General features: G+C 38.2%; 4 protein-coding genes and 1 long non-coding RNA gene across 11 annotated transcripts in view; 2 read left to right on the plus strand and 3 right to left on the minus strand.

Moving 5' to 3' along the window:
* Nucleotides 1-4,822, minus strand: part of ndrg2 (NDRG family member 2) — a 65,413-nt gene extending 60,591 nt beyond the window's left edge. Inside the window, exon 1 of the mRNA XM_079865980.1 lies at nucleotides 4,254-4,822. The gene's annotated coding sequence lies outside the window, so the exon portion shown is untranslated. The remainder of the gene's footprint in view (nucleotides 1-4,253) is intronic.
* A 4,370-nt stretch (nucleotides 4,823-9,192) lies between these two features.
* On the plus strand, nucleotides 9,193-20,465 carry LOC307155384. Its single transcript, XR_013820504.1, has 3 exons — nucleotides 9,193-9,545; nucleotides 19,123-19,322; nucleotides 19,521-20,465. It is a non-coding gene; the product is annotated as an uncharacterized lncRNA (long non-coding RNA).
* Nucleotides 20,466-23,510: 3,045 nt separating this feature from the next.
* Nucleotides 23,511-36,282, minus strand: LOC307155014 (heterogeneous nuclear ribonucleoprotein C). 6 transcript variants are annotated; one of them, XM_079865306.1, is made up of 11 exons: nucleotides 36,184-36,282; nucleotides 34,273-34,306; nucleotides 32,751-32,795; nucleotides 30,396-30,661; nucleotides 29,570-29,642; nucleotides 29,425-29,472; nucleotides 29,215-29,238; nucleotides 28,768-28,925; nucleotides 27,570-27,683; nucleotides 26,138-26,256; nucleotides 23,511-24,178 (listed from the first exon to the last, which is right to left on the minus strand). In XM_079865306.1, the coding sequence occupies exons 3-11, from the start codon at nucleotides 32,753-32,755 to the stop codon at nucleotides 24,077-24,079; spliced, it is 909 nt and encodes a 302-aa protein (XP_079721432.1). In that variant the 5' UTR covers nucleotides 32,756-32,795; nucleotides 34,273-34,306; nucleotides 36,184-36,282; the 3' UTR covers nucleotides 23,511-24,076. The 6 variants fall into 6 exon arrangements, with proteins under 6 accessions (XP_079721432.1, XP_079721433.1, XP_079721434.1 ...); XM_079865307.1 differs by lacking the exon at nucleotides 34,273-34,306; XM_079865308.1 differs by lacking the exon at nucleotides 29,215-29,238.
* A 423-nt stretch (nucleotides 36,283-36,705) lies between these two features.
* LOC307156512 (FH1/FH2 domain-containing protein 1) lies at nucleotides 36,706-46,635 on the minus strand. Its single transcript, XM_079867924.1, has 9 exons — nucleotides 45,343-46,635; nucleotides 44,187-44,330; nucleotides 43,574-43,756; nucleotides 41,908-42,027; nucleotides 41,660-41,821; nucleotides 39,921-40,150; nucleotides 38,046-38,268; nucleotides 37,781-37,892; nucleotides 36,706-37,695 (listed from the first exon to the last, which is right to left on the minus strand). The coding sequence occupies exons 1-9, from the start codon at nucleotides 45,778-45,780 to the stop codon at nucleotides 37,667-37,669; spliced, it is 1,641 nt and encodes a 546-aa protein (XP_079724050.1). The 5' UTR covers nucleotides 45,781-46,635; the 3' UTR covers nucleotides 36,706-37,666.
* Nucleotides 46,636-48,492: 1,857 nt separating this feature from the next.
* On the plus strand, nucleotides 48,493-60,425 carry LOC307155213 (uncharacterized protein). Of its 2 annotated transcripts, none has more exons than XM_079865767.1 (7): nucleotides 48,493-48,709; nucleotides 49,863-49,966; nucleotides 50,083-50,160; nucleotides 54,004-54,099; nucleotides 55,200-55,270; nucleotides 55,370-55,541; nucleotides 59,013-60,425. In XM_079865767.1, the coding sequence occupies exons 2-7, from the start codon at nucleotides 49,898-49,900 to the stop codon at nucleotides 59,226-59,228; spliced, it is 702 nt and encodes a 233-aa protein (XP_079721893.1). In that variant the 5' UTR covers nucleotides 48,493-48,709; nucleotides 49,863-49,897; the 3' UTR covers nucleotides 59,229-60,425. The 2 variants fall into 2 exon arrangements, with proteins under 2 accessions (XP_079721893.1, XP_079721894.1); XM_079865768.1 differs by having other exon boundaries at nucleotides 54,022-54,099.
* The last annotated feature ends 988 nt before the right edge of the window (nucleotides 60,426-61,413 follow it).

Genomic DNA, 61,413 nt, shown 5'->3' on the forward strand with positions numbered 1-61,413 from the left:
ATCTTTGTACCGTCAGGAGCAGATCCACAAACACTCAGTGACCCCTGTGACCTCTGGCTGTTCACTGATCTGTTCATCACGACAGTTACAGGTTCAGTCTTACACTGGGAATATCACACGCTGCATTTACATTCAATACATAGAACAACAGAACAAATGGATGGACGGGTGGATGGAGGGACAGACAGAAAGAATGATAGAATAAACAAACAAATGACCATCCGTCCATGGCTCGTTTGTTCATTCTGTCTGTCTTTCCATTTCTTCATTCTGTCTCTGTCTGTCCATCTGTTTGTTTGTTCATCTATTCATTCTGTCCGTCCGTCATTTGTTTGTTCATTCTGTCTGTTTGTCTGTCCATTTATTCCTTCTGTCTGTTTGTCTGTCGTTTGTTTTTTCATTCTGTCTGTCTGTCCATCTGTCTGTTTCTTCATTCTGTCTGTCCGCCATTCGTTTGTTCATTTTACTGTATCTGTCTGTCCGTCCAACCATGCATTGTTCTATCTGTCGTTCAGTCGTTGTATCTATTGAAAGTAAATGTACCATGTGACAGACAGACAGACAGACAGATAGATAGATAGATAGATAGATAGACAGATAGATAGACAGATAGATAGACAGATATATAGACAGATAGACAGACAGACAGACAGACAGACAGACAGACAGACAGATAGATAGATAGATAGATAGATAGATAGATAGATAGATAGACAGATAGACAGATAGACAGACAGACAGACAGACAGACAGACAGACAGACAGACAGACAGATAGATAGATAGATAGATAGATAGATAGATAGATAGATAGATAGACAGATAGATAGACAGATATATAGACAGATAGACAGACAGACAGACAGACAGACAGATAGATAGACAGATAGATAGATATATATACAGATAGATAGACAGATATATAGACAGATAGACAGACAGACAGACAGACAGACAGACAGATAGATAGACAGATAGATAGATATATATACAGATAGATAGACAGATAGATAGACAGACAGACAGACAGACAGACAGACAGATAGATAGATAGATAGATAGATAGATAGATAGACAGACAGACAGACAGACAGACAGACAGACAGATAGACAGACAGACAGACAGACAGACAGACAGACAGACAGATAGATAGACAGATAGACAGACAGACAGACAGACAGATAGATAGATAGACAGATAGACAGACAGACAGACAGATAGATAGATAGATAGATAGATAGATAGATAGACAGATAGACAGACAGACAGACAGACAGATAGATAGATAGATAGATAGATAGATAGATAGATAGATAGACAGATAGACAGATAGACAGACAGACAGACAGACAGACAGATAGATAGATAGATAGATAGATAGATAGATAGATAGATAGACAGACAGACAGACAGACAGACAGATAGACAGATAGATAGATAGATACTCATACAACTGATAAATGAAAGTTTAACAGATGGATAGTTTCGCTACAGTCATTAGACTGTTGAGCCGAATGAAATATCTCTTCTTCTACTCATTGCCTGTCTAGTAACTATGTGTTGTTCAATCACTCACAATGATGAACACATGAATGATGAACACATGAATGATGAACACATGAATGATGAAGCCTTGAGTGCTGTGAGCCCACCACTGGCGTCTCTCTTTACCTGTACATGCCCAAACCCTGAGCAGATGCTGAGACCAGCAGCTCTGACATCCCCAGCTGTGAACGAACATCACATTAACAGACTCGTGCCTTTAAAGGGACACTTCATCTAACAATTGAGTTATGTAATTTACTAACCCTAATCTTGTTTTAGCATGAAAGGAGACTAAAATGGGAGATGACTCACACTGTCAAGCTCCAAGCAAGACGAGAAAGCACCATGAAATACAACTAGTTAACCATATTCTGAAGCTATATGCTATATTTGTATGAGGACCAGACTGAGATGTAACTTAAAATTCAATGAAAAATCCTTAATAGGATTTTTAGTTTTGGACCCCGACTGTTGGTCTCTATCTGAAATGTGGTTTAGGGGGTTCAGACTAAGAGGGATTGATGACATCGACCGAAAAGAAAAATCGTTTCAGAGGCGGAGCCAGTTATTATGTAAACATTATCACACCAGAAAGAGTGTTGTTACATTGAAAATCAGCTGGATCAAGTGTGTGTGTCACCAAGCAACACACAATCTGACAGCCTGAGCTCAGACCAATCAAATTAGAGGAGTAGAGAGAAAAAAACACTAAACTCTTGATGAAAGATTAAAGGGGTGGTTGATTATGATTTGACTTTTCTAACTTTAGTTAGTGTGTAATGTTGCTGTTTGAGCATAAACAACATCTGCAAAGTTACAACACTCAACGTTCAAAGCAAAGGGAGATGTTTGCTTTTAAAGAAATTGTTTTTTAAGGACTACAACTAACGACTGGTAGGAACTACACGAGCTTCCTCCCGGGTTGAAAGCTCCGCCCTCTGTTCCGGGAGCTGCAGCTCATTTGCATTTAAAGGGAAATGGTGCGTTTTTGCTCACCCTCAAAAAGTGACAATTTTATCATGCTGTATAAACATATCTGTGGGGTATTTTGAGCTAAAACTTCACATCCACTCTCTGGGGACATCAGATATTTATTTTAATTCTTGTGAAAAGGGCATTATACCACCCCTTGGCCTTTAAGACAAACACTGATAAATCATTCACAATAATGTATTAATGGTCCATTATGATATTATTTTTACATCAAATCTTCAAAAAGGTGTTTTAACATAACCATAATCATAATGTGACTGTTTTTAAATATGCAAATTTGAGTGCTGTGAATATTTTCTCCAAACTTATGACTTAAAATGTATACTCACACAAAGATATCGCACAATTCATACTTATTTCTAGCAGTTGTGAGTTTACATCTTGCAATTCCAATTTTTTTCTCGCAAATCTTTTTCCCTCAGTATTGGACTTGGAATAGAAGTAAGAATTGCAAGATATAAACTCACAATTGCGAGAAAAAACTCAGAATTGTTAGTTATAAAGTCAGAATTGCAAGTATAAACTTGCAATTGAGAGAAAAAATATTTATTTCACAATTGAGAAAAAAAATTCTGAATTATGTGATGCAAATGCAATTGCAAGAGATAAAATCAAAATTGTGAAGATACAAAAATGCAATTATCTTTTAAATTATTTTGTTTCATGGCGGAAACTAGATTTTATAGGCTACTCCAAACAAATGGCTTGAACATTCTGAGAACATATTTTTTTTTAATTCATTTTTTTTTATCATTTTCAGAACTAAATGGAACATCAGCAAAACGTTCTTAGAACATATTTTGGTAGCTATTTTTGGAGCGCAACAGTGTGAATGAGTCCATTTTTGTAGTATGGAAACAAGTAGAGTTAATATAGCATATTATTTATTTTGCTTTACGTAAAGGGGAAAAAATGACGTTGAGTAAATGGCAGATTTTTTTTTTTTTTTAGGTGAACTATCTCTTTAAAGCTTGTAGTATGACTCACTGGATTTTAAGACCCCAGATAAACCCCTTCAGTGTATCTCAGTGAGTCTTTGTGTGTGTTTTCTGCGTGCAGTCGTGGCTGGAAAAGGCTCTTGCGGGTTTGTCTGGGCCCGCGACACACCTCCCTTTGACATTGACACACATTCTCCACAGCCACGGCGCGTAAGTTCTGCAGAACTGCAGAAAAGCCCACGGCTGGAGCTGCAAGCCCGCTGCGTGAGCCAATGTTTTTATTTCACAATTCAAGTTCGCATCAACAAAAAACAACACGTATGCATCACCCCTGCGCAAATGCATGAACAAAGACCATCATCAATTAAACCACTAGTAAACTGACATGTTAAGTGACGTTGGCGTACTTAAATCCACCAAAAACACTGGAAAAAAAAATCTGGGTTGGTTTCTGTAATGCTTGCAACCTTAAGGTTATTCCGTCCTGGTTCATTTTAAGCGAGCTGATTTTAACGCAGCTCTATGTTTACAAGTGTCCAGCTGCTGGAACTGATTAGGGTCACGTCGCATGTGTCGTTTAAAACGGCACGATCAGCTCTTATTGTCTATGAATATTTATATTTAATTCCTTTGTGCACAACAAATCGTGACCGTTCGTTACGGTCAACACATTGTTGCATGCATTTAAAAACATAGGCTACGCGATGTATAGGACAGTCCAATTGCATACATTAATGCTGTTATAAAGAAAAGCGTTTCTCAGAAAATTGCACTTACCTTGCACTTAAATAATTATGATGTCGGCGTGCCCAATTTCCCTAAAATACAAAAATAAGCAAAAGTCGACAGTCCTTTGTCTTTGAAATATATGTATTTTTCACAGTCTTGACCCTGGGTGGCTCCCAGTGCTCTTGCGCTCGTACTTTCTTTCCAGCGGTGTTTGTTATTTTCTCTCCCTCTTTTCCCCGCTCTGTATTACCCCGTTTTTTTGTGCTTTCTGTAGCCACAGAAAAAAAAATCTTACAAAAAAAAAAATGTGGAGCCGTCAATCAAATAAGTCGACTTGAGTTATGGATGGGGGAGCGCGAAATTATCCATCGAGCTCGAGTCGTCGGTGCTGAGGTGTTTGAGGACAGTTATGTGGCGTATGTGTTATGAAAAGCTATTTCTGTAGCCAACCCTCCAACATATCTATACTCGGAAGCTGAATGTCAAAGAAACCCCGTACTTGAAAAAGGCTCCCCCCTTTTTTTGGCAATGGTTCGCGCCCGTTGTTGAAGCGCCTGGTGGAACAAAACGCGTTCGCATTCCAAGGTTCTGGTTACAGTCTGAAGCAAGAGCTTCGTGTGATTTGGGGCGCGTCAGAAGATATAAATACACTAATCTCTCATTTCATGCAGAAATGTATGTATATGAAATGCAAATTGGGTCGAGGAATGATTTGGAAAGCCGAATGAAAAGGGGACGCGCGTCATCCTCTGAGTCCTCTACATAAAGCTCGCTTCAGGCAGTCCTGTTGAGATATGGATGGAAGAAGACACATGCTCAATTGAGACACACAACACCGTGGTATTTGTAGTTAGACCAAAAAATATCACAATTACATGCTAACTATGATCAGTGCAGCTATTCTAAAACATAGGCTATATGCCATAAATAATTTTTAAAACTTTATAGATGCCAGGTGTGATTATAAGGCAGATTTCTTCACTTCACTTAGTTTCACATGCAGTGCATATTTATTTTGGCCCTCGAATTAATAGGTTAGCCTACAGCATTCACTCTGAGTGAACCCAGATGATTACCGGAAAAGTTTTCCAAAAATAATTATATCCTCATTTTGACTCACTTTCTTCTGCAGAGCACAAATATATTCTGGAAGCTTGTTTCCACCGCAGAATAAAAATCTCACAATTTGACTTTTTATCTCAGAATTGTGTAATATAAACTCACAATTGCGAGAAAAAAGTTAGAACCGTGTGATATAAACACACAATTGCGGAAAAAAGTCAGAGTTGCATGAAATAAAAACGCAATTGAATGATATAAAGTCAGAATTTTGACACATAAACTTGCAATAAAAAAAAAAAAACAGTCTTTTTTTACCTTCAGAATTGGACTTTATAATTCGCAATCGCAATTGCAAGAAAAAAGTCAGAATTGCGAGATGTAAACCCACAATTGTGAGATAAAGTCGCAATTATCTTTTAAAATGTTTTATTCTGTGGTGGAAATGTTGGACCCCATTGATTTTCATTGAATACATTTTTGATTTTTCACAGATTTTTAAAACTATCTTCTCTTTTGTTCTACACATTAAGTAACAGATTTGGCGCATCAGGTGTAAACAACGTTTTTGAATGAACTGTCCCTTTAAGAAGTTTAAAGCTACGCTGTGGGGATTGGGTTCAGTGTAGATTAATTACAATTTGGATCTTACTTAAAATAGATTTCATGACGATGAAGTCTGTAATGGTTCTTAACGATAATCTCCCATAAACCATCCAATATGGCCGTTATCAAAGGTAACACTCAATGCAGTAACACCAAAATCACTACTGTGTGAAAGGTCAACACAAACCTGCGGTTGCAGTTTCACTCATGCATGTTACGCAAGCTGTGTGAAACATGCTTAATAAGGAAATTAGTGTGAATCTACAATATTTCTACCAAAATTCTATGGTTCCAATTAGCCTTATTATAGTCAAATGCTTAGCTTTGATATTCATGTGCAGCCTTTAACACTGAGCCACGTGTAAAGCTCAGTTCAGCGGGTTCACTCAGTCCAGGAACATGTTGGGAAATATTCAGGGTCTCACCGGTCCCCTTAATTCAGCTGAACTATGGGAAGTTTCAGACCCCCGTTGCACAACTTGAACCTCTACGGAAGATAACACTTAACTGACCTCAGAACTGTGCCTGTACACTCATGTTAAACCAGCTGTTGTTCCACCTTAAACACATCGATGAGATTAGGCCTACCTTTTAACTTGACTTTTGCAAAGCTGCAGTTTCAAAATTACGCATTTCAAGTCAACATGAAACCAATTTTTTTTCTGTAATGTGGCGTATTATTTCCCATTCAGGTCGTCTGCGTTCGTGAAATCTCTGATGGAGCGGCACATGATGGACAGAAAGGAGATTCTCTTAAAGAGAGGGAAGAGTCTATCTAATGCAAGAATACAGCAGCCTGGTTTCTGAAAGCACAGCTGGATCTCACTGACATGATCATTGATCAAATGCCAAAAAAACTGGCAGCTGTGGTTGCCAGAAATTTACCGTAAAAATACGCTAGCATCATTTTAGGTTTTACAGACTTAACTTAAATTTACAGTAATTATTTTTTTTTAATTATCTTATATAATGTTAATTTACCTACCTATTGAAGTACTAATCCCTGTTTTGCACCATAGTAATACACTGACAGCCACCAATCACGGCAGTGTTGAGAGACATGATGAATCGAAGCTCATCACAAGCGGCTTTTCCACAAGAAAGTTAATATTGATATATAGAAGCTGCACAGTGTCATTCACACAAACACTAAACACCATCATGGTAACACACATTCAATAAAAAAAAATGCAATAAACATTCATTTAACAACATTAAATGTAACATAAGGCCCTAATGTATAACTGATTTTGGGAAAAACTATGAAGAAACAGTTATTTCAACAAAAATATATCAAATGTGAAGTGTCACGCAGGGAATTGTGGGAATGTCAATTTATGGTTTTTCACTGTAAACTGTACAATGACGTTCTTTTTCACTTCCAAAAACTTTACTGTATTTTACTGTAAACATACATTAAATGTACGGTTAGATCTATCACAGTTATTCACTGTACATAGTACGGAAACTTTCAGTTAACCAATTAACAGTTTTTAACCGTAGCATTTTTACAGTCTTTTACTGTTAAAATCACAATCACTTTTACAGTGATTCTCTTTACGTCTTCGCAATGTGCCCTTCGTTTTGAAATCCATGGAGGGTTAAATTAATTTGATGGTCGACTTTAGACATACTAAGAAAGTTTGCAACAACATGTCAACTAACTCTCCTTAGCGTATTAGTAGCGTATTAGGAGAATAAGTTGACATGTAGTTACAAAGTTGCTTATAGTCAGTAGAATGTCTAGAATTACATGTTATTTTGTTTAGTTGTCTGTTCAGTATCATGGGAGAATCGTGATCTTTATTTGAAACAAGAAAATCATGACTCTCAATTTCTCCAGAATCGTGCTGCTTTAGTATGTATGCATGCATGTATGTATGTATCAGGGGCGTTTCCTCCAATGAGAAATAATTAAAAATATAAAACAACGCAAATATTACAAAATGTGACATTTAAAAAGTGTATACATCGATCGTTTTTCTAAAGTAACACTGTCCAACAACGACACCAGCAGGTCCATTGAGAGTTCTCAGATCCGCTAATGCATGTGGTAGGTTTAGTGGGGGGTAATTGAGGCTACGTTTACACGTGGCCGGCTATTTTCATAAACGGACATTTCACCCTCTCCGCTTTCAAAAATAACATTGTGCACACCTGTCAGTTTTCTGAAAAGTGTTTGTTTACGCGAACCTGTGTACACTGTAAAAAATTTCTAACCCTCCCAAATCAAAAATTTCAAGTGACCGATAACATCTAATTAACACTTGAAATTTTTGATTTGGGAGGGTTAGAAATTTTTTACAGTGTATATATGCCGTCAAGAGCATGCCAAACCTGTAGGTGGCAGTGTAACGAGAAGTTCAAGCCCACGTTAGCCAATCAGAATCCTGAAAATAGCAACAACTGCAACGAATCACTTCCTCTTTCTGGTCGCACTTCTGACGCAGGTACAAGTTCTGCCGCATACTGTGACGTCGGCTGCCTAAAACTTTTCCAAAATCTCCACTCTGGCCGGAGATTTTAGAAAGAATCGTTTTCAGAGTCGAATTCTCCATTTGCGTGTTAACGAAGGGCATGAACGAAGGGAAATGTCTCAGTTTTTCAAAATAACGTGTGAACGGGCCTGAGAATGGATGGATGAAAGTCACGTGAGAGGAGGCAATCACGCTGTGATTGGTTATGACTGGCTCACGTGATAAATCCCGCCTCTTGTTTTCGTGTGTGTTCCACGTACAGTAAAGTGCAACATGTGCAGTCATATCGGCTACATACAATTATAATGAGAACATCATAATTGTGTGTTTGGGACATGGATTTTAATGGTGAGATTTTGTTTTTTGTAATCAGGCTCTCAAAAATGATATAAAAATTTGGATTTAGATTTATCGGCTTTCAAATAAAGAATTATCGGCATCGACCCAAAATGTTCACATCGGTTCATCCCTACTTAGATATCAGCGCTTTACGTTGCGTCAAAATCAAACTTGAAAGGGCCTGAAAATATGACGACTGTGGGGGTTTAGTGAGCAATGGGAAATTAAAGATAGTGACCAGTGTTTACCGAGCATGAGGACAGATGATCCGAAAATAAGCTGACTATTATACAATCTGTTATTAAGGAGAAAGAAAATGGAGTTTGATGAACTGTAGACAGATGATATGATACATGTAGACTGTTTACATCGTGGAGCTATTTCAGTCTTACAGAGCGCTTGCTAGAAATAAACGTGACCTATAGAAATTATCAAACAATGTGACTCAGAGCGGCTAAGGTTACACACACAACAATGCATGAACACACAAACACACACACACACACACGCACGGGAGTTTGGCAGCTCTGTTGTGGACTCAGGAAAACACTTCTCAGTTTCAATGCTGTTGTGTTTCGAGCTCAGCGGTCAGACGTTTGGACGGAAAGGGAGTTTTATTATGATTTTGATAAGGATTTATCTTTGTGAGGCGTCATTCCAGAACACGGGGAAACCTCTCGGGGTATTTTAGGTCACTGTTATCTACCAAACACACGCAGGCCGTGCAGTTGAAGTTGCTTTAGACTAAATGTGCTGTTGAAATGATAGGTCAATTAAAGGGAAGGTTCACCCAAAAAAGTCTGTTCATTTTATGTTCCTCAGAAGAAAGAAATGCATTCAGGTTTGGAATGATATTAGGGTGAGTAAATGTTTGTTTGTTTTTTTGGGTGAACTGTCACTTTAAGAGTTGTAACTACTTGTTTTATTAAGCGATTTAGTGCCCGCCCACTTTTGGTTCTGAAAGTATGTAGTCCGTTAATTTTTCCCATAAGGATTTTAACAAAAGTCTGTTCGTTAAAGAGGTATTAGTCATGAACCAAATCAACCATGAGGTGAACCGCAACATTGAACTTTGACTTGAAGCAAAAAAGTATTTGGAAATCAGACAAAAGTACAAGACTGTGAACCTAATGACTTTGGTGTGGAAAAGAACTGCAATCCCATAATGCATTGAGAATGACAATTGAATTACAAACTATGGATAGATATAAAACTACTGATTTAAAGATGATTATTGTGTGTATAGAAACAATATATTTTATGTTTAACGTTTTAAGTGGTTTTAAGTGACTGACTCTGTTGGGTAATTTGCAGTGGGCGGAGCTCTTTTGATTGTGATTCTCTGATTGGTGGGGAAATCCACTGGTGAACAAGGTTAATTAAAAAATATGCTGAATTAATGTGCACTGATGGCTTCAACAAACATTTACTATGAATTAACAACCTCGTCATTCACAGTAGTTCTGTCTTTAACGGTTAACGTTATCGTTCAAAAACACAAACTTTTATTTCGGATGCGATTAATCGCAATTAATCGTTGCCCAGCACTACTTTAAGAAAAAGAAGAAAGCACTGACCGCACAAGTGTATTATCTACAGTAGAGCTTTTAAAGATAATTTTCAGGCTGTTAAGCCCATTATCAGCAGATATTGTGTGTGTTTGTGAACAGCGTCACTGCTCTGGAAAAGGGAAGTCAGTTTTCCTGCTTTAGCTATAGATTGAGGGAATGATCCTCTCCTCTGATTGGCTGCTCTGGCAGTGACATCACTGCAGTGGCTGACCTACATTAGTACAGCAGTGACGTCTCAGACTCACACACACAGTTAGTCAGCACGGTTTATTCACACAGATCTCCTCAAATAGGACACGACATCTTCAAACTCTGTCTAATCTCCTGAGATTCTGAAGTCGAGTCTGTCAAACGCTGAGAAGCAGATGCTCTCTCACACACTCACACACACACACACACACACACACACACACACACACACGGTTACTGTCACGGATGATTGCGTTGCATCAGAGAAAAACACTGCATTATCCAGCATCAACAACACAGAAAATGACCCAGAAATCACAAAGACGAGCGGATATTGACAAAACCGCTATTTCATAAACAACTATTACTGATGAAAAGGCCCAGGATGGAGACTGTGTGTTCAGAAAAGCAGACTAGCCATGCTGCAGTATTGTGTGGAGAATACTAATTTTCCATATGCACAAAATACCCAGGTGATGCAGGGTTATGTTTAACTAAATCTAAAAAAATAATAATAATAATACTTGAAATAAAATAACAGTTAACTGAAATGAAATAATAACACTTTTTAAATAAAATTAAAATGTAATACATAAAATAAAAAAAAACAATTCAAAATATTAATAAGAACAATAACAGTATATTAATGATTAACACGGTTTAATAAAATTTGCAATATGCACAATTAAAAGTGATATATGCCATTATACTCTCACCTAAAGTATCATTAGGAACACCATACTAATACTGTGTTTGACCCCCTTTCGCCTTCAGAACTGCCTTAATTCTACGTGGCATTGATTCAACAAGGTGCTGAAAGCATTCTTTAGAAATGTTGGCCCATATTGATAGGATAGCATCTTGCAGTTGATGGAGATTTGTGGGATGCACATCCAGGGCACGAAGCTCCCGTTCCACCACATCCCAAAGATGCTCTATTGGGTTGAGATCTGGTGATGTGGGGGCCATTTTAGTACAGTGAACTCATTGTCATGTTCAAGAAACCAATTTGAAATGATTCGAGCTTTGTGACATGGTGCATTATCCTGCTGGAAGTAGCCATCAGAGGATGGGTACATGGTGGTCATAAAGGGATGGACATGGTCAGAAACAATGCTCAGGTAGGCCGTGGCATTTAAACAATGCCCGATTGGCACTAAGGGGCCTAAAGTGTGCCAAGAAAACATCCCCCACACCATTACACCACCACCACCAGCCTGCACAGTGGTAACAAGGCATGATGGATCCATGTTCTCATTCTGTTTACGCCAAATTCAGACCAGGCAACATTTTGTCCAATTTTGGTGAGCTTGTGCAAACTGTAGCCTCTTTTTCCTATTTGTAGTGGAGATGAGTGGTACCCGGTGGGGTCTTCTGCTGTTGTAGCCCATCCGCCTCAAGGTTGTGCGTGTTGTGGCTTCACAAATGCTTTGCTGCATACCTCGGTTGTAACGAGTGGTTATTTCAGTCAAAGTTGCTCTTCTATCAGCTTGAATCAGTCGGCCCATTCTCCTCTGACCTCTAGCATCAACAAGGCATTTTCGCCCACAGGACTGCCGCATAATGGATGTTTTTTCCTTTTCACACCATTCTTTGTAAACCCTAGAAATGGTTGTGCGTGAAAATCCCAGTAATTGAGCAGATTGTGAAATACTCAGACCGGCCCGTCTGGCACCAACAACCATGCCATGCTCAAAATTGCTTAAATCACCTTTCTTTCCCATTCTGACATTCAGTTTGGAGTTCAGGAGATTGTCTTGACCAGGACCACACCCCTAAATGCATTGAAGCAACTGCCATGTGATTGGTTGATTAGATAATTGCATTAATGAGAAATTGAACAGGTGTTCCTAATAATCCTTTAGGTGAGTGTAATGTGATTTCCATCATTTGACATTTAAATATGCTAAATAGTATTTAGCATATTTAAATGTCAAATGATGGAATTTAGTAAATACTATGGAAGCTTGTTTCCGCCACAGAATAAAAAAAAATAAAAAAGGTAATTGCGGCTTTTTATCTCACCTTTCTACTTTTTTTCTCACAATTGTGAGTTTACAGCTCAGAATCTCTCAGAATTGCATGATATAAAGTAAGAATTGTGAGTTATAAAGTCAGAATCGCATGTTATAAAGTCAGATTTGCTTGTTATAAAGTCAGAATTGCATGTTATAAAGTCAGAATTGCGAGATATAAAGTCAGAATTGCGAGATATAAAGTCAGAATTGCATGTTATAAAGTCAGAATTGCGTGATATAAAGTCAGAATTGCATGTTATAAAGTCAGAATTGCGTGTTATATAGTCACAATTGCGAGATATAAAGTCAGAATTGCGAGAAATAAAGTCAGAATTGCGTGCTATAAAGTCAGAATGGCATGTTATATAGTCGCAATTGCGTGTTATAAAGTCAGAATTGCGAGAAATAAAGTCCGAATTGCGAGATATAAAGTCAGAATTGCGTGTTATATAGTCGCAATTGCGAGATATAGTCAGAATTTCGTGATATAAAGTCAGAATTGCGTGTTATATAGTCAGAATTGCGTGTTATAAAGTCAGAATTGCGTGATATAAAGTCAGAATTGCATGATATATAGTCGCAATTGTGAGATATAAAGTCAGAATTGTGTGATATAAAGTCAGAATTGCGAGATATAAAGTCAGAATTGCGAGATATAAAGTCAGAATTGCGAGAAATAAAGTCAGAATTGTGTGTTATAAAGTCAGAATTGCGAGATATAAAGTCAGAATTGCGAGAAATAAAGTCAGAATTGCGAGATATAAAGTCAGAATTGCGAGAAATAAAGTCAGAATTGCGAGATATAAAGTCAGAATTGCGTGTTATAAAGTCAGAATTGTGTGATATAAAGTCAGAATTTCGTTATATAAAGTCAGAATTGCGTGATATAAAGTCAGAATAAATGCATTATTAGAACTGATTAATGTAATATATATATATACTGAATACTGAACGTGTTTCAGTTTATTATAAACACATCTGGAACGCACTGGAACTGTGTGGGAGTTCTGCTGGTTCCGAGATCCACCTGTCAACATTCTAAACATTCCAAAGCGTGTGTGAAGCTCTCGACCTTCTGATGAGGTCAAACACACCTTCACTAAAGCGCTGGACAAACCAACGCATGAAGAAGAGAAATCAGAAGCATCTCCCGCTGCATTTCATCTTTCTGTATTTTGAGCTGTTTTCTGTACAGTTCTCAATGTGGATAGACTGAGGAGAAGTGTTGTGGATGGAGCTGGTAGATCCAGTTTCATCTCCACAGAGCTTTAATCTCACAATGTTGTCTTTGTCTTCCTCTCCTTCACGGATCTGGTTTCTGTTTCTCTCGTCTTTTATTCTCTCGCACAAAACACACACATTTAATCCCTTCACATGACGGGCAGCTGTCAATCACCAGAATCCCTCAATAAAACACACAACACGCATATCACAGGTTTACCGGAAACACAATGATGAGTCCTAAAAATTAGTCCTAAAAATGTCAGTTATGATATGAAGGAGTTCAGAAATGCAGACGTCACTCTTGTTTTCAGACAAACTGACTTGAGAATGCAAGAATGAGGCATTTCTCAATAAATCAGTTTCTTTAAGTTTCATGTGCTTTAGTGGCGTGACGCAACATGTTTGCCAAAGCATTAAATTAAATTTAAAGTAAACCAGTAATATTAACAAATAATAATAATAAATTGAATGGAATATCTAAATATCAATAGGGCAAATACAGTAAACCAGTAATATTAACAAATAAATAAATAATTAAAGAAAAAGAAAAGAAAAAAGAAGAAAATTAAAGAAAATGCAAATGAGTAAACCATTGTTGACATATAAAATAATACAGTAAAATAAGCAATAAAATAAATATAATTAGTGCAAATACAGTAAACCAGTAATGTTGAGAAGTAAAATAACAGTAACGCAAAATGATATATCAATAATTTAAAAATGAAATGAATAATTTAATTTAAATGAACAATTAAAATGCAGATTAAACAAAAAAAAAAAAAAAATAATAGAAATATTACAAAAGAATAAGTAACTTGAGATTAAGTAAGATGACAATCATCAGTTTAGTGATCAACTCACTTTCTCATACTGTAAACACTCAGCAGTTTTCATAGTGCCCTAGTAAGTGTTTCTGTCTTGTTCACTAAAGCGCTCTTTGTTCGCTCTCATTTACATTCTAGCAAGTCATCCGTAGACCAGCAGCGGCTCAATGCAGAAGATCACACACAAACATGCACACATACACACAAAACACACACTGCACTGCAGTCACACTTCCTAAAGATCATGTTATCCAACAGCACTGAACAAACACACACTCACTCACACAAAACACACTCTCGGCCAGGAACAAACACTGTCTTGGCAACAGCACTGCACACATGACCTTCTCAAAGAAACACACAGGTATTTCAACACACACACACTGTAGCTCAGACATAAATCACCTCGAGACCCAAACATCCTGAAGGATCTCCCAGGCTGCATCAGTGTTTGTGCATTTTTCACCAAGGTGTTTGTGTTGTTGCGTTTCTGGTTTGGTTAGTCGATCTCCGTGTCTATTTGTCTGTCAGTGTTAAGAGTCTCTAAATGAAATGCATGTCACATCACGCATGTATGAGAGTGTGTGTGTGTGTGTTTGCATAGACTTGTGTTTGCTGAACTGTGAGAACTGTGCTTTGGCAAACATTGGAGATTTAGTGTGATTGCAGAAACTTGTGTAACTGTTTGTAACAGTGTGTAGTTGTGGGTGTGTTGACCTTTGGTTATTTAAGCAAGTGAATGTGCAGGTGCAGTGTGTGTGTGTGTGTGTGTGTGTGTGTTGATCACTGATTTCAACTGATTTTCGAGTAATTACCATTTGCCAGAGGCCACATAAATACACATAAATTGCATAATTTTCAATAAAAATAAAAATGAATAAGATTTATTCATGTTTCGTATTATTAGTGCTGTCATTTGATAATTTTTTTTACTAGATTAATCACATTTTTTTCTGAGATTAATCGGCATTAAAAAAAATGTTGCATTTTTAATATACACTGCTCAAAAAAATTAAAGGAACACTTTGAAAACACATCAGATCTCAATGGGGAAAAATTTCATGCTGGATATCTATACTAATATGGACTGGGTAATGTGTTATGAACGAAAGGATGCCACATCGTTTGATGGAAATGAAAATAATCAACCTACAGAGGATTGAATTCAAAGACACCCTGGAAATCTAAGTGAAAAAATTATGCAGCAGGCTTGTCAATTTTGCTGAAATTTCATTGCAGCAACTCAAAATGGTACTCAGTAGTTTGTATGGCCCCCACGTGCTTGTATGCATGCCTGACAACGTCGGGGCATGTTCCTAATGAGACGACGGATGGTGTCCTGGGGTATTTCCTCCCAGATCTGGACCAGCGCATCACTGAGCTCCTGGACAGTCTGAGGTGCAACCAGGTGATGTCAGATGGACCGAAACACAATGTCCCAGAGGTGTTCTATTGGATGTAGGTCAGGTGAGCGTGGTGGCCCTTCAATGGTATCATTCCTTCATCCTCCAGGAACTGCCTGCATGCTCTCGCCACATGAGGCCGGGCATTGTTGTGCACCAGGAGGAACCCAGGACCCACTGCACCAGCATAGGGTCTGACTATGGATCCAAGGATTTCATCCCGATACCTAATGGCAGTCAGGGTGCCATTGTCTAGCCTGCAGAGGTCTGTGCGTCCCTCCATGGATATGCCTCCCCAGACCATCACTGACCCACCACCAAACCGGTCATGCTGAACGATGTTACAGGCAGCATAACATTCTCCACGGCTTCTCCAGACCCTTTCCTTTCTGTCACGTGCTCAGGGTGAACCTGCTCTCATTTGTGAAAACCACAGGGCACCAGTGGCGGACCTGCCAATTCTGGTGTTCAATGGGAAATGCCAATCGAGCTCCCTGGTGCTGGGCAGTGAGCACAGGGCCCACTAGAGGACGTCGGGCCCTCAGGCCACCCTCATGAAGTCTGTTTCTGATTGTTTGGTCAGAGACATTCACACCAGTGGCCTGCTGGAGGTCATTTTGTAGGGCTCTGGCAGTGCTCATCATGTTCCTCCTCGCACAAAGGAGCAGATACCGGTCCTGCTGATGGGTTAAGGACCTTCTACGGCCCTGTCCAGCTCTCCTAGAGTAGCTGTCTGTCTTCCTGGAATCTCCTCCATGCTCTTGAGACTGTGCTGGGAGACACAGCAAACCTTCTGGCAATGGCACGTATTGATGAGCCATCCTGAAGGAGCTGGACTGCCTGCGCAACCTCTGTAGGGTCCAGGTATCGCCTCATGCTATCAGTAGTGACACTGACCCTAGCCAAATGCAAAACTGGTGAAAAACAGTCCAAAAAGATGAGTAGGGAAAAAATGTCAGTGGCCTCCACCTGTAAAACCATTCCTGTTTTGGGGGTTGTCTCACTGTTGCCCATCTAGTGCACCTGCTGTTAATTTCATTAACACTAAAGCAGCTGAAACTGATTACCAACCCCCTCTGTTACTTAACTGACCAGATCAATATCCCAGGAGTTTAACTGACTTGATGCTATTCTCTGATTAAAAAGTGTTCCCTTTATTTTTTTGAGCAGTGTATTTCATAATGTAATAATTTCAAAGTTAATTTAAGAATATTTCAAATATACATAAATGTAATAAAGTTATCAAACAGTTTGCACTGCATAAATCATAAATAGATTATCTTTGTCTTGGCTTGAATGGTTTAAAAGCATTTGCATGAATAAGAGCGTGATCATATAAGGTAACGCTAGCTAAAGGATGACAGAAAAGACGGATGCTGCATTAATGGCGTTAAATATTTACCACTGAGTCTTCTCCTCACATTTCTATCAGTGACGCTTATTCAACTACCCGCGTCTACTCCCTGCGCTGACATCAACAGCACAACTGGGTTGTAGGTTGAGCTTACAAATAGGTTGAAATTTGTATGATATATGTTGATTACACAATGTTGATTGTGTTTCATACAAAATCTAGCAACTGAACAACCTTGGAATAATATATTGATGTGATTATTCATATAACAGGGCTCCAGACTAACTTTTCCACTAGTTGCACTGGTGCTACCAACTTTCTCAGTTGGTCGCACCAGCATTTTTTTTTTTGCTACATGCCATGGGATTAATCAATGCATGCTGATGAATAGTGGTCTTAATCTGCATACCCTAGTTTTGCACTGATGTAAAAAGACTGACAGTGACACAAGACCTCATGTTAGCAAAATGTTTTAATCTTTTAACTATCAAATAAAAAAACATGTATGTTCTTTACGTGTATGTTGGCACATGTGCTCTCGTCATCAGTTGTGTCTGTGTGCTGGCTCGTTGGCTTGTCCTTTCCACCAGCATCCTTGACCTCCACACTTTGTTTTTTAAAGTATTCAGCAATTGACCTTTTCTTTTTTATATGACTTAATTCCTGAATTCCTAATTGGCGCGTTTCACCATCAGTGTGCAATGCGCGTGACGTGTACGTTCGTTAATAAATAAACTGCAAGTGTCTTGCGGAAGAACATTGTAGCCAGAGCTAATGTCTACGTTAATGTCTATGGCGAGTCATGCAGGCACTGGGCAACTCCGCAGCCGAGCCGACCCCGGGATAAAATAGTCAGAACATAAACACTTATTATAGGCGTACCGTATAGTGATTCAGGATAAGTCAAAAACATGGTTTGGAAAATGGATTCATGATGTACTCATTCATTTTGAACATAAGTTACGGACTGCAGCAGCTGCTGATACAACGGCGTTCTGTTGCGCATGCGTAAATTTAACTGAGTAGTACATGACCATGCACTCGCACAAATGCGACCACATAAAATTTTAACTCGCACATTCTCAAAAAATGGCCACATATGCGACCATTTTGGTCGCAGTCTGGAACCCTGATATAACGAGGTTTGGGCCATACAAATTACGGGAGTTTCCCGGGAGAAATAACAAAACGGGAGGGGTGGTGGGAAATGGGTGTGAAATACGGGAGACTCCTGGGAAAAACGGGAGTATTGACAGGTATGGTGTTCACTACTCACTGCGCCTAATGTGAGCACACTAAATGTGTCCTCTGTATTTAACCCATCCAAGTTAGAGTATGGGTTACAACACTTGCCCTTCACGTCACCTTCAATCCTCCACAGGTCACTTTTCGGCGTAACCTATTCTTACCCTCCCGCATGTCCTCTTTGGTCTCATCCACAATTCCTCCCCTATTCAGCGCTCATCACTAGATACTAAGTGCTTTGCCACATTTTCATGAATAAAACAACCACCATCAGCGGTCAAATTTCCACACCACAAACTGACACACTTATCTTAACAGCAAAAACACACATCCACCCCTCCTTCTCTCCATTATCAGAGGCAGAAGTCTCTAAACTTGATCCTATCCCTTTTCATCTCCTTCAAGCCATTTATTCTTCAGTTGTATCCACACTCACTCATATCATCAACTCCTCTCTTCACACTGGTGCCTTTCCCACAGCATTAAGCAGACTCGGGTAACCCCACTGCTTAAGAAACCCACACTAAATCCAGCACTTCTAGAAAATTACAGACCCATTCTCTCTGAACGAGTCGTTTTCAACCAAGTCTTCTACCTTTCTTGCACAGAACAACCTCTTGGACAACAACCAGTCTGGTTTCAAAAGCGGACACTCAACTGAGACTGCTCTCTTATTGTGGCTCTGAGATTCACTTCTCATCTTGCTGGATCTGTCTGCTGCTTTTAACCACCAGATCCTCCTTCCAATTCCCCAAGACGAAGGGCATCTCAGGAACCGTACTCCAATGGTTCATGTCTAACCTCTCAGGTAGGTCCTTTAGGGTGTCGTGGAGGGGTGAGGTGTCTAAGTCACAACATCTAGCTACTGGAGTGCCTCAGGGCTCAGTGCTTGGACCACTTCTCTTCTCCATCTACATGACACCATTAGAAGCTGTCATTTAGAAATATTGTTTTTCCTATCACTGTTATGCTGACGACACACAACTCTACCTCTCATTCCAACCAGATGATCCGACGGCTCGCATCTCAGCCTGCCTGACCGACATTTCTTGCAGGATGAAGAACCGCCACCTTCAACTAAACCTTGTGAAGACAGGGCTGCTTGTGGTCTCGACCAACCCAACACTTCATCACAACTTAACCATTCAGCTAGGTTTGTCATCCATAACTCAATCCAGGTCAGCCAGGAACCATGGAGAAGTGATTGATGATCAGTTGAACTTTATGAATCACATTGCTGGAACTGCCCAGTCCTGCAGATTTGCCTTACATAACATTAGGAGGATCAGGCCCTTCCTCTCAGAGGTACACAACTCCTTGTTCAAGCGCTTGTTCTCTCCAGACTGGACTATTGTAATGCTCTCCTGGCTGGTCTTCCAGCTTGCACTGTCAAACCTCTGCAACTGATCCAGATGCTGTAGCTAGAGTGGTCTTTAATGAACCAAAGAGATGCACGTCACACCTCTCCTCACAATCTTGCACTGGCTGCCAAATGCCACTCACATCAAATTAAAGGCACTGATGTTTGACACTGGCCCTGCTCCTCTTTACCTAAACTCACTACTTCAGTAGTGATTATTATCTTTCTAGCATGTTATATGTTTGGCAAGCTATTCAACCTAAATAATGGAGTTCATAGCTTTTCATTTCTTAAACAACCAGGTAGGAAGACACATCACGGCCATATTCCAGGATGACAATGTTAAGATTCATCAAGCTCAAATTGTGAAAGAATGGTTGGGAGGAGCATGAAGAATCATTTTCACACATTAATTGGGATTGAAGGTCTTTGGGATGTGCTGGAAGAGACTTTACAGAGTGCTGGACTCTAGCATTGTCAATATACTGTAAGATCTTGACCAAACATCAAACATGTGATGTTATTTCCATTGACACTTAAGCATTTGCCTATTTAAATCCAAAACAGTAACACTGGGCACTATACATCCATAAAAAAATAAAATAAAAATTATTAAAAAAAAACTTTGCTTCGTGTGCTGTGCTAGACTAACTGGCAATAGTCACAGCACTTGCATATTGTTGCCCTATTGTTGGTTTGATTGCTTCTATTGCTTCATTTGTAAGTCACTTTGGATAAAAGCATGAGCTAAATGAGTAAAGACAGACATGTAGATAGTCTGGGGAATAAAGGATGGAGAAAGAATAAAGGATGCAAAAGAGAAGAGATACAGGGGAGGGGGAGAGAGAGAGACAGAGAGAGCGAGAGATCACTGCACTGGAATGATCGTGAGCAGTGGGGCGTCGGATGTGAAGCGCTGTACGCACACACGCACAGCCACACACACACAGAGCTTCATTAATGAATATTCTTGTCCGGGTGGCATGCCGTACTGCCATCTGTGGCATGTTTCACGCAGTAATTGTTCTCTTCATCTTCATTTCATCGGTCCTCGTTCTATCTCCGCATCTGAAATCGAGCAGATGTGCGTCACAAACTCAATTCGTTTGATTGTTCCTGCGTCCGTCTGCTTCCAAAGCACCAAGAGAATGACAGAGTCACTTCATTCGCTTGAAATAATCCCAATTTAATTAAATTGAACTGCAAGTTAATTTCATACAAGTCTTGTTTAACGTTGCTCAATTTCGCTGTGATCTAACAGGAAGGAGATCATAAAAGAATGTAAAATAATCTTCTGAAAGTAAAAACAAAAAAAAGTAATACATGTGTGATTCCCCCAACAACTGCTCAACCAAATAAATGTTCTAAAATAACATTATAAAGTTAAGAACAAGAAAAAATTCTGAGGATTGGCCTAAAACCGACCTAAAGATTACACACACTTACAAGTAGTAAAAACATATGTGAATTGGTTGAGAATAGCATAAATACAGCAGATATAAAAAAAATTTTAACCATGACCAACTTTGAACAATTTGTGGCACTAAAGGGTTTGAATAACTGGGTGCAAAATTGACTAGCAAAATTGAGATGCGAACAAGAAAACCAAAAGATACAATGGCTGAATCCAAAATCACCCCCTAAACCCTCAAACACTATTCCCTAACATTAGTCCACTAATACAGTTCACTTCGAGCGTACATCGGCCGTACACTCATTGCAGTGCAATATGGGATTGAATGAAATGTCCACTTTTTTCAGACACCACTACAAATGATTGTCCCCTCAAACAATGCCCTATTTGAGGGTAAAGGGGCCAATTTCAGATTTAGCCAATCAGTGCTTGTCAAACATACTTTGGCATTCATGAAAGAACATTGGAGCAACATGTAAATCCTTCATCTGATACTGTGGTTGTACATCAGCCGGGAACATTCTGGGTCAACACTTTTACAGGCTCCAGGCCTAAACAGAAAGTGTTTCGAGCGGTTTGGGTTGTGTTTTAACAGGTCCTCTAATTTTGCAGCGACAGACAGATTGAGAGATGAATGTAGAAGGTGGTAAAATGCAAAAAAAACAAAAAGAGGCTAGTCTAGACGTGTTTGTCTGAATCTAGTCTTAACTTCATTACACAACTCACATCTGTGTCTTAAACATTCAATTGCATGCAACAAATTGCAAAGGGTTCTCAAAAGAAGAACTGAAAACCAATCGCAACATTGAAGCTGCTCTGAAACTGTAATGCCAAGCTGCTTTAACTACAGTCAGGGTCTTCTGAAAAGTAGTTTGCTGCAGGCCTTAAAACAATGAGATTTCATTTCGGACGACAGCAAACAAACACAAATTTACACCAGATCTAATAAAACAAGAAAACCAAAAGCCCTACAGAAATCAGCGATGGATGGCAGTAATAAACTCACCATCCAGAAAGATTACATAAAGTGCAGCGTCTACAGGGAACGCCATTAAATGACTCAAATTAATCAGTGTCTCTTTTAATTAGTTCATTGAAATGAAGCAAATCGTTTCCCTAAAGTGAATCAACACGATTGAAGGCCTCACTCAAATGTCGGTTTCAGCTTGTTCTAAGGCTGCATGCAATTAAATCCAAAAAAACATGGCATTTGGTCACACTACATGGCTACTTGTTGGGGGAAAAGAAACATTATTGGAAGGACTAATAATTGGAAAACAATTAGCAGTCTAATAAGCTCCAATAACAGCAAACACGTCATGAACATTTGTAGTTTTATTGAAACTTAATACACAGACCAAACAAAAGACAAACAGAACAAATGAAGAAAACAAAACAGCTGCAAACACATCTGGTATTTATCAGAAGCAAACTCACCTTAGTGTCACTGTACACAAATACAAACCGATAGGTAAAATTACGTTGACTGTACAATCCAAACTTATTCTCACGCACTCAGTGACCCCTTATGGAATATAAAAAAGGTTTCCTTCAATCATACAGTATTTCTGAGAGGTTAAATAACAGAACTGGGCCACACTGCCGCCCACTGGTCAGCACGAGTAATACATTTACTCCAAAAATGAGTCCTAGAGGAACATTGTTGAGCTTGAACCAACACACACACACACACACACACACACACACACGATTGAACTCAACTTCACCTACTGCATGAGTTCAGGGTCCATCAAGAGCTTCAGGAGAGTCATTTGAGACTAATATGAGCCAAACCAATCTAATAATTGTCTAGTGTGTGTTGGGAAAGAGGACTACAATGAACAGTGCTTTTAGGATCTGGACAGAAGGGTTTCACAACCACAAGAACCATGAACAGCATTGGAGAAGAAAGACGTTCTTGGGTATTAAACGCAATATCTTTCTGCACAGGCTGGTTTAAAATGTGAATGACCTCAAACTCAAGCCACTGTTATCATCATTAATTAACGCAGTGGTCGAAGACTTTAAAAACAAAAAAAAAAACAGAAGGACCTGAACGTGTCTGAAGTGGGAACGCAATTGCCTTCAAGGTTTCACAATCCAATTTGTTTGTACTGGCAGAATACGGTTAGTGCAAACATATTGATAAGGTACAAAATGCACGTTAGTGTCTCTTTAAGATCTAATATCTAAATTTGATGCATTCTGATTGGCCCTATCAATTTGTCAATCACTTAACCACTGTCCCACCAAGTATACCAACATTAGTTGTTTTAGGATGTTGATTTGTATTGACAAACTAAGCGGTTTATTTAACAAAACTTTTTTTTTTTTTTTTTGCTCTAACCTTCAGCTACTCAACCTATAACCATCTGTTAAAAATCCAATCATAAAACATCTAGCTCAGTAGCTCCTCCTCCAAATCTCACGCAAACACACTCGAGCTTTCAGGACGCCAGTCTTAAAACAGCTGGACATGGTAAGTTTGCTGCAAACTTGTGCATTAATGTCAATGTTGGAGATCAACCGCCAAAAGCATCGACCCTAAAGCAGAAAGCTTACCATCTGGCTGTTTTATAATGCAAGGATCTCAGAGTAAGGTAGTTGCAATCATGCGATTGATCAGTCTAAAAATATCATTCATCAAGCAGAGATTCGCTATCATGATCCGCGGAGTCTTAGAAATCATTCTGGACTTATGAAATGAAACTTCAGTTGTGCATTAAGGGTCAGAGGATCTACTCTATATCTCACGGCGAGCATGCATGTGTGTCCGTGTCTGTGGCGTTTAAGAGTTGTCTCCGTTGGCGCTGTCTCCATCGTCCTCTCCTTCCTCCTGCTCACCCTCCTCTTCCTCCTCGTCGTCATCCTCTCTTCCTCGACTCTTGATCTGCACACACCAAATGCGTAGCGTGAATACGAGCGCGGCGATATGGGATTTCTCTAGGGCTGCCCTCGACTAAAGATTTTTCTAGTCGACTAGTCGTCATTCATTTAAGCCATTAGTCGACTAATCGTGCACTTATATTAATAAGCCATGAATCATAATAATGCACATTTAATTGCCTATATAAAATACGTATAGCCTAATGAGCGCTCACATGCACACACAAAGCTTGCCACAGCGCAACGGCAAACAATGATTATGAATGTGTCGTGAAAAAAACAGATTGAGACCGTCTTAACATTTGAATCATTTATTGGTCATGTGTTTTTGGCTACAGAGATCAAGTCGACGTTTCATTCGGATTACATAATCTAAGAATATTTGAAGAGTTCAGATGCAAAAGTCTCTAAGTGCAATCTGAAATTTTCTTCTCGAATGATCATTTTTATCAAGCTCGTATATTTAAGTTCAGTAATTTCACTTAAATGGCAATGAAAATTACCTATTAATTGTCATTTAAGTGAAATGACTGAACTTAAATATACGAGCTTGATAAAAATGATCATTCGAGAAGAAAATTTCAGATGGCACTTAGAGGCTTTTGCTTCTGAACTCTTCATTTGTTCATTGAAATGTAAATTTCAAGCTTTCAATAAATATTTTTCTCATGTCTGAGGCAAGAATAGGCTTAGTCTCGGTTCATTTATGCGATGCGCTCAAGTTCAAGACCAAATCAACAGAAAGCGCCATTATTTAAAAAAAAAACACGTTTTGTGAGTTTACAAAGATAAAAGTAGACCCTTCACAGTTTGCATTACTCTTCTCTGTATGACCAAAAATGACGGAGTATGTTAAGTTAAACTGATGGCACCAGCGCCAGTATGTTTGTTAACTTGTCTTTCTCATAGAGCAAAACAACTAATCAAATGTGAATAAGATTACAGCAGCTGCGATTACCTAATCATAAAAAGTGCATATTACAGTTTTATTTATATTTTTCCCTTTGCATTAAAAGGTACTTACAACGTGCTTTTGCAGCGTTGAGCATTGTAGCCAATCACAGACATGTCTGTTGAACACATCGGCCAATCAGAGGCGTTTAAATGAGTCGCTGTGCTGAAGATGTGTTTTGCGCAAACCCACCGAGTTCTGCACTTTCGCAAACCTGTCATTATTACTGGCAATAAACTTAAGACGTAAATAAGAGATTCACTGCAATGTATTTGATATTCCTGATGCTGCTCTGATCGCTCCACTACGCACCGCTCGGTTTGTTGTTAGGACGACTAAAACTTCAGCGATCTAGCTCATCAATGTCAAAATGATTAAAGAAGTGAACGAACGCCTGGTAAAATGTAAATAGATAAACATTTAATATTTGACTGTTTTACAATAGAAATGTTCAACTACCGACAGTATCCGGTGACGCAAATTACTCAAATTTATTTATTTATTAAATTTTGCATTTTTGAATTGAAAATATGCTATAATTTTCTTGATTCATGAGAGAGAGAGAGAATGCATGCATAATTAAAAATAAAATATTATTTGCAAATAGTTAAAATTATATCACTAATACAATAAGACTTTCTTTTTCTTTATTCCCTTAAATCACTTTTATAATGAATTAATTCCTTTAAATAAAAATACCCAATTTTAGTTTGGGCTAAAGCCCCGAATATCCACTGACCTTAGAACCGCCCCTGGTCTAGGGTATATTTACTATACTTATTTATATTTATCTAGGGTAACAGAGCAAGCAGACTTATAAAGTGCTCCTACTTACATGTTTCAAGTAATAAGCCATTTTTGAGGTCGATAAATGATAGGCGAATTATTGGATTTCCTGCCGTTAAAGATCTGTACGTTAAAGCCTGCGTGATTTGCGACTAATAACTAATTTACTCTCCGGCTAAACGCTGAGTCGAGTAGACTTCTCACTGCCGTTTCCGGTTCTCTCACCTCCTCTTCCTCCAGCAGGTCTCCCTCGTCCTCGTAGTCGTTCATATCCGTGCTCTCGCGCTCCTTCTTCCCGCTGGAGTGCTGTGGCGAAACCTCCTCTGGTTTAGCGCCCTTCACATCTGCACAGAAATAATCAGTGATTGTGTAAAGCAGGAGCGGTCAATCTTTTCAAAATTTCATATCACGATCTTTTAACGATCACAATCCATTATATGAATCACGATCTTCCCAATTTTGAGATGTGCTACCGGGAATACCCAGACTGGAACACACAGTATTACATTAAACCATCAGTTGTCAAAATAGTCATTAAACCAAGAGTTAAGGGGTTAGTTCACCCAAAAATGCACCTATTCATTTTCTTCTGTGTGGGTGTGTGTTCACGAGAGCGCCGCGACGCATGCGCGAGAACTGAGAGCATGATCATTTGATGGGAAAGTGTGAAAGGTAAGCCATTCATTTTGCGGCATTGGTAAGACACTATTACGTTTTCTTATTGGTTTCTCACGATTCGGACATCCAGGAAATGCACACTTTAGAACCATTTTAAACACAACATTGAGACCCATCAGTGTCATCTTCATAGTTCTCGTGAACTCAGTCAGAGGCCCACACTGAAGAAAATCAATAGTTGAATAAAGTCGTTATTTTGGGGGTTTTTTTGCACACAAAAAAATATTCTCGTCGCTTTATTCGACACTTGGACTATTTTAACAATGTTTTTACTTAATTTTCTGGGCCGGCAGAATGAAATTTCCTAGAAGCCTATGGAGGAGTGAGACAGCTCTCAGATTTCATCAAAAATGTCTTAATTTGTGTTCTGAAGATGAACGAAAGTCTTGGATTTGGGTTGGGAAAGGGTTGGAACAACATGAGGGCGAGTAATTACTGACAGAATTTTCATATTTGGGTGAACTAACCCTTTAAAACACTGCATAGGCATCACTGTATAAACTTAAATATACACTGATTCTTATTGAATCTACTAGTTATTCAAGTCAAGAGCAGCGAGTGATTTTGTCTTGAACATTAATGACATAATGACCGAATGCATTGATCTAATATAATGACACGCATCCGATTTCTTTCTCAACTTAAGACATAACATATGTTCACATTCATGGCACAATTCAAACGGGACCAGAAAATAATTATTTTCTCCCATTCACTTGCATTGACGATTTTTCAACCTAGAGGTCCAGCGGGGTTAGCGGAGGGGGCGGGACTTACCAGCTCTATAACCAAACAGTTGATGGACCCCATTGACTTCCATAGTATTTTTGGGGTCAATGGGGTCCATATCAACTGTCACGATGTAAAATCGCCAGATCGCCCACCCAAATGTAAAGGTGGTCATTTTTTGCGCCACAAACCAGAATTGTAAATATAAACTTGTGTCATTAGAGAAGAGAGTATATTTACTGGCCCGTACCTGATTTCTTGCTGTGGTCTCTCTCCATGCGCTCCAGGCTCTCCAGCAGATAATCCACTTTGTGTTTAATCTGAGTCAGTTCCTTCTTAATGGTTTGTAGATCATCAGTTCTCACTGCACACACACAGATGCTTATTAGCCCAAATGTACACTACTGTTTGGGGTCAGTAAGATTCCTTAAATGTTTTTAAAGCTCAAAAACACCAAGGCTACATACATTAGATATATAAAACACTGATTTAAAACCACCGTTTTCTATGTGAATATATAGTAAAGTGTAATTTATTCCTGTGATCAAAGCTGGATTCTCAGCATCATTACTCCAGTCTTCAGTGTCACATGATCCTTTAGAAATCTTTCTAATATGATGATTTGATGCTCAATAAACATTTATGATTAAACATTCCTGATAAACTGGTGCCAAAAAATGGAAATATATGTGTAGGAACCCTGAAGAATAAAGAGGGGAGTGTAAAAAAAAATGGAGAATCCAGCATGGGAAAGCTCTTGCTGTCCTAGTCGTGTAAACGACCGGCCAAAACACATACATTTTTTAAGTTTTTAGTTGAAAAGGTGTTGTGTTTAGCCCTTAAGTTCCTAGAACTAACCAGTGCAAAAGCCCCTAAACTCGAAACCCAGGAAAACACTATGCTATGATACATTTATTTTTTTAGAAAACTAAATAGGGGCAATAGCCAACTCTGGAAACACAAATATTTTTCCATACTTAAGTTAAAAACATATTTTTTCCATACATTATATGAAAAAAAAAAAAAAAGTTTAACACTTTATTTGTATAGTCCACTTTAGACATTTTGGTTGTGAAACGTAGTTTGTGGACCAGACAGAGTTGTCTGCGATTCTTTCTTTTGTAAAGTCATGCAGTCAGTGTGAAACCTCCTGTCACCGATCCATCGTTCAGTGTGAACACACACACCAGCAACTGAATGCTACCCCAGATAGTCACACAGTGTGCAAAGAACAGTGACCTGACTACTGATGAAAATCGTGCAGTGTGAACTTGGTATTAGTTGACATGTAGTTGCAAAGTTACTTATAGTTAGTAGTCTAAAGTGGACTATCAAAAAAAAATAAAAAAAAATAATACTAATAATAATAAATAAAAAAAATCCCTATTTTTCCAAACTGCGTAGGACCCCTGAGGAATAAAGAGTGAGTGTAAAGGGAAAGCTCTCACTGGTGCGGGAGGTGCGCTGGCTGCTCTTGGAGGAGAAGCTGCTCTTGGTCCTGCGACTGCCGCCGCTAACGCTCACTCGCGCGCGCTTGGACGGGATCACCGCTCGTGACAGCGGGGGAGGGGGAGGCGGGGGGACGCGCGACGGGTACGAGTACATCCTGAAACACACACACGCTCAGATTAACACACACGCTCGGGGAATCGTGCACTTTGTCAAATCCCACTACAGACAGACATTAAAGGGGTCATCGGATGCAAAATTCATTTTTTTATGGTGTTTGCATATAAATGTGTTTTTGCAGTGTGTGGACAACCAACATACAATGAAAAAAAATCCTTATTTTTTTAATCCCCAAAAAGCCTAAACACTTTCAATAATCAAGCCGTTTGGATTTTCTGAGCAATATGATAATATGCAGTTGCCCATTATCATTTAAAGAGACGCACCGTAACGGGTCGCTGTGAACAGGGCTGTTTTTGAGGAGGGAAAAAAAGAGAAAAAAAGTGTGTTACAAACTTTACATGAAGACCCTAAAGAATCATACCAACTTGTGAAAAACGGGCACTCGATGACCCCTTTAAAAGTCTTTAATGAATAATGAAAAAAGCGTTTGATGAGTTTAACCATGCATGAATCTTTCAAGAGCGAGCGCTCACCTGTCATAGTAATCTCTCTGAAAGTCATAGTCCAGATCAAACGAAGGACTGTGGGAGGAGAAGGCAAAGAATTAAAAGTGGAAAAAAAAAAAAAAAAACTTCTACACAAACAATATAAAATAGAAAAATTGTATAAAATGCAAACCTGTACATATCTCCTGCAGAGCGTTTAATAGTCTTTGACCGATGAGGTTTTGGCTCACCAGCCAGATTAATATCTAAAAAAGCAGAAAGATTAAACATTAAACCACGAGACAAGTCAATTTGGATGAAGGCGTCTGCTAAATGAATGAATGTAATTGTAAACATGAGGTGCTCATGCATGTAGACATTTAACACGCATGTAAAACATCTTTCAATGCTACCGGTACGGTTTGGCAGAATGTTTATACTTTTAAAAGTAAGAGGGATCATAATTTATTTACTTATGCTATTGGAAAATGTGCTATTTCCATAGCTTCCACCCCAAAAAATAAATAAAAAAATAGAGTAAATACATTTTGCATGCATAAAGCCTATTCTTAAGATTTTGCATTAGGCTTTACTTTAAGCAAAATATAATTCTTATTGTTTTGATTTTCAGTGGGCATTTGTGTGAGATTTCCCAATGACTGAAATGGGGAAATACTGAAATCTGGAAAACTCCTTGCCAAATTCACATTTAATTGACATATTTTAAATCAGCAACTAAACAAATGCTTTTATGGGACTGTTTACATCAGATTTTGTGTCAGAATGCAAAAACTTAAAGTTCCTAAAAATTTTGCTTTACTTTAAGAAAAATATCATTCTTATTCTTTTGATTTTCAGAGGACATTTTTATGAGATTTCCCAATGACTGAAATGGGGAAACACTCAAAAACTGCTTGCCAAATTCACATTTAATTGACATATTTCAAATCAGCAAATAAATGTACGCTTTTTTGGGACTGTTAATATCAGATTTAGTTGCTGATTTGAAATATACTTACCGAGCACCTGTCCGACGATCATCCTCCCGTCTTCCCCGCCGACCGCCGCTCTGGCGTTCCTCTCATTGGCGTACTGGACGAACGCGAAGCCTTTGTGCACGGAGCAGCCCACAATCTTCCCGTACTTACTGAAGATGGCCTCCACATCAGCCTTGGTCACCAGCATGGTGTTGAGGTTCCCGATGAAGACCCGGGAGTTCAGCGAGCGCGGATCCGTCTTGTTGGTGACGTTGCTGGCCATCAGGCTGCTGGTTGTGGGGGAATGTCTGGGCGAAAAGAGAGGAATGGAAGGGGTGCAGAAGATTGACAAAGACGGGAAAGAAAAACAAGAAATTAGCTTGTCGATAACAACATTAATGGCCTCAGTAGCTGTTTCCATCCAAAGTTGCGAATTTAACCATTTTCAACTAAAAACGTTAAACTTTTTATGCGTTTTGGGCGTTCGTTTACACGACAACGGGGTTTTGGGCGCCTGAAAACGCAAAGTTTTGAAAACGGTCTCCGTGTAAACAACAAAAACGTGAATCTCTGAAAACGATGATGTCATGCACATGCGTATTACATGTTCAGTCTATAGTGCTTCATTGCCATCTAATGGCCTGGCAGCAGAATACAGGCGTTTTCACGCATTAGTGTGAATGGGCATCGTACGTGGAAAACTCAAAGGAAAAACTTTGTTTCTATCGTTTCTCCATTTCTATCGTTGTCATGTAAGCGTAGCCTAAATTTGGAATATCGCATAAAACACTTTCCATCCCATGTGTTCAAGAGAACAAATTCACCGCTTCTCAGGAAACGTATGCAAAGTAACAATAATAAAAAGGAAGTTGCTGCAACCGGGGAAGCCTCATGTTCTCTCTCGAGTTCGGATGCCTGATGTTTGGGAACGCAACCGTCTGAGAGCGTTCTGGGAGGGAATTAAACCAAATCATTTTGACGACAGACTTTAGCTCAGGCATTTAGAATGATTGAGGGGCCTTTTACATGACACCATTTTCAACTAAAAATGGAAAACTTTTCATGTGTTTTGGCCCTTCATTTACACAACAGTTTTGGGGACTTTACAAAACGTGTTTCAAAACTATACCGCTATAAAACTATACTGCGTAAACTACAAAAACACGAATTTGTGAAAACGATGACGTTACAAAACGACATCGCCACATGGCAGCAGAACACAGCGTTTTTAGTCGTTTTCGAGGATCTGTGTGAACGGGGATCGTTTTGACATCGTTTGAGGAAAAACTCTTCCATTTTTAGCACATTGTTGTCAAGTAAACATACCCTAAAACAACATTTGAGATGCTATGTAATGCGATTGGTCTGCTGTTTAGTCCAGTTATCTGATCAAAGTCAGAGTTTTTTGTTGTTTCCCATAATAGTTCATGCGCATGTCTTCTTATCAGACACAAAAGTGCATACTTAAAGCCTATTTAAAGATTTTTTTTTAATGTAATATCCCAAGATTCACTCAAATAAGTGGATGGAAACCAGCTAGTGAGATCGGATCAGTTCTGGAGTTAGTGTTCATGTCAACATGAAACGGCATTCGCAACCCATTTTACTTCAATGATAACATGCACTGTCAAATCGCTCAAAATAAGACCAGAAACACATTATTATTGAGTAAATGTGGTCCATTTTGGTTTCATGTTGACTTTAAATGAATTCTTACAGAACCACATGAAGATTACAGTCCAGATCTATTTGCATTTTCAATGTCCATTATTATTACTACCAGAAAACAAGACATTTGGGATAAGAACAAACATTTCCAAGATATATACAATTTGTAACAATCAAGATAAAATGTTTAAGCATCATAATTCACATTGGTTTCATAAGTTATATAAACTAGTACGCTTAAAATCAGAACCACAGCAGCCAAATATGAAGCTTTCCTGTACTATAATGTGCTTAGGTGTACATTTGAAATCCGAAGATACACATCAACTAGAAGGGCTTGTATGTTGTATTTGTGCAGTTTGTTGGGCGACGATGTTCATATCTTCACACACCAGGACTGGACGAGTAACGTAGATATTTATGGGCTTACTTTAGATATTGCATGCAAACTAAAAATGCAGAAGTGAAACTAATCATCCAGGTGTTTTATTATCACTATGCTTTGTTTATGGGTTTGATGAAGAGTAATATGCATGGAACTGTCTTTAAAATGTATCTGGTTTTGTAAAGTACTATGACACTATGTGTGTGGATAATGCTTATGGCACGTTTGAGCGGCAAACTGGTGTTTGGAAATATCTTTGGACGCTTAGACCGCCACATAACGTTCACATTGAGAGATTTAAGAGTGCTGAGGGGGATGTTGGGGGTTGAATAGTCAGAACTCACTCCATTTTGTCTGTAATTCAGGTCGAGTCGTCTGTCTGCCTGATTCTGTTGGAGAGAAGAGGGTTGTTATTGGACACCATTGAGCTGCTGCTCAGCAGTGCATTGTGGGTGAAGGTCGTACTGTGTGGGTGGGTGATGTAACCCACCGCACTTTAACAGACGTCACACCAATTTTAACACTTTCCCAAGGTCAAACACGCAGTCTAGTGTTCGGCTGCTGCCACCCAGTGGTTGGTGTACAAAACTTGAGGCAAAGAAAATGAAATCCAGACAGACATCCCAAGTGAAACAGAACAACCATCTCATCTGTGTTATTTAAACCCACTCAATCCCAAACTAAAACCCTTTTAATTTAGGGGAGAAATGTCAAAGCGTCAAATAGAGTGACGTTGCTTAGCCACGTGACGAAATGACGCATCAAATCCTGCGCTAATGAAAAAACCCTTTGAAACAGCCGCCAAAGGAGATTAAAAGATGCCTATCAAGTGATGCCCTCGGCACAGCTTAAGACACACCATTAATCTGTATTACAGACCACTGAGCACAAAGAGATGAATATCAGTGTGTCTGTAGGAAATTTCAGTATTATAAAGATGAAAGTTTAAGGCCAAAGAGAGTCAGAGGTCTGTGCAAATGAAAAACTCAAATTCTTCTCAGGCTCCATGATAGATAGTAGGAAAATAAACATGAATTTAGGGAAATTTGGACCTGTAGTTGGTAATAAGTTGCATATTAACATTACTGTATAAATGCGCCCTTGTATTTCTTCAAGGAATTTGAGAATGAAGACCATTTCAATGTCTTAATATCAAATTGTCAACAGTAAAATGTGCTGAATACAATATTGTTTTCTCAATGGTGGAAAGGTGGGTATCTAAGGAATAATGTCTCAATAGCAAAGCATTACTGTGTGAAGTCAAGACTCAAGACCAAATGATAATACAGTAAATACAGTGTTTTCACCCCTGACAAATGAGAATGCAATGGTGTAAATGTGTGTATTTCAGAATGAAAGTTCATGGGAAACCAATGAATTTAAAATGTGAATTTTAAATATTGTTCTTTAAGCATCTATCATGGCAGCCAACATGCCGAAGACTCATCTTTGCACTTGTAGGCCTATGGGGCGGTGAAACACAGAAAATATGCTTAAACGACATGAAATGAAGAAAAAGTAGACGTAAACTTGCAATTGTCCTCTATAGTACACTACCACAAATTCAAAATAAGACCTCAGTATCAAATGTTGGGATTCTCTCTAAGAGTTGCTCAGAAAAACAGTGTGTCTTTGGTTTAGTGTTTTGCTAGCTTGTTTAATTCAGACTATGAAAATGTCTCTAATTGAACTAAATAAACAAAAATGCACAGGTCTATACACTATTTATAAAGTATTTTTTAAACTATGTCAGATTTAAAAGGTGACGAAAGCAAGTAAAGGCTACACACAACAAACGGGAGTCTAGTCTGCACACTTTTCAGGAAGATTGGTGCGGAAGTGGAGAATAAAGTAAAACCAACTTACGGATTGACGTGGGTCAAAAAAGCTGCCTCAAAAACTACAAAAAAAGCAAAATGAATAAAATCAGAAATGAACATCTGAGATGTGCCCCTTTTAGATCACTATGTTTTTTTTTTCACTGTTTTTTTTAACCAATTGAGTGCACTGGGCTGACAGACCTGAAGTCTAGCCTACATGATAGGGCTAATCCATCTTCAAGACAAATTTGGGTGTAAAATGTGGACTTGATTATGAAAGTGTGACCTTCATGACTTTAAAGAACATGTATGTTGTAGTCTAAAGACATCATGAGTCTAGACCAGGGTTTCCCAAAGTGTGGGTCACAAGTTCTGTGAAAAATCTAATTTAGTCAAATGAAAATAAAACACAATCATGTCATTAAACAACACTGTTTAAAGTTGTTGTGATCCTGTCTTTGCAGTCACATTACAACACTCGTTTCTTGTGATAAACCAGAGAGAGAAACTGATTCAATTACAATATGTAAACAATGTAATTCCTCCCCCCACATTCCATAATCAAATCAAATATATAAATAACTGTACAACATATTCTTGAGAGTAATCATAAAACACTATTGAGATAATAAAATAAACCAAATGTAACAGTGGTGGACAGGCTGGTTATTCATTCCCAATATCTCGGGGTGTGTATGATTCTCATGTTTGGGAACCCCTGATCTACACATACATTATTGATAAAAACAAAACCAGTTTTAGCTGGAGTATGATGCTGATGTTTGCCAAGTGATGAACATGATTTGGTGCACTCTGTATACTCATAAGATACTCATTTACCAAAACAAATGACAAATACTTGTATAATCTATATCAAGCACATAAAGAAAACAAATTTAACCAATTTCAAATGTGATATTGCATTGAAAATATTGTGCAAGTCTTACACGAATACTTAAGTGTTTGTGTGTGTTTGTTTGTTTGTTGGGAGGGAGGACATAAATATAATTTTCATATCAAGACATTCAACAAGAGCTTCTTCATGGGCTGAAATTTTGGATTACACACAAATATGATGTAATATCTAATTGATATATGCAGCATGGGGCAGTTGAGCACATGAGCGAAGGCAGAAATACTTATTTTGGCCCACTTCTTGAAACATTTATTAAATAAATAGTAATGCAACCAGCTCAATTTATCATTCTTGATGTACTTTTAATGGAAAGATTGACCGTTTACATGATTTCGCATAGACCTTGGATGCAATGTAAAAAGTGTTAAAATGGTCCATGCTTTGAAATAGATAATTGCATGAGGCAGAAAACGTGTTTTCTCAGTCCATTAAAAGTGCTGAAACAAATCAAAACCTGCAAAAACGTCGCCTGAAAATTCAATCGACACGATTCTGGAACGCAACGACCCTCAAAAATAGGAGCAAAAATAACGCCCAAATAACCGTATTAAAAAGGACATGCTCAGTCCAAATGTCTACAGCTGAATAAAAATAGTCTACTCGTGTTGGGGAAAACAGTCTGTCATCTTAAAAATGGTCTTAAAACATGATAAATATTCTGAATCCAGGACATGGAGGGAAAAACGACCCCATCTTGAAAACACAACCACCGGTCCATGAGACATTTCCTCCACAATAACTTCAAAAAAACAAATAAACCAGCTGCTCTAGCAGTAGTCCTGCAAAAAATGGGGTGAAAAATAACTCCTACTTTGAAAAATAAAAATAAAATGGTGCGGTCCTCTCAAAGCATATATGTTTTTTTTTTTCTTTCACTGCTCTACCACGGCATCACAAAATGTACGCCACCAAAGCCAAGCAGAAAATGACCAGAAAAATGCATTAAAAATAAAAAATAAAAACCACAAAAAATCTCCAAAGATAGTTCAAAGTCAGTCAAAAATAAAAAGTGACAAAAATCTCTCGAATCAAAATACTCACCGGGAGTTTAAGACTAAAAATGATTAAAATTCGGTGCTGTACTGTTTTGTGGATACAGTCCGTACCAGCTCGTTCAGTAGACACCGACCAGACGAGTGCACGAAATGGCGTCGAGCAAATGCGCACTGAACACAAGCCCCGCCCCGCTCTGCATGTCCTCGAATCTCATTGCCTGCTTTTCAACGCGCCAAAGAAACAGATGACACCGATTGGTGGATTTACGCGTCATTCTCTTGTACGCGTTTCTTTTTAAATAAAGAGCACGTCTGATTGGTTGATGCCGGATTTGGTTAGCAGCATCCTCCCCTCGGAGCACTACCCTAATCGCTTTACAAAAGCTTTTCATCTCATTTACAAATTAAATGAAAAGCTTTTGTAGAGTTAGGTCGTTGAATTTGAAATAAAGTTCTTCACAAAACAAAAATGTACTATGGTAAACCACATTTCTTACTAAATAGTTATTTGTACTACAATAAAAGGTGGTAAATTGATTGTAAATTAAACAAAAGTGAAAGAAATGTTCAGTCAAGTCAAGTCACCTTTATTTATATAGTGCTTTTTACAATACAGATTGTTTCAAAGCAGCTTTACAGTGATAACAGGGGAAAATGTAACAAACAATAGCGCCATAGTCCATCTTAAGTCAATTCAGTGTTGGTTCATTTTTGTTGTAAAAAACATTTATTAATTTAGTCAATCTATATATAGCCTATATATCCACTCTGGAGAAAACAGTGATGTCATCATCCAGCTCAGTTCAGTTCTCATAAAATGGTTCAGAAAACACTGTCAGAACTTTGTTATTCATTTAAAATTGTTATAATGAACAATAACTGTAATTATGGTATGCAATTTGATATTGAATGTCCTGCTGGAAAAATAAAAAAAACACTAAAACCAGCCTAGGCTTGTCTTAACTGGTTTAAGCTGGTCTCCAAGGCTGGCTGGCCAAGTATTCAGCTAGTTTTAGCTGATATCCCATCTTGACCAGCCTGGTCAGCTAAAAAAGTGTCCAAAACCCCTCTAAAAACCAGCCTTGGAGACCAGCTAAAACCAGCCAATCAGCTTAGGCTGGTTTTAGCTGTTTTTGTATTTTATTTTCTTTCAGAAGGGCATGGTTTCAAGCATCTGTAAACCATTAGCACCATGGTTGTCGTAAAATAGTATTAAAAAATACACTTAACAAAAAAGCCAAGATCCTTGCTAATCAAGATATGCTAATCAAGCAATATTAGAAACATAGGCTACTGAATTTATTTGAAATTCAGAGGAAATAAAGCAAAAAGAATATGCTTAAAAGTTCATTGTAGGTTACACCACTGTACCGTTAATGTACTAAAACATATAAACAAAGTAGCCTAGTAACAATGCAAAAAGAAATCACAGAAAAGAGATGTTATTTCAAGTTTTGTTTCCATACTTAAAAACATTGACAAGCTAATGCATCAACGGGTAACACTTTTAAAGGAACAAGAATTGGAGTTCACCACTTCAGCCTTCGGGAGTGACAACCTGCAACAAACAATTCTTATTTGTAAGTATTTTCAATTTTACTTGAATGCAACTGATGAATTTGGCAACGAATAGGCAATGATACCTCTCTTGTCGGTCGTCTTGCTGCGCTGTCGTGGAAGAGTAAAGTCAAAGCGGAAAGATGATGATTCAGGAGTCTTCAAAACCTCTTCAAGTTTCATCTGATCCTCATTCTCCTACAGTGAAAAAGTCATATCATTAGCTTCATAATTATTCTCTCTCCAGTATATAAATAAAACATAAAATAAAACCATAGAAGGCTATGTTGTGAGAATGTGTACTTTTAAAGGAGTTTAGGGCCTTATGTGTGAGTTAGAGCCATTACTTACAGATGGGCTTTGCTGGAGTCTGGTTTTGAGTTTAGGTGTGTTTTGGCTGTCCTTCTCCCTCTCTTTCTCCTTCTCTTTCTCTTTCTCCCTCTGTTGAAGGATAGCATTGCGAGTAGCTCTGTACTCCAGAGCGAAGTCGCTGACTGTCTTACAAAAGGCCTCTGCGCTCGTTTCTCTCACCATGGAGCGCGAGTAACCGAGGAAGAGCAGGAACGAGTGGAATCTAGTGCAAAAGGAAAATGAGCATATGGACATGTAGACTTTGTTTGCATTGTCTGAGGAATTTTATGGAATGGATTTTAACACTAAGCACTCACTATTGGTATCTGAAAGCATAATAAATAGTATTCAATAAATTAACTCTTTCCCCGCCAACGTTTTTTTTTTTTTAAGTTGCCAGCCACCACCAGCAATTGTATGAATTCCTGAACATGCAATATGTCAAAAGAAAGAACAGAGCCTCTGCTTTAAAAAAAAAAAAAATCTGTTTTATTCTAGCTTCATGCATTATTTTGAATGTGGGTAAGTTTCATAAAAAAAGCAACATTCTAAGCAAAAAGCTGAGAAAATCACGTTTTTGTCAAAGACTACATCTGGATCAAATTCAGAACGATGATCAAAACATATGGAGAAGATCGAGGGTAGTTTTGATTTATATGCTGTTTAATGTTGATGATCCCGTTATTTTACATATGATAGCAAACCACTTGTTTCTGCATCTTCTTCGAATGTTTTGATCAGGAGATTCAGTAATCTTTCAGAAGATGTGTCATACTTGCCCCCAACCGTATAACAGTGAAAACACGGAATGCTCATGCTACCGCTAACCCGGACGTCAAGGTCACTTCAGTGGTTTGAGAAAAGCACGTAAAAGTCCTGACAGAAAGCGATGCATAAGGATGTAGTGTAACGACGACGCCCAGATCCAGGAATGCAATAATTATTAGTTAACACTAAGTTGTCAATACTTAAAAAAAAAAAAAAAATTGTCGTTACACTACATCCTCATGCATCGTTTTCTGCCTGGACTTTTACGGGCTTTTCCCAAACCCCTGAAGTGACGTCGACGTCCGGGTTAGCGGTAGCATTAGCCATCAGGCAAGTGTTATTTAAATAAACTCCTGATGTGCTTATAAACTTTCCAATGCCTCGTTTTATGAGTCCAGAACCTAATTGTAGTACTGTAGAAGTTTGGTCCATTTTGGGCATTATTATTGCGGTAATTTACAAGATACAACCTTGGATCCATTAGCGCCTGCACTAAGCCATCCGGCTGATTTCTCTAAATAAGCTCTAACTTTAATAATGTTTAATAATAATTTAATGTTTGACCAAGGGAGAAAAGGCTTCTGGGGGGCCTGGGTGGGGGGGGGGGGGGGGGGGGGTGTTTGGCTCGAGGTCAAGGTGCAAAAGACCCTAGGTTGATTTTACTCCGAACCATCCCTTTAAGCCTATACAAGTCAAGAGTTTTGACAAACTGGATTGAATTAATGTTTCATAAGGTTCACTTAAATGCTTGAAATTTGTTTTGTAGACATAAATATAAACAACAGACTTTTCATAAACATGTATTATATGAGAGCATAATAAATATTTGCATGTGGATCAGTGACTGCCTCTAGAGAGAGAGAGAGAACCCCCCCAAAAAAGCAGATGTAGGCAGGTGGAGCTGGGGAGGTGGAGGGGTAGAGAGAGAACTCACACTGCGCGGAGCTATAGTGCATTTGTACGGATGCGTCGAGGTTATATCGTGAAATAGTAATGATGAATACATGAAATCGATTGGCTGGGAACATTACATTTGAATGAACCAATCCGAATGTGAATAGAGTTTCATGGCTGAACTATTCATTTGTAGAAAGCAAATGGTTTTACCTGTTGATGACTCTGCGGTGAACTGCTCGTAGCACCTTCAACCTCTCCTCACAGTCTTTCAGAAACTGGCGGAGCCGATGATGGAGCACTGCCTCTTCTCCACCTTCCTCTTTTCTTCCTCCACCTTTCTTCTTCTTTCCATCCTTCTCAAGAAGTCTTAGTTGATCCCAGGATGCTTTACAAAGGGATTCAAGCTGAGAGAGATTCAGTTGCACTTGTGTGTAGTCACACTGGAGTGCAGTTGTTTATGAGAGAGAGGAAAAGAGGGAGAAAATGAGTCAAGAGTCAAGTTAAAATTTATTCTTAAAAATGCCACCAAATTGTAGCATCTAAACAGTCCTTCCAGAAAAATGCGTTGGTTTTTTGTGATTGTTGCGGGCAAAAATCCTTGATTATGCGGCACGTTTTCTTAAAAAATGCAATGGAATATGCGGGATATTTATGCAATTTTATGCAATGAAATTGCGGGAACTTGCAATGAAATTGCGGGAACTTGCAAAAACTGCGGTTTGATGAAAAAGAAAAAAAAAGTGATTCCCCCAACACCCTGTTCTCACTAGACAACTACCTTAATGTAAAGAGTCATTTCTTATTACTTCCTGATAAGCAAGCATATACATCACAGGAAGTGCTGGGAATATTTAAGTTCTCATCTTGTTTTATTTCAGACCTTAATAAACACATGGCTCAAACTTACAAAACATTGATGAGTCAAACAAGTTCTGTAGCTTTACAAAAGGAATATGCTACAACTTCTGTAAAAATGAATAAATAAAATATAAAAAAATAAAATGTGTGCTTCCTGTTTCACAGAGGTAGCTATACAAAACAGACATCTTCTGTTAAAATAAGTGCTTCCAATGCACAAAGTGCAATCTCTTACTATAACGTAAATTTACATACTACTACTTACAACTGTAATAAAGTCAATTCATAACATTCCCATGGCAACAGGAGAAAATGGCTGCTCTTGTGTGAAGTAAACGCAACATTTTTCAACTTTCTGCTAAGATTGCATATGTGACTTGTTTGCAATAAAAATGCGGTGACTATGAAATCATTAAAGCCCCGCAATTTATGCGGTGAAAGTGCGGTGTATTTGAAAAAATGCGGCCCCCGCATAAATATGCGGACTTTGGCTGATGATGCATTGAATTATGCGATCGCATAATCGCGTTTTTCTGGAAGGACTGTCTAAAGTGAAAAGAGAAGAGGGCCTTAAATGGACCCTTGGGGCACACCGCATAATTGGGGAACCAACGAAGAAGAAAACTTCCCAAGTTTCCTTCCCAAGAGAAGGAAATATGGTCACTATGTCCAGCACAAATAACAGGCTTCAAATTAACTGGATATCATTAGGCTGAAGTAGGATAACTTACAAAACGAGTATGCATGTTTACTTAGTCAAAACTTTTGACACAAGAAAATCATTATGCAGCCTTAGCCTAATGCTTGAGAAGCACACGTGTTTCCCACATTGCAATGCACTGAACTTGACTTTCCCTTTCCAGCGAACGAGGTCATGTCAGTTTTTATCATCTTCCTGGGTTATTATTTGCTTAGACTGCCAACATTAAAGGCGTTTTTACACAGCTCTGAATTCAAATGCAATTCAACCATGTATTTCTGAGCTGATAACTAGTTGAAGTAAACATGCAAGGTAACAATGCAGTATATACTGTGATTTGAAATGTTTAAACTCTGCAATGCACATCTTAGTACAAAACACATTCACATACCTTGCTGGCTTTTGTGACAGCAGTGATGTCGGAGTAGAGATCAGAGGATTGTGGGTAAAGCTGGAGCAATAACACACACACGTGATGAAGAAGAGGCTGCCGGCCGTGTGTGTCTCTCACCTGAGAGAGTTTGCCCAGGTAACTCAACTCAAACCCCCTCGCCTATACAAAACAGAAAACACACACCTTCATGCAACGTGCAGGATACAGGTCATCAGGCACACACATCTTTATACAGGCGTTCTCACCTTACAGCCGTTCAGAAAGTTGCCGATGGCCAGAACAGTTGCAAGTATACAGCGAAACGTCTGATTAGCCGCTAGCTGCTCCATGGCAAGCTTCAGATGGAAGAGCGGCTCTGCGATCTCCTGTTTACACACACATACTGTGAGCACAAATCAGCAGACGTCACAGACAACAGACATCACAACAGTTCAGAGCTCTGTAGTTCATGCTTTTTATTCACATCAGTTCAAACAATAATAAATGATCCCATAGCCAAAGAACATTTTGCTAACATTCCCCTTAAATTATGAAAATATCATTCCTGGATGATTCCTGAATGTTTCCCTGAACAGTTTTTTTTTAAATGTTTTAAAAAGAAGAAAATCTTGGTTATATGAATGTTAAGGTAACATTCCATTTTAGAATTTTGCAAACATTACGAGAATGTTACTTTTGGATGTTCCCTGAATGTTCTGAAACTAGTAGTAACTTTTAAAACACATTAGACGAACATCCAACTAAAACGTTTCAGAAACGTTTCATGAACAATGTTTTTGTGCTAACGTTTTAAGAACATTATTAAAGACCTGATAGAGACTTATTGAAGTCAACAGACATCAGAACAGGTAAAAGCTCTTTAGTTGATGCTTTTTGTTCAAATCATTTCAAGCAATAATGGATAATCCCAGCTAACAAAAATATATTCTAAGAACATTTTGCTAACATTCCCATTCAATTATAAAAAAAATATATTCTTGAATGATTCCTGAATGTTCCCTGAACAATCAAAACGTCCGCTTTTTGTAAATGTTTATTTATTTATTTATTTATTTATTTTATTCTTGGTTACGAATGTTGATGGGCTAACATTGACTTCCTAAAACAGTATGGAAGTTCACAATTGTGTACATCAACTGTTTGGTGTCTGACATTCTTCAAAATATCTTCTTTTGTGTTCAACAGAAGAAATAAGTTTTAACAGGTTTGGAACAAAATGAGGGTGAGTAAATGATGACAGATTTATTTTTTTTATTTTTGGGTGAATTATCCATTTAAATAACAACCCAAAAGTTTTCCAAGACTCCAGACTCATATTCTCCAATCATGCAGTTACGGATTCAGCATTTTGACTGTGCGACTTCTGCATGAGATGAGAACACAGTTTTATAAGAGTTTTATAAGAATATTATCCCGTCCTCTACTGCGAAATGCTCGCTCTGTTTGGATGTGCTTAAATCTATACTAAATGAGGCGAGGGTGTCGAGTTACATTCAAGATATTTTAAGGCATGAAGACATTTTCTTCAAGTGAAAATTGCTTAAATACGTCATTTTGGTGATCAAAGATGAGTTTGAAGGGATACAATTATTGACCACAGGGGAACTTTAAGCTGTTTATGACCTTACTCCGATGAAAACGGGTTAACCACACTTATTCACAGCTTATTAAGCATAATCACGTGAAGAATGTGCATGTAAACATTGAGTTTCTCGTCACACCGCCTCATCTACATCAGGTGACCTGAAACTGTTTCCATTGCAGTTTTTCAAAATATTTATTTTTCGAATTGCCTGAAAAACCACCTCATGCGAGCGTAAAAACTTTTTTGCGATAAATGGGAATTTTTGCGAAATGGACATATTTCCATTGGGCGTATTTTGAAGGGTAATGGAAAGTCTAGTCTCTCACTCTCTCCATGTTGTCGTGGTCCAGAGCGAAGGCCCAGATCTGCAGTCTGGCGCTCAGATGAGGAACGGTCCCCAGGGTCAGGAGACACTGCTCTGCGGGGCCCAGAGACGAGCCCGGGGCCCGAGCCTGAGCCTCTGCGATCACATTCAGCTCGTCTTCAGTGGGAACCAGCATCTGCAACCTCTGGACCAATTCAATTCACATTTATTTGTATAGCGCTTTTCACAATACACATCGTTTCAAAGCAAAAGCATGTGTCCACATTACAATTTAGAGTGATCTGTTATCAGAGGTAACTATGTATTTCAGAAATGTACATATACAAAACCACAGTTAGCGAACAATTTATTAATTTAAACAATGTAATAATTAAAGGTAGAAACAGTGAGCTCATTGAAGTAATGAATACTTGTTTGTTAACAAATCAAAACAAATGTAGCATTGGTGCATGTTGATTCAGAGTGAACCATTTGCATTTGTTGTCAACCACAAATGCATGTCACCAAATACTTCTGCTTTCATAGTCGAATACCACATATCTATGGTGAATCTTCCAAAATGAGACCAAAGGGCAAAGAGACTGAATGTTGACGTCATGACTAAGGGAGCTCACCTGGATGTCTTCTCTGTCTAGTACAGTGTTGTCCATGCTGAATATGGCAGGAGGGAGAAGGTGAGCAGGTGGGAGTCCGCTCAGCGCTATAGTGATGATGTTACTGCGCTTCACACTCAAAACACACACACACGGCTGCTTCTGCTGCGCAAACCAACAGACAGAGATGTGGAGCAGAAACACTGAAAAGCTCAATACATAGAGGCTTGAGGCTGGGATGCACTACGATTATTGACTGATTTGCAGTCTGGATGAGTTGAAGCTGTAGTTGCCTAAAGTCATGCCAGCCAGAGTTGACAGATTTCACAGAAAATCAAGCACAGGTTTTTTAGCTTCAGACTTTGATTCCATAGAGTCGGAGGAGATCAAACATGTTTGATGTTTTGAACCGACTTTAGAACACGTGTTGTTTACATTTGTCACACGTCTCCTAGCAACAACGTGCACGTTTGTTGTTTTCGGAACATCTTGAAATGTCTGTTCTGCGTTTAGTGCAGCGTTTTCAATATTTTAGATGCCGGAATATGATCATTCTGGTACGAAGCCAGCTATATATTTTCATGTAAAAAGACCAAATTTGTACCTTGAAAATGAATATTATAAATATGCTTTGAATTTTATTTGGAAAATATTTAGTTTCTACTATATTGCATTATAAAAAAAAAGACAAAATTCTACTCACTATTTTACCATTATGTACATGTATTATTATATATTTTTTATTGTTCAAATAAATTTTTTTAATCAATGTTTAATTTATTTATTTAGTTAATTTAATCTTTATTTTTCATTATTTGTTTATTTGTTTATTTTTTACTCTGTTTTTCTTAACTTTTTTTTCCTCACGGGCCCCCAATACTCTTAAAAATAAACCTTTCAAAAAGCAGGTTTTCACAACCATTTTTTGAGTCCAAAAGAACCTTTCATTGAAAAGTTCTTAAAATAACTATATTTTCCTCCTTAATTTTTTAAAATATCTAAAAAAACATTTTGCGGAATGGAAAGATTCGATGGACTTTAAAGGTTCTTCACGGAGCCATTAAAGCCAACAAAGAACTTTGGGGTTTTAAAATCTGTTCCATTAAGAAGTCGTGTAGTGAATTCCAGCCTTTACTGAAAGTTTTATTTTACATGTATGCGAACATCACAGTCTTACCCGCCGTCGCTCCATCAGACTGCAGAGGGCGCTGTTGCTGCTCTTGCTCTCAAACAGGTATTCCAGTCGATTGGTGTCGAGATGAACCGGTTCCAGACCGGCCCAGATGGACTGGGGCCCGAAGCGGCCCACTCTCGGCAGCGGCTGCAGACTCACCAGCGCCCTCCAGTGGAGCCTCAGCATACGAGCGCCTGGCGGACCCGGCGACCCGCTGGATACAGGAGGAGGAGCTGAGGGGGGAGGGGGCGGAGCCAAAGGGGGAGGGGGCGGGGGCACCGGGGAGGCTGCAATCTGATTGGCCGAAATGCGGGAGGAGTCTTCATCAATGCTGTCCACCTCAAGATCCTCTTCATCCCAGAGGTCGGAGAAGTCGAGGGCGTTGAGGCGGAGCAGGGGGGCGTGGCTTTTGAGGGATTCGAAAGATTCGGCTTGTTTCATTGGGTCTTCGTTAGCGATTTATTTATTTTTTTTAAACTTGAGGAAAGTTAATAAATGTTGTGAAAAATTATGCATAGGAGGTGAATCTTCTTCTCCAAATCAACACAATGACCAAATATCAGCTCAGTATCGCTACTTCAGAGGAACGGTTTACCTTGATCAGAGTCCGATGATCCAATGATCCTCCAACGTTACAAGATTTGCCTTGTACAATTTCATTGGGTCTTCGTTGGTGATTTATAAAAAAAATAAAATAAAAAAAAACTTAAAGTAAATGTTGTGCAAAATGATGAACTCTCACGAAGGGGTTTCGAGTGCGCTTGTGCAAAATAAGAATGAATAAATGAAATGAAATGAAAATGAATGAACCTGACTCTGCTTCTTCTCCAAATCAACACAATGACCAAAGATCAGCTCAATACAGCTCAGAGGAAAGCTTTACCTTGATCAGTGTCGGTTCATAGTTGCACGCAGCTTTGCAAATGATCCTCCAACGTTAGGCCTACTAGATTTGCCTTGAACCAATAATAAAGAAACACGCTCCCATGTTCTTCAAAATAAAAAAAAGGCTAGTAAAGATAATCCATCAAAAAACAACTTTTTGCAGGAGATGATGCAGCTCCTCCGTCAACACTGGGTTTGAGCTTGATGTGTCTGATGGGTCAGATCAGAAGTCTTGCAGATCATGTGACGTGTATTTCAGAAGGCCCAGTGAATCCATCCGCTGCACGTCAAGCATCTATAGGATCCTTTTTAGCACGTTCTCCTACATCACGCCGTCGTCTTCATTTAAGCACTCTGTTGCGTTGAGCATGTGTGTGTGTGTGTGTGTGAGAGAGACGTGAAACTCCGTCTGTGTCCCAGACATTATGAGGGGTCGTTTACACAGTGTTTATTTGAGTTGCGCCCTTTCCCTTAATTTCCTTATCTCTCCAGCATCTCCTGTTTATATCACAGCTTCACTATCTCTCCGTCTCCACCCTTTCGCTCTCCTTCCCTCTCTTTCAGTCTCTCCATGCTGAGAATCAGACTGCATATGGATTTTGGGTCAATAATCACTACTGTTGCTTATTCTTGATTGGTTTGGGATCCGAACAACCGTCAAATTTTAAGTATATTGCATAATATATAATTAGAAAATGTCTTAAGGTTGCTTTCTATCTGCAAGAATATGGGTGTTTTCTTAAAAGTCAACTAAATGAACTAAAAGAGTTGAAGAACTCAGTTCAAGTTGCTTTAAGAAGCAAAGCATGTGTGTGTGTGTGTGTGCGTGTGTGTGAGAGAGAGAAAATCACGCAGTGGATTTTTCCAGTTCAGCTCCTACACATTCAAAAGTCTTTGCCATTAGTTTTTTTCTGTTTTCCTGCTATTCTGCAGATAAAATGGCTCTTTAAATATATATATATATATATATATATATATATATATATATATATATATATATATATATATATATGGTTCAAGGACTCTTAACAACCCTTAGGCTTGAAATAGTGAGTTTTTATCAGTTCTAAAACATTTGTAGCACAGATGTAGAGACATATTTATTTTTTCTACAGCATTTATTTTTTCACTTATTATTTTTCTAGTAATAAACATTTATAGGCCTAATAGTATATGGATAGCTTGATCTGAATGGCACAATGCAGAAGCTGTTGGTTTCTGAAGTGAACACTGTTCAGAATAATGGCGTCTCATGTGGCTCAGTCTCCAGAAGCTGTTGATGTTTGTTTGTGAACTCGGGGGAAGTCATTGGCATCACAGGACCGAATGTTGTCTATAATTATGTTTAATGATGTTTAATTATCTGAGCTTTGAGAGGGAAATCCCAGACTCCGGTCCAGAGGGAACAACCTCTGATTAGAATCAGTGAAACGTTATTCATATTCATTCTCTTTATGATGTGAAAGAGTCAGAGAGCCTTCAGTAAAGCTATTCAACTGCTAGACTTTAATAGCTAGTTTTAAATGTCTCTCAGTTTTTTTTTTCTCTCTCTCTCTGTTTCTTTCCCTTTTTTTGTCCTTTTAAAAAGCTCCTAAACAAATCTTTTCATTTTGTGCATTTGAATCCTGTTGATTCTAAAGGATTCTTGGTTGAGCTCATTTAGCATAAGAAACAAATGATAAGGTAACACTTTACAAGGTTCATTAACATTAGTTCATGTATTAACATGAACTAACAATGAGCAATACATGTATTACAGTATTTATTCATCTTTCTTAATATTAGTTAAAACAAATACAGCTGTTCATTGTTTGTTAATGTTAGTTCACAGTGCATAATGTTAACAAATACAACCTTTGATTTTAATAACGTACTAGTATGTTGTAATTAATATTAACTAAGATTAATAAATGCTGAAGAAGTATTGTTCATTCTTAGTTCATGTTAACTAATGAACCTTATTGTAAAGTGTTACCAATTATAATATAAATGTCATAGTATTCCTTTAGAATTTATATTTATGTTTTAATGTGGTTTTATAATAGCCTATATTATGTTTTAATGTCCATAATAAAACTATTTGAAAATGTATCTTATTAAAAATGTATCTTTCTAATTAAAATCTCTGATCCTTGTACTTCCAGTGATGGTGCTGTATAAGCTGTGATCGTCACGACGACATTTCATTGGCTCTTCGTAACGCCATACGTCATCTCTCAACGTCGGGAGCGCGCACGCTCATTTGCCCTGCTCCGGAATGTTATTTATGGCAGGCGCGTTCCCGCGGACCGCAACCGTTATTATTCGACGAGCGACTGACACCGAAACTACAATGTCAAACATTTTCGGGACTCTGAGCGCTTCCGTGTTCACGCGCGCCGGGAATAAGGACCCATCCTGATTTGTTATATTATACGCGCAGAATCTCTCCAAATGATATTTCTGGACGCAAAAGATTGAGAGGATGTGTCATCTTTCAGATAAGGTAAGTGACGAGCGAGCGCTTTACGAACTTCACACCGCAGTGTTATTTTCTGTTGCGCTGATAACGAACATTTTAACGCAATTGTTAAATTATCGCGCGTTTGTTTCATATGAAACTCGTAGTTTGTTGTTTGTTTCTAGTGTTTATAATGACTTTAAATGATTGACGTCAACCTCGATCTACGTGTTTTACAGCTACGAAGCGGAGGTGTTGCGTATAATGTTATTTAAAGTGTTCGCGAAAGTCGATACGAAGAAAACGCGTTCAAAAAAACAAAAAACTGCGCGAACAAACGAAATATGCGCCTGTAATTATTACGTAATGAGCGCGCGGGACAGATGCGCGTGGGATTGTGCTGCAATAGGCTTTCTTAAAAGCGCAGTTCCTTGGGAAAATGATTAGAAGAGAAAGAAAACCGTATGTATAAATATAAGTTTATACATGCATTTCGTAACATGATCTAAACCAAGCCGGTTTCAGTTTCAGACAGCTGCATGATAGACTGATGGTGCAACCACTTCAAAACACTTGTCACGCGCATCACTGTCACTGCTGACATCATGCAATAATGTCTCTAGAAACATTGAAATGTATTAAAATGATCACGAACTGCATAATCCACAATGAACCTACTATGATGACACTAAAATGAAAAAAATTACACTTTACAATAAGGTTCATTAGTTTATTTACTAACATGAACTAACAAAGTGCAATTTGTTACAGTATTAATCTTTGCTAATGTTAGATAATAAAAATCCAGCTGTCCATTGTTTGTTCATGTTAGTTTACAATGCATTAACTAATGTTAACAAATACAACCTTTGATTTTAATAATCAGTATTAGTAAATGTTGAAATTCATATTAACTAAGGTTAATAAATGCTGTAAGTGCTCATTCTTAGTTCATTTTAACTAAGGTTGTTAACTAATGTTAAATAATGAACCTTATTGTAAAGTGTTACCAATGCATTTTATAATGCCAACAGATTCATGTGGTATGATGAATATCTCTTTTTTTTTTAAGTTATAATATGTGGGATTATTTTAGTAGTGATCATTTGCATTCGGCCTGCTGATGTACTGGTGATGCATGTGTGAGTTTCAGTGGAAGTGGCTCTGTCTTTATTTATCCCTCGCTCGCCCGGTGTAGGTGGAAGTGTGAGAGAGAGAGTGAGTCAGGAAGAGATGATGGAGGTAATCAGAAGAAAAGACTCGAACGGCCTGTTCTCAGACAACTCCGACAACGACTGTGAGGTATGAACGTCTGTGTGTGTGTGTGTGTGTGTGTGTGTGTGTGTGTGTGTGTGTGTCAGAGGTGATCTGTGAGTGTCATAATGTGAAACACACATGTTGGATTGGTCTCTCTGCAGGACATGGGGGCGTGTGGACAGAGTACAGGTGTGTGTTTGTGTGAAAATACACCCTTCTGCGATCAGCACACACAGGAGGTAAGAGCCTATCGATGGCTGATGTCATACTATATATATATAGAGAGAGAGAGAGATAGAGAGAGAGAGAGAGAGAGAGAGAGAGAGAGAGAGAGAGAGACTTTTATTCAGTAAGGATGCAAGGTTGAACAAAAGTGAGAGTAAAGCCATTTATTGTGTTACAGAAGATTCTATTTAAAATTGCTGTTCTTTTAAACATTCTATTTATCAAAGAATCATGGAAATAACTGTATTTACAAATATATTAAGCAGCACAGCTGATTTTAACATTGATAATAATCATAAATGTTTCTTGAGCATCAAATCATCATATTAGAATGATTTCTGAAGGATCATGTGACTCTGAAGACTGGAGTAATGATGCTGTAAATTCAGCTTTGATCACAGGAATAAATTACACTTTACTGTATATTCACATAGAAAACAGTTGATTTACACTGGAATAATATTTCACTATTTTACTGTATCTTTGATTAAATGAACACACAAACACACACACTCATGACACACACACACACACACACACACACACACACAAACACACCCGCACACAGTGCTCGAATTGAATTTTTTTTTTAACTTCAATTTATATAATATATTTATTTATAACTATATTACATTTATTAAAACAGGCTTTCATAATATAAATCTATACATTTTCTGTCCAGGCAATGTTATATAACAAAGAGATATAAGCTGCTATTATTCTTTGACATTTCCGGAGACTACATAAGCTAAATTTGAGCTAAATGATGACACAGGGCTCTCAAGTTTTGAAGACAGGCAAGAGTGGCATCCCCCCCCCCCCCCCCCCCCCCCCCCCCCACCCGACCGCCTGACGGGGGGTTGGACGGGTCACGGAAATGGGGTGTTTCATTAATAATATTATTATTAGTGTTTTTGTTGTTGTTATTAATAATTGCTCAAATACCAAATACAAAGTATTTATTCAATTTCCGCGTGCGTGTGTGTGTGTGTGTGTGTGTGTGTGTGTGTGTGTGTGTGTGAGAGAGCGAGAGAGAGAGAGAGAGAGAGAGAGAGAGAGAGAGAGAGAGAGAGAGAGAGAGAGAGAGAGAGAGAGAGAGAGATTATGACTGGTGTTGTTTATTGTAAGTGTTTGTTGCCTTTTTGACTTGTTGCCTTCCACCAGCACTGTCTCCTCCTCTAATGGATCTACCCTTTTCGCCACCTTCTCTGGGCCAGCATCCTCTATCCTGGCCTTTTAAGGGGACTTTCCTCTCAGGGCGAATGAGAGGATGCTTAATTGCTTTTTACCTGACATCTTTGAAAGACAGATGCAATGATTAATACATCCATGGCCTGGATATAATTATAAAATATGACATGATTTTAAAAGTGACCTATAACATCGACTATGCAATACACTTTAATTTATTTAGTGCTAATAAAATGATTAAGCCTATTTTGGAGAGAGAGATGTTTATAATGTGACAATATATCAGTCATCGTGTGATAACGAAAATATGACAAGGCCTAGACTACTTGTTCTGAGCAGGTGTTGTCAGTGAACAGGCTGTAAAACTGTTGGCTAAGTTACAGACACTCACGAAAAACTGATGCTAATTATCTGGGAAACATTCTCTAACAGCAGTCAAGTTGTCACTGTTTGTGTCAAACAAGTTGTGAATTTGTTGTAACATTAAAACAGGAGATCATGACTTACTCTGTGCTCAAAGTGATGCTCGGAGCTCCAGTGGTTTCCTCTATGGGTGAACGAAACTTTGAACGAAGACGCTGTAGCAGAATCACGTTAACAATTCCAGGATGTGCTTTTTTTCATTGGTTGTTGCGTTAAATCTTACCCAGATACAATAGTGCTATTTTCTGATTGGCTATTGTGTAGCCCCTTTCTTTTTTTTGATTGGCTGATAAGTGACAGGCTCGGCTAGGGGTGACGCGCTTGATTCCTGGCTGCCGGTTCCATAGTGAGATCTTCACGGCCAGAGAAATTTTGGGCGCTGCGGCATAAATAGTTTTTCCGCGTGAGAAATACAATGTGTGGCGGGAGTGCGTGACAAAAGACCGAAATGAGTGACTGTCACGCTCAATGCGTGACACTTGAGAGTTGGACTCGAGTCCGGTCTCGAGACCGATTTCTGCTTTCTCGGACTCGACTCGGACTTGTTCTTACAAAGACTCGGTCTTGACTCGGACTCGACCCTTCAAAGACTCGGTCTTGACTCGGACTCGGCATAGGCGGTCTCGTCCCATCACTAGTCCACTAGAATACATACCACTAGAAAATTTTAATTGACTGTTCGCAAAGACCCGCCCCCCTTAGTTACTGTCGCTATGTCCGACAAGCTACACCGTTCTCACGCCACTCCATGTTCTCACGCAGTGAAAAATACATCGCGGAGCAGAGAGGAGACTGACAACACGCTGACAGACAGGACAGACCAGGTTACTTTTCGGTTACGTTTGATATTAAACATATTAAACAAAGTCTCGCCTTTCAAATTTGGTCATTTTTTAAAAGAAATTTAAACAATAAATACCGTTTTGTGGCTCTTAAATGTTTAGTGACAGATCGCTTTAGAGCATCAGTTAAAGCTGCTCGTGAACCGATCATCTCTTCCTTCTAGTTAATTTATAGCCTCAAATAAACATGAACAAACATAAGAAGCAATGTTGTTTTAACCACGGAAAGGCGTCAGTACACTCCGTGTTTCAAGTTCAAATCCTCCCATGTTAACCAACGGACTCGGTCTCGACTCGGACTCGACCCTTCAAAGACTCGGTCTTGACTCGGACTCGGCATAGGCGGTCTCGTCCCCATCACTACTTGAGAGCCCTGATGACATTATTATCCATAAAGGGTAACTAAACCCCTGGTCAGAGCCTGACTCCACCCACTGTCAATATCATTAACTAAAAAAAGTTGGTTTAGGGTTTAGTTACCCTTTAAGAGCTGCTTCACAGCAGAATATCCATAGTTGAGTTTCCATAAATGATTCTGCTATTGTCCTGTTTATCACTGTGAAGCTCATTGACTATTGATTATTGAATAAAGCACTACAGACATAAGTGACCTGACTTGATATAAGGCACTTGAAGACCCACAAAAAGCGCATGACTTCAAAATACATTGAAATGTCTCAAAGAATAATCGGAGCTTCCAAACTCACTGGAGGGTCTGACTGTAATATTCAGAAGTGGCGCAGGAATAATCATATCATAATGTCAGCCAGTAACTGCAAAAGGATCTTAAATTACCTGTTTAATTAATTTCATTATTTTATCTTCAGTTACAAGTGAAAATGCCACAATTCCAGCCTCACTGAGCAACGGTGCAAACCGTCCCTGTGCGCTGGTGATTTACAGAGAGAAGTTTCACACACTTGCATGCAAGATGATTTTAGCTTATTTTCGACATTTCATTTTTTTTTATGTCATGAGTCATTTTTAATGACTTTGAAATAATTATAAAAATAGTAACAATGAAAAATGAGTGGTTGTTTCCAATTTTTGCAAAAGCCCCGACATGGAGTGGATAAATAGTAGAAAGACAGAGTGAGAGAAAATTCCCCAGTTTTCTCCTCTCTACTCCATTGTTCCACTAAAGTTTGCTTCACTGTAGAGAGCAGCGATGAATAATTAATAACCGTATCCTAACTGTGTGAATTTAATCAGACTTGTCTTTGTTATCTTTACTAAAATAACCCCCCCCCCCCATCCCTCCCCCCTCAATTTGAGCACTACAACCAATATTTTGGTCTCATAAGTCTCTCTTTTTAATGTAAATCTACTGGATTTTTTCAGCCATTTTATCAACCACCATTTTATCTTAAATAAAAGTGAATGATTTAAAAAGGGTTGTAGTGTCTCGTCTCTCACCAGGACTCCCGTGTGAAGTGTGTCCAGTGCGGGAAGAACAGACCCATGATCACCAGGTACTCCGAGGGTTACGGCACAGAGGTGAGCATCTGCACAAAAGACTGTAAAAAAATATGAATTATAATACTAGTGTCCGTGACCTCACCCGTTTTTGAAGCCCAAAGTGGGCGGAGCCGGCCATCGCCAGTTTATCACTCACGGATAAACGAAAATGGGCAAAGAGGCGGATTAGCTGAAGTGACGTGACGCTAACAGACAGCAGACAAACGGCTAGTAGTGACATCAGCGGCAATCCACCTGTCACTCAAGTGGCCACGCCCTTAATTATGCAGAACTTCCGTCTTTCCCTCTGGTTTTTAATTTTTTTTTAAGAATTGAGAGTTCATCAGAGGGGTCCAAGACCCCAGGACCTTTGTCGCACTTTAACCACAAATACACACAAACATTTTTTTATGGATTCAAGGAGTTTAAAAAGTAACAAATCCTTCCCTCGCGGGTCAATTTGACCCCTCTAGGAATGAATAGAATGCGAGGAATGCTTCAGTACACATAGAAAAACCTAAAAATGCTCAAAATTCAAACTAAAAATGCTAAAACTTTTCCAAAGAAATATTTTATAATGTCTACATGTGTATCTGAATGCATACTGAAGTAAAAACTGACTTTAGGACCCAGCGGAACAGCTCATTTGCTCCATATAGAGAGATAAGGCCATCAAGAGTCATGAAATATCATGTTATATATATTTTTTTTCCACAAGAGGTCGGCAAAGACACCCAATGTAAGGTATTTTGAGCTGAATTAGGTTAGTTGAGTTATTTTGAATTTCAGTTGAATGAATGTGAGAATGTGCTTAAATTACTATTTCTTTATTATTTATTGATCAAATCTAGTCATTTTGACCCGCGAGGGAAAGATATGTTACGAAGTGCAAGGGAAGGATGAGGGTTAAGGCTTAATACGATTTAAACGGATGAGTTATAAAAAATATTCACCAGTTTTCATGAAGGGCAAAATTAGCTATATAGACCAAAACCACTTTTTGCACCAGGCTGTAAACATGTTTCTTTCTGGTGTAAAGTTGAGCATTTTAACATGTGGGTCTATGGGATTGACTCTCTCCTGCAGCCTGAATGTATGAGTGCAAGTGTGTGTGTTTCAGTGTGTGACTCGTGTTTCAGGAGGAGTGTGTCCAGACTCATCCTCAGGGAGACAGTGATGCAGACGCAGACATCGAGGACACAGACAGCAGGTGTGTGACCGACACACACACACACACACACACAAACACACACATGTGCTGAACTGCATCCACTCCTACAACTCTTTCTCTGCATTGTGATTGGTTCAGGCTCCAGATTGTGGGTTCCCTCCAGCGGATCAGCTCCCGGAAGAGGAAGCGTCAGCGAATCACGCGACAGGACACGACGGAGAGCGAAGACGACGGTGGGCGGAGCCACAGGACTCACCGCTGGAGTCTCCGACTCAGTCCTCATCGCTCACACAACAGGACCATACTGGAGGTCAAATATATGTCTTAATTATTCTGTATCTGATTTGAAATTACGGTAACACTTTACAATAAGGTTCATTAGTTAACATTGGTTAATGTATTAACTAACATGAACTAACAATGAGCAAAACATTTGTTACAGTTACAGTATTTTTTAAAGGGGTGGTATAATGCTCTTTTTTACAAGATGTAAAATAAGTCTCTGTTGTCCCCAGAGTGTGTATGTGAAGTTTTAGCTCAACATACCTGATATTTTTTACAGCATGTTAAAATAGTCCCTTTTTTAAGGGTCAGAAAAAACGCGTCGTTTTGTGTGTGTCCCTTTAAATGCAAATGAGCTGTTGCTCCCGGCACAGAGGGCGGTGCTTCAAGTGTGTGTGTGTGTGTGTGTTAGCAGCTCCGATTACCTCACGCAGACAAGCACTAAAATGTCAGAAACTGTTCTGCCTTTTATGTTTAAACTGGAGTCAGACAATGATGGAGAGACTCAAGAAGAAGTGACAACATGTAGAATGCAACAGGACGTTTCTGAATGGTTAGTTGATGGATTTGTGTTGCTGATGTGGAGTTAACTATCTTCAAGTCAAGCATATTCTTCATGATAATCTATAAAATCGCTTGTGTGTGAACTGTTGTAAGATGCCTACAGAGTGACATGCTATTGCGTGTGTTACGAACTGTATTGCATGTGAAAAGATGGATGCGACAGCTTGAGCAGACTCACACATGTGCTCGACTACAACCACTCTTCCTCTTCTCAACATGGACTGCTTGTTCCCGGGGGCGGGGTTTATGTAAATTTTAGGGTTGGTGATGTCACTAACCCGGGAGGAATGTTGTGTAGTTTCTATCAGCCGTTTGTTGTAGTCCTTAAAAAGCGATTTTTTTAAAAGCAAATATTTCCCTTTGCTTTGAACTTTGAGCGTTGTAACTTTGCAGATGTTGTTTATGCTCAAACAGCGACATTACACACTAACTAACGTTAGAAAAGTCAAATCATAATCAACCACCCCTTTAATCTTTGCTAATGTGAGATAATAAAAATCCAGCTGTTCATTGTTTGTTAATGTTAGTTCGCAGTGCATTAACTAATTTTAACAAATACAACCATTGATTTTGATAATGTATTTGTAAATGTTGAAATTAATATTAAAGGTACAATATGCAAGATTGTTTTGCCGCTAGAGGGCGCTACATTCCAAACAACAACAACGGCGTAGCTTGATGACGATGTGAAGGAACGTGGAATGATGGGAACTGTCGTTTTAAACTCCACCGTGGATGTAAATCAGTCAGACGGGAATCGAAAAATCATGTTCATGGATGAGGTTAAAGTTCTATTTTCATAAATGTTGCGTTTAATGACATGCTTTTTATGGCGAGGGGGGCGTGGTTCAGCGCGGTCTGTAACGGGAGAGAGAGAGAAACGAGACGAGCGGGACGCAAGTAGGTCAAGTGCAAATGACGAACACCTTATTGCAGTATTATTGGCGTGGACCGTTTATAAGCCGCGCTGGAACGAGAGAGAGACTGGAGAGAAAATTGGATGCAGAGAAAGAAAACCGGTGGATCCGAGCTCTCATTTTTTAACTGTTTTACCGTCGCGGTTGCCACGGTGAATGCGCGTTGTGCGCGACTTTTGTTTGTTTTGTTTTATTTTAATAAAGTCCCAGTCACGCCGATCCCTGTCTTCTTCCTTCCTGACTCTTGAACCTCATCACACTTTTATTTCATTAAAATGAATTAACCGCAAGAAAAGTAAGGTTTAATACTATATTGGTTATCATAGATGTTACTATGTCGAATTCATTGTTGTGATAACACGGCGCAGTTTTACGTGTTCTAAACAATTGTTGTAAAAGTACATTCGAAGATACCCACATCATTTGTACATTGTACCCAAATGTATATTGTAGTTGTACCCACACATACTGATTAATCTTTGTATAACACATGCTATATTTATTTACATTGCCATAAACACCAGATAAGCAATGTCAATAAACTAACGTTAAACACAAATCTAAAGCAATAATACTTCCCTTACATAAACATAACTATTACCGAATGCTACATTTGGAAAATATAAAATTAAGCATGCTTTGTCGACAGAACCAGCTGCAATCGGTAAAGAATAATTGTGTTCCATAACGACTGCAAGAAACAAGCTAACGTTTGTTGCTTGATAGACGCTACAACCATAGGCTACAACTACAACTTCCGCATTTGTCCAGGACTCCACGCAGTACGAGCGGAAACCGAGGGTAACGAGGATATGACGCAATTGACTGGCGACTCCCAGCTCCCCCCTGCTCTAACGCCCCGTTTCCTTGGTTAAAATCGCAATTTTCTCACAATTTAAAAATAGTTGGAAACATTTGGGATATTGTAAGTAATCAACTTAACAAAATATATTACACTGGCCTTGAGATTTTGGGATATTTTAATGCAAAATTCTTACATATTGTACCTTTAACTAAGAAGTAATGCTGAAGAAGTATTGTTCATTCGTAGTTCATGTTAACTAAGGTAATTAACTAATGTTAACTAATGAACCTTATTGTAAAGTGTTACCGAAATTACTTTTGTAATTTTTAATTGTGTAATTGTGTTTGAGAAGTACAATAAATTCAATAATACAACCTAGTTAATGAAATAATGAAATAATAAAAGCACTGATTGTTTTTTTTTTTACCATGTAAACTAAAGAATTATTTTTTTTATGTACCGTTTTAATATGCATAGAGAAAAATATGCATATTAGTGAATATGTATATATTTGGAATCAATATATTATTATAGTTTTTTTTATTTTATTTACATTTTCAGTTTTATATTTTTATTGACGTTTTTTAGTTTTATATTTTCCGGTTTCTTTTTAATTTTATTAAATTAAATTACATTTTCTTTTTTTTTTTTATGTCTCAAATATATTTTTAAAATATACATTTAAAATAGTTTTTATCAGTGTTTTAAATATAGTTTTCATTATTTATTTATTTTTTTCCTTTATTTTTTTTTTAGCAAATTTAGGAATTCAAGTTAAACTAAAATGTTGCCTTGGGAACTAGATGAAATTTATTTTAATATAATAACTAATGCCACAAGTAAAACAATTTTATATTACATTTACATTTATTCATATAGCAGACGCTTTTATCCAAAGCAACTTACAAATGAGAACAATAGAAGCAGTGAAACTAACAATAGGACAACAATAAGCAAGTGATTTGACCCCTCTCAGTTTAATCTAATGCAGTACATGTCTTTTTTTTTTTTTTAAATAAATATAATTTTTGTAAATATATTTTTTTAAATAAATAGAACATTTTTTTTTTTAAATAAATAAATATAATTTTATATATGTAAAACATCACATATGGACTAATATTAATGAAGTATTAATGACTATTTGAACTGGTGTTTTGAAGCAACCCGATTGACCGTAGGTTCCTCTTGATCGTATCTCTCTGTCCTGCAGGAGAGTGTGTCTCAGGTTCGTCCGCTGGTCATCTGTCGCTGTGCTGCGCGAGACACCCAATCCGTGACGGATGACAAACCCGTCGGGGGAAAATGGCTCCTCACAGCGTTCCCCGTCCCACTGTCCTCGCCTGTGTCCTATCTACTCATCGTTCCTCTGTCCGTATCTATTATCATCATTCTCATGTCATTCCTCTTACTGCTCACAGATACCTGACATCGCCTTATAACATCACTGCATAATCCTCCTCACTATATGAATCCATTCATTTCTCTCTAGATTTGTTCTCATGTACAGTAATATTACATCATGCACTTTTAATCAAGACATTTCATTTTAAACTCTTTTGTACAGTGTTATCTATGGAAGAACATTTCTGCCACGTAAGAAAATAAAATGCTTTGGTATAATTATGAGATAAAAAGTCAAAATCATGACATACAAAGTCATAATTATGAGATAAAAAGTCAAAATTATGACAAAAAAGTAACTTATAAGATAAGTCAAAATTATGAAATACTAAGTTTCAATTATTAAACAGAAAATGATTTCAAATTTTCTGTCAAAATTATGGCATACTTATTCATAATTATGGCATATAAAGTCAAAACAATTGACATACAAAGTCATAATTATGAGAAATAAAGTCATAATTATGGCATAAAAGTTATAATTATGACAAAAAGTCAATTATTAGATAAAAAGTCAAAATGATGACATACTAAGTTATATTTATGAAACTATGAAAATACTTAGTCATACTTGTGAGATAAAAAGTCAAAATTGACATTCATAATTATGATATAAAGTGTCATGATTATGAGATAAAGTCAAACTTGACATAAAAGTCATAATTAGAAAGTCATAATTATGAAAGTCAATCATGAGATTAAAAGTCAAAATTATGACATACTAAGTTATAATTATGAAACTGAAAATTCTGTCATATTATGAGATAAAAATACAAAATTATGACATACTAAGTTATAATGAAAATTCTGTCATAAGTATGAGATACAAATTCATAATGATGACAAAAATTATGACATTTTTTATCATAATTATGACTTTTTATGTCGGCGATTAGGACATTTTATGTTTTAATGATTTTTCTGTATATGGTGTTAATAGGCTTCCATAGTAATCGAACACCAAAGACATCAAATTAATTTGACAAAAAGCACATTTGGATGCATGACGTGAGTGTGAAATTACAGCGATAATGTAATTAAGTGAAAGCACTGTGTCAAACGTCAAAGTATCTAGTCAAAAACAAGTTTCCACACATAATCGTGTTTAAGTATAAAGTTGTACCTTTTTTAACGAAGGCATCTCTTCACAAGGAAAAATTACTGTAATTGTGGCTAATTACATTTCACATTGAAATTTCATTGGCTTTAAATAATAATAATATAAAGCACCGGAGCTCAAATTGATGGACTCAGCAGTTTAGTAAGATGAGAACATAATTTATATATATAGGCCTATATTTTTAATATAATACAAAAGATGTTAGTAATGACCATGTACTTGGTTCTTTGAAATGTGGAGTAGTTTTTCCCTTGGGTTTCATGCGATGGTGTAAAGTGGGCGTTTAGTGAGTTTGAGGAGGTTTTTTTGACGAGGAGGATGAAGGCCGTGTTCACCCTCAAGAGCAAGATCTATCCTCATCTGCTATTAGCCGTGACCTTTAGTACATTAACCAGCATGCAATTACTTCAGGAAGATTTTAGAAAGGCTGCATCACCTATAACAGCATCTGAGTGCAAAAGAAAGATGTTTTACGGTCAGAACAGATTTTTACCCTTTAAACATTTTTTAAGTCCTGCACAACATTTATGAGGACAGCTGCTTCCATCATCTTGATGAAGTAAATCACTGCACGTCTCTCAGTGTCATCAGTAATAGAGCTGTTATCTAATTCTTCATGTGTGGGAGAGAAGCCAAAGGCCCACCGCCACATGTGGGCTGAATCTATGCAAGCGTCAATCGTTTTACAAACTCTTTTTTTTTGTGTAAATATGCTCTTAAGAGTTTCAGTTCCTCTCGCTTATTCTGTCTTTCATCTGTTCCTGATTCTTCATTTGTGTTCATGGATTCGTTCCTCTGTGTAAAGGGGCTGTTGTTTTACGGCTTTACCGCATTTGAACCGTCTCGAGACGCAATATTCACTGACAGAAGCACAAGAGTCGGGTCAAATGAGTTTAGACAAGCCTTTCCCATAATCCCTCTGCAGTAGTTCATTATCTGAACGTGACCGTTCACAGTTTTCCTCTAAGTTATCAGCTGCATGTTTATAATCGCTAAAACGATTCACTACCGGTGTGCATCTGCACCACATTCCAGCTTATTCTAGATCTCACATTTATTCATATTTGCTTACTGCATATTTTCCTTTTTA

The sequence above is a fragment of the Squalius cephalus genome (assembly GCF_949319135.1).
Source record: "Squalius cephalus genome assembly, chromosome: 3".
In the NCBI taxonomy this organism is placed as follows: Eukaryota; Metazoa; Chordata; class Actinopteri; order Cypriniformes; family Leuciscidae; genus Squalius; species Squalius cephalus.

Excerpts from the sequence above, each read along its gene's own strand:
- LOC307155014 (XM_079865307.1), bottom strand. Across the intron at positions 29,473-29,569 it reads TCTGCAGGAGATATGTACAG|TCCTTCGTTTGATCTGGACT; the intron begins GTTTGCATTTTA and ends CTCCTCCCACAG. Across the intron at positions 26,257-27,569 it reads AGACCACAGCAAGAAATCAG|ATGTGAAGGGCGCTAAACCA; the intron begins GTACGGGCCAGT and ends ATTTCTGTGCAG.
- LOC307156512 (XM_079867924.1), bottom strand. The coding sequence starts at position 45,780 with ATGAAACAAGCCGAATCTTTCGAATCCCTCAAAAGCCACGCCCCCCTG. Across the intron at positions 42,028-43,573 it reads ACCACGACAACATGGAGAGA|GAGATCGCAGAGCCGCTCTT; the intron begins GTGAGAGACTAG and ends GTGTGTAAACAG. Across the intron at positions 41,822-41,907 it reads ACTTTCTGAACGGCTGTAAG|GCGAGGGGGTTTGAGTTGAG; the intron begins GTGAGAACGCCT and ends TGTTTTGTATAG.
- LOC307155213 (XM_079865767.1), top strand. The coding sequence starts at position 49,898 with ATGATGGAGGTAATCAGAAGAAAAGACTCGAACGGCCTGTTCTCAGAC. Across the intron at positions 50,161-54,003 it reads GCGATCAGCACACACAGGAG|TGTCTCGTCTCTCACCAGGA; the intron begins GTAAGAGCCTAT and ends AAAGGGTTGTAG. Across the intron at positions 54,100-55,199 it reads CCGAGGGTTACGGCACAGAG|GAGGAGTGTGTCCAGACTCA; the intron begins GTGAGCATCTGC and ends CTCGTGTTTCAG.